This window comes from Oncorhynchus masou, chromosome 26, assembly GCF_036934945.1.
Source record: "Oncorhynchus masou masou isolate Uvic2021 chromosome 26, UVic_Omas_1.1, whole genome shotgun sequence".
Lineage (NCBI taxonomy): Eukaryota > Metazoa > Chordata > Actinopteri > Salmoniformes > Salmonidae > Oncorhynchus > Oncorhynchus masou.
In genome coordinates this window covers 16,395,196-16,466,635 of record NC_088237.1, presented here as the reverse complement: position 1 = coordinate 16,466,635, position 71,440 = coordinate 16,395,196, and the positions used below count along the sequence as shown (strand labels likewise).

The 71,440-nt window shown below is 44.5% G+C and overlaps 1 protein-coding gene across 1 annotated transcript; it reads right to left on the bottom strand.

Annotated features, from left to right (window-relative positions):
* Nucleotides 1-21,567: 21,567 nt before the first annotated feature.
* LOC135515100 (uncharacterized) lies at nt 21,568-55,987 on the bottom strand. The gene is made up of 3 exons (XM_064938930.1): nt 55,940-55,987; nt 35,168-35,214; nt 21,568-22,087 (listed from the first exon to the last, which is right to left on the bottom strand). The coding sequence occupies exons 1-3, from the start codon at nt 55,985-55,987 to the stop codon at nt 21,568-21,570; spliced, it is 615 nt and encodes a 204-aa protein (XP_064795002.1).
* Nucleotides 55,988-71,440: the final 15,453 nt, after the last annotated feature.

The window sequence follows — 71,440 nt, the reverse complement described above, 5'->3', positions numbered from 1 at the left end:
GAATTGCAGGGCTTTTTAGAAAAATATGTTTTAATGCGACTCTGAGGGGTTTCTCTCTCTCTCTCTCTCTCTCCCTCTCTCTCTCTCTCTCTCTCTCTCTCTCTCTCTCTCTCTCTCACTCCCACAATTTTAAGCATAGAACACATTTGAAAAATGGGAGAGGAGCGGTTGCCCGAGGAGGTGTACATTTCCAGTACATTTCTCATTGACCTGGGTAAAAGGATTGTGAAACACCGTGGATACGTTAAACAGTAATGAAAAAGAGTTAATGCACCTTCATCTGCCACTGTATCTCACCGTTCTGCCGTGCTGTACTGCCTCTAACTTCACCACCCTCCTATTTTCTCTTCTCCGCTACGGAACAATCACACTGCATGGGGGCTGGTTTCACACATCAAGACCACTCCTCGGCTAAATTTCTCTTTAATCGAGATTTAGGATCCTTTTAGCTTCAAATTGGTCCGGTTCTAGGTTCTATGGTTAATCTTAATTTTAAAAGGCCCAGTCACAGACGTTTTCAGAAGTACTGTATATAATCACAAGTAAATCAATGGTGAGGACATTTACATTGAACTGAATTAAGCTTACTTCAGCCTAAATGAATCGGGGTCTATGAAACCACCCGTCTGTCTTACCTGGGTTTCAGGCCTCTGTTTTCTTTTAGTAGAGCAGTGTGGAAATGCTGGTATACATATGTCTGTATTTCTCATGGCAAAACCAGGGCAGATTTCAGAAAGGCCCTCTTGGTCTAGCTCCGCTAGCAAGCCTCGGAGCTTGTATCATGGCAATAATCTCAACTGTATCTTGATTGTTGTCACTAACATCAGACTACTTTTTGAAAAATAGGACACAAGAAACCACTACATACACTATCTGGCCACAACAATACAAAACACTTTCTCAAAGTGTGTATGTGTATCTAAATGTCAATTTAGTTTGTTTCCTATAGCTGATAAGCACCAGTCAAACCATGGACATAAACTGCACAGGAAATGCACGCATGGGACTTGTCCTACTTTGCGAAACCAAATGTGATGTTTCTCTAAAATCATAATTAATCTGAATGATTTCTAATGAATACCCAGTCTACAGTATGTCTCTGTTTCAGGCAGGTCACCCATGATACAGTCAGTATTCGATGTCCAGCCATGTCTGAGGATGTCAGGAAATGATGTTGAAACCGGCCTCTAGGGGCAACAGTGAGTGCTGCTACCTTCAATTATGTGTTGGTTTTGCTGGGGCATTGTGGACTGGGATGGTGGATGGGTGTAAGCATCTGCCTCTGATTCTAAAGGATTCAAGTCCAAATCCAGCGATAGAATGTTGTTTTTGAAATGTTTGTTTTAAGCCTATCCCAAACCTTAACCCTTACCTTAACCAGTCAGAGTTAATACCTAACTTTAAGATTGCTGAGTAAATGCCTAAACTTAATCCTAACCATAAAAATCTGGCATTTGCAACAACTTCAAAATGTGATGTTTGAGAAACATGAATGAACATCTAATTCTGACGTGAGACTGTGAGACCTAGTTACTCTGTTTCGACCATCCTCAGGTCACACTGAAACTCGAATAGACAACTGTAAACACAATACAGTATCAAAACACTACTCCCCTTTTCTCCCTTTTTATCTGTCTTCTGGAAAACAAAAAAGAAGATGGGAACGATTGAGTGAACCCATACTAGTAGGCCTGAATAATTCATGTTTACTCTGTCAAACATCTATTGTGTGAATCAGAATAGGACTCATGATGCACTGTACAGTATGTCCAATCTCCAATACAGTATATCCAATCTCCAATACAGTATGTCCAATCTCCAATACAGTATATCCAATCTCCAATACAGTATATCCAATCTCCAATACAGTATATCCAATCTCCAATACAGTATATCCAATCTCCAATACAGTATATCCAATCTCCAATACAGTATATCCGATCTCCAATACAGTATATCCGATCTCCAATACAGTATATCCGATCTCCAATACAGTATATCCGATCTCCAATACAGTATATCCGATCTCCAATACAGTATATCCTCCAATACAGTATATCTCCAATACAGTATATCCAATCTCCAATACAGTATATCCAATCTCCAATACAGTATATCCGATCTCCAATACAGTATATCCAATCTCTAATACAGTATATCCAATACTATATCCGATCTCCAATACAGTATATCCAATCTCCAATACAGTATATCCAATCTCCAATACAGTATATCCAATCTCCAATACAGTATATCCGATCTCCAATACAGTATATCCAATCTCCAATACAGTATATCCAATCTCCAATACAGTATATCCAATCTCCAATACAGTATATCCAATCTCCAATACAGTATATCCAATCTCCAATACAGTATATCCAATCTCCAATACAGTATATCCAATCTCCAATACAGTATATCCAATCTCCAATACAGTATGTCCAATCTCCAATACAGTATATCCAATCTCCAATACAGTATATCCAATCTCCAATACAGTATATCCAATCTCCAATACAGTATATCCAATCTCCAATCTCTGTTCTGATCACTAATAACACAGTACTTGTTTCTACTGAACTGAGCGACTGAATACTTTCATTTCTCCTACATTAGTTTCCGTAACGATCCTGAACTTCTCCTCCTCTTCATTAGTGTTTTGTCCCTCTATCTGCAGGACAAAGAGATGAATGTGTCCTGGTTGGGCTGCGAGCCCAGGAAATCATTTAACAGGCCAATCAGAGTGCAGGAGCCTGATCCTACTGCAGCCATTAGGGAAACCCGACCCGGGCCCGGGCCCATCTCTCATAGCCCTTTTTAGTTTTAGATGCTCTACAAATTGATCATCCTCCAACCCCCATTAGCCATTTTGGAGATGAGTGGAGGCTGGCAGGCTGCAGTCGCAGGATGGGAGTTGGGTGGTTGGTTGGGGAGGTTGCTACTGCCGCCAACGGGAAAGAAGAGAGAGTGGGAACGGACATGAAAATGACGTCCTCCGGTTTAGGGGGAGGCGATGGAGAAAAGCAGAAACAAATAAATTAGCTTGGCTTATCCCGCCCTCCCTCGCTTCCCCCCTTCTTCTCTCCTCCGACCCCTACCCCTAGTACTCCAACTGAACACCTTGATAAAAAAACTCTTTCTTTTCATTCTTTCACTCATTCTTCTGTCTCTTTTTTCCTTCGATCCTTGCCATCGGCGAACACATGGGCCCTTTGTGCAGCGAATTGGTTTTCAGATGTTACTTTCTCTTTCTTTCATTCTTTCTTTAAGAACGCACGATTAAAATCACCTTGGTCGCTTAGCATTGAAGCCTTTTGTCTTCCCCAACCCCACTCCTGCTCCCAGTCACAGGGCTTACTGCACTACATCTAAGAGTTAGGAGATAATAGGATTCCCACTCGTTCACTTCCTGAAACACCGGCCTGCATATTTAGAAGCTTAAATACATGCATATGTATAAATTAAAGACCCAGAGCACTTGTCGGAGAGCTTTAACATAAAACCAATGTATAATTTGAACTTTTTAAGAGGTTGATAGTGTAAGATGGAGTTTTGGCATGAGGACGAAGTGCAAGGCGTTGTCGGAACTGTGGAAGTTTTACATAACCAAACATGACTGTGTTTGTTCAATAAAAAGGGACTTCACAAAAGAAACAGAGTAGTGTCTGCTTTACCCTGAATCCAATAGACTGAACTCTTCCATATTCATTGTTATTGAATGTTCAATGGCTTTGAGAGAATGAGGGAAGCAGCATTAGACAAACAGCCATGAACTAGTTGAACTTGAGTTGTGCTGTTAAATTACCGTTAAACCATGTTATGTGAGTCAATGGCGTCAAATCTGCTCAACAAATATCAAGCAAGCACTGAGTTAGATACTCATTGTGCTCATACTCGGACACATGCATGTGTGTGTCGTCCATGGAAGAAACGGAGGGCTTACCTACATTCCAACCCCATCCACCTCCTTCTGTCCTCCTCTCTCTCTCTGTCCGCAGGACATTGGAGCCGTTTCTGAGGAACATAAATCACAAGTGAGATCTTTACATACACACACACTCACACACACACTCACACACACACTCACACACACAGACACACACACACAAGCACTCACGCAAACACATGCACAGATTTGAGGTGAACCGGAACAAGAAGAGCAGTAATCTTGCTTTCTCTCTCTCCTCTCTCTGCTTGACATGCCAAAGGGCTTGATTAATGGGCTGCTTTAATTAATACTCTCACAGTACTTAGTGCACAGACCTTACAATTAGCCATGGCCTAAAGAGTGTAATCACCTGAGCTCATCACTGATCCTTATCCAGTCAGAGAGAGAGAGAGAATGAGAGAGCCACAAAGCACAACAGAGAGAGAGAGCGAGAGAGAGAGGGAGAGACAGAGAGAGATAGAAATGCATTTCCTGCATATTTGTTTGAAATTACAAAACATCTCTTTATTCAACAATTTTCTGATGTTCAGAGTATCCTGAAAATGATCGAATGAGTGGTTTTCCTTTCCATCCTTAACCCAAAACATGAATAGTACCAGTCAAAAGCTTTGACACACCTACTCATTCAAGGGGTTTTTCTTTATTTTTGCCATTGTCTACATTGTAGGATAATAGTGAAGACATGAAGACTATGAAATAACACAACCAAAAAAAGAGTCAAACAAATCCAAATATATTTTTGATTTTAGATTCTTCAAAGTAGCCACTCTTTTGTCTTGATGACAACTCTTGGAATTCTCTCAACCAGCTTAATGAGGTAGTCACCTGGAATGCATTTCAATGAACAGGTGTGCCTTGTTAAAAGTTGTGGAATTTCTTTCCTTCTTAATGCATTGAGCCAATCAGGTAGGGGTGGTATTATAGCCCTATTTGGTAAAAGACCAAGCCCATATTTCGTCAAGAATAGCTCAAATAAGCAGAGAAACGACAGTCCATAATTTCTTTAAGACATGAAGGTCAGTCAATCTGGAAAATTTCAAGGACTTCAAAAGTTTCTTCAAGTGCAAAAACCATCAAGCACTGAGATGAAACTGGATCTCATGAGGGCCGCCACAAGAAAGGAAGACCCAGAGTTACCTCTGCTGCAGAGGATAAATTCATTAGAGTTAATTGCACCTCAGATTGCAGCCCAAATAAATGCTTCACAGAGTTCAAGTAACAGACACATCTCAAACTCAACGGTTCAGAGACTGGATGAATCAAGCCTTCATGGTTGAATTGCTGCAAATATACCATTACTGAAGGACACCATTAAGAAGAAGAGACATGCTTGGGCTGAGAAACACAAGCAATGGACATTTGACTGGTGGAAATTTGTCTGCTGAGACCAAATTTGAGATTTTTGGTTCCAACCGTGAACGGATCATCTCCACATGTGTGGTTCCCACTGTAAAGCATGGAGGAGGAGGTGTGATGTGTGGGGGTGCTTTTCTGGTGTTACTGTCAGTGATTTATTTAGAATTCAAGGTGCACTTAACCAGCATGGCTAATACAGCATTGTGCAGAAATACTCCATCTGGTTTGCGCTTAGTGGGACAATCATTTGTTTTTCAACAGGACAATGGCCCAAAACCCACCTCCAAGCTGTGTAAGGGCTATTTTACCAAGGAGAGTGATGGAGTGCTGCATCAGATGACCTGGCCTTCACAATCACAGGACCTCAACCCAATTGAGATGGTTTGGGATGAGTTGGACCTCAGAGTGAAGGAAAAGCAGCCAACAAGTGCTCAGCATATGTGGAAACTCCTTCAAGCCTGTTGGAAAAGCATTCCTCATGAAGCTGGTTGAGAGAAGGACCTCTTGGATATAAGGGGGCGCTATTTTAATTTTTGGATGAAAAACGTTCACGTTTTAAACAAGATATTTTGTCACGAAAAGATGCTCGACTATGCATATAATTGACAGCTTTGGAAAGAAAATACTTTTCCAAAAACTGCAAAGATATTGTCTGTGAGTGCCACATAACTGATTTTACAGGCGAAACCCTGATAAAAATCCAATCAGGAAGTGCCGCATTTTTTGAAACAGCCTCATGCCAATGACTCCTTATATGGCTGTGAAGGAGCTTGGAATGAGCTTACGTTTTCCACGCATTCCCCAAGGTGTCTACAGCATTGTGACGTATTTTTAGGCATTTCCATTGGAGAATGGCTGTAAGGGACCATATATAGTGAGTTGTCACATGGTGTCTCCCGGAGAAAATCTTGCGTAAAATACTGAGGTAGCCATTTTTCCAATCGCTTCTTATGAGAAACCAATAGCCTCAACGGATATATCATCGAATACATATGTTAAAAACACACTGAGGATCCTAAACAACGTTTTACCGTGTTTCTGTCGATATTATGGAGCAAGTTTTGAAAAACGTTTGGCGTTATAGTTTAAGTATTTTTCGGTCGATTTCTCAGTCAAGCATGATGAACAAACGGGAGCTTTTTCGTCGACAAAAATATTATTTTGGGAAAAAAGGAACATTTGCTATCTAACTGGGAGTCTCCTGAGTGAAAGCATCTGAAGTTCTTCAAAGGTAAATTATTTAATTTGGTTGCTTTCCTAATTTGTGTGAAAATGTTGCCTGCTGCCAGCAGAGCCTAGCATAGCATTATGCCATGATAAACTTACACAAATGCTTGTTTAGCATTGGCTGTAACGCAGATTTTGAAAATCTGAGATGACAGTGTTGTTAACAAAAGGCTAAGCTTGAGTTTGAATATATTTATTTGATTTAATTTGCGATTTTCATGAATAGGAAAAGTTGCGTTATGGTAATGCGCTTGAGGCTATGATTACGCTCCCGGATACGGGATTGCTCGTCGCAAGAAGTTTTGTGCAAAGCTGTCATCAAGGCAAAGGGTGACTAATTTGAAGAATCTAAAATCTAAAATATGTTTAGATTTGTCTAACTCTTTTTTGGTTACTGCATGACTCCACATGTGTTATTTCATAGTTTTGATGTCTTCACTATTAAACTACAATGTAGAAAATAATACAAAATAAAGAAAAACCCTTGAATGAGTAGGTGTGTCCAAACTTGTGACTGGTACTGTATAAGTATCCTACATAAAACAACAACTACGACACAACATTATGGACATTACCCAACAGACCCAACAGCGATTCTAGACTGTTTACACCCGCTTTACTAGTAAATATGACCTCAACCTCAGATCCACCAAAGAATTCATATCAACACACACATACAAACACACATACATACACACACACATACCGCACACACATACTGCACACACACACAGATCTCTGGGAACTAATAATGCAACTTCTCATTCACAGTCATACAACACACAGAGAAAGACTGAGAATTTAATTAAAGCAGTATTTTGCAGAACAGCTAGGACAACATGAAAAACGGTGGTATTAGCAATTGTGTGATTAGACACACAGTAATGTACTAATGCATTCAGTATTGAGCACATAAAAGCATCGGCACATCTTTAAATACAGTTATTTTCTGTGTGTGTATATTTTTCTCAGAATGGCAAACAGCATGTTAGGATAAAAAAAATCCAGAGTATTAATTACAAACTGATTAGCTTCTGCTTTTGTGGAAGGCTGTATCATTTAATTGAGGGAAAAATAATGATCACAATTCCAGTAACTTCTAATTAGAAAAACAACTCAAATCTTATCATGTCTCTGTGATGCATGGTAACACACACACTGAGAACTAAATGGGGTGACGTCGTATTTCTTTCCCGTGTGTGTGTGTGTGTGTGTGTGTGTGTGTGTGTGTGTGTGTGTGTGTGTGTGTGTGTGTGTGTGTGTGTGTGTGTGTGTGTGTGTGTGTGTGTGTGTGTGTGTGTGCGTGTGTGTGTGTGTGCGTGCGTGTGACAGCCACCCCAGTTTAAACGAAGCAAGCTGACTGGTGCGGATTACTTTAGTAGATATAACTTGAGAATCAATGGCATGCCTTCTCAAAAGAGACATGACAATTAATGATCAGATAACCTTTGAAACGTATCGGAGGTGTTTCACTGTGTGTTTACACTATCAGACCAGCCTGAAACAAACAAAACAAGCAAAAATAAGAAGAACACAGGCAGATATCATCTCAACTTTCCTGCCTTGGTGCTTATCACACACCACAAAATCACCGGCTGCCAAGCAGAGAAAGCTTGGAACAGAACCAAGAATCCAAGAAAGATCTCCCACACAAATACACAACTACAACGAGAAATACACACACACACACTCTCTCTTTCCAAATAACACATACGTTCTTTCACTTCAGCACTTTCATTTTTGGAAGAGGTTTGTTTTTATCTGTGTCTATTGCGGACACAGAGCTACGACCGTATCTCCAATTGTCTAACATTGTTTACCAACATAAACACTGGGATTACTGTAATATCTATATTTTCCATGGAATTACAGAAAAACTAATTGGGTAATGATGGGTAATGATGTGTACTGATCACTGTTGGGGGCTTCACATATATGACTCATGGTATGGCAGTGAGTTGGTCATTATATTCAACTAAATAGCATATCTTCTCTCAGGGCAATAAAACATTTTTGTAACATCAGAAATGTGATGATTATTCAATGGGAATAGCGCCAAATGCCAAATGAATGGATGTTTGTGTATTCTCTCTGCCTGTATTGAACTTATTTACACGGCATGATTCATGTCGTTTTGGCATGGTCTTTATTAATGTTGTTAATCAGGGATCCAAGATGGCGTGGCAGTAAGACGTGTTTGTTTGTCCCGTGTAAATATTCAGTTATCTTTTTGTTTTTTTTGTATACATTTCAATATATTTCAATCTCTTTTTTTTCATTTTCAAATTAAATATGCCTTCCTGCAACCCACCTCACCCAATGTGGATCTGCTATTCTTTTAGACCTTATAACTGGAACCTCCATCAGGAGCTAGCCATCAGAAGCTAGCCAGCTAATTAGCTACTCGCTATTTAGTCATTTTTAGCCACTACTAGCGGTCTTTACCTTTAGCTCAGACACCAGCTGCTTTAGCCCGGATAGCCTGGATAATACCTGCCAGTCTACACAGCGCGATATCAGCCCTGAGCATATCGGACTGCTTTTTTCCCACTACATCACAGGATTCCTGCCGAAGTAGACCAACTACCATAGCTCTCTTGCCAATTGGCCTGGATCCTTTGTCGACACGGAGCCCCACCGATCCATCATGACTGGTCTGCTGACGTAATTCGGCCGATTTGCTCTCAACCGGCCTCTGCGTTGTGGATGTCGGTGAAGACCCTTCTTCTAGCCCCGGCCCGCTAGCTTGCTGAACGCCGTGTCTCCCGCTCGCCTAGCGTAGTAACAACTACCGAACTGCTCCCTGTTTCATCTATTGCTGCTCATTGGACCCTATGATCACTTGGCTACACAGCTGATGCCTGCTGGACTGTTCATTAACACAGTACTTCATTTTGTTTATCTGTCGGCCCCAGCCTCGAACTCAGGCCCTGTGTGTACCTAACTGACCCTCTCTGCCCATTCATCGCCATGTACCCATTGTTGTTTTCTTAGCGTTTAAACGCTGTTGTCTTAGCTCTCCCAATCAACACCTGTGATTGCTTTATGCCTCTCTCTAATGTCAATATGCCTTGTATACCGTTGTTTAGGGTAGCTCTCATTGTTTTATTTTACTGCAGAGGCCCTAGTCCCGCTCAACATGCCTCAGATAGCTCCTTTGCCCCCACCCCCCACACATGGGCAGAACACACCTAGTTTACTGGTGCCTCCAGAGATGCAACCTCTCTCATCGTCACTCAATGCCTAGGTTTACCTCCACTGTACTCACACCCTTCCATACCCTTGTCTGTACATTATGCCCTGAATCTATCCTACCTCTCCAGAAATCTGCCCCTTTTATTCTCTGCTCCCAATGCACTAGACAACCAGATCTTATAGCCTTTAGCCGTATCCTCATTCTACTCCTCCTCTGTTCCTCTGGTGATGTAGAGGTTAATCCAGGCCCTGTGTGTCCCCAGGCGCTCTCATTTGTTGACTTCTGTAAAGTAAAAGCCTTGGGTTCATGCATGTTAACATCAGAAGTCTCCTCCCTAAGTTTGCTTTTTTTATTCCTGGCTTAGGAAGGCCACCAAAAATTCTGAAATTAGAACTGCTAAAGGGGGCGGAGCTGCAATCTCCTGTAGAGATAGCCTGCAGAGTTCTGTCATACTATCCAGGTCCATGCCCAAACAGTTCGAGCTTCTACTTTTAAAAATCCATCTTTCCAGAAATAAGTCCCTCGCTGTTGCCTCTTTATCAATTATCAATGAACCTACCAGGTACAACCCCAAATCTGTAAACATAGGCACCATCATAGATTTCATCCTGACTAACTTGCCCTCTAAATACACCTCTGCTGTCTTCAACCAGGATCTCAGCGATCACTGCCTCATTGCCTGCACCCGTTATGGGTCTGCGGTCAAACAGATGAGCTATGTACAGGTGCGGTGATCTGTGAGCTGCTCTGACAGCGGGTGCTTAAAGCTAGTGAGAGAGGTAAGAGTCTCCAGCTTTAGAGATTTGTTCAGTTCGTTCCAGTCATAGGCAGCAGAGAACTGTAAGGAGAGGCGGCCAAAGGAAGAATTGGCTTTAGGGCTGACCAGTGAGATATACCTGCTGGAGTGCGTGCTACGGGTGGGTGCTGCTATGGTGACCAGTGAGCTGAGATAAGGCGGGCTTTACCTAGCAGAGACTTGTAGATGACCTGGAGCCAGTGGGTTTGGCGACTAGTATGAAGCGAGGGCCAGCCAACGAGAGAATAGAGGTCGCAGTGGTGGGTAGTATATGGGACTTTGGTGACAAAACGGATGGCACTGTGATAGACTGCATCCAATTTGTTGAGTAGAGTGTTGGAAGCTATTTTGTAAATGACATCGCCGACGTCGAGGATCGGTAGGATGGTCAGTTTTACGAGGATATGTTTGTCAGCATGAGTGAAGGATGCTTTGTTGTGAAATAGGAAGCCGATTCTAGATTTAATTTTGGATTGGAGATATTTAATGTAAGTCTGGAAGGAGAGTTTACAGTCTAACCAGACACCTAGGTATTTGTATTTGTCCACATATTCTAAGTCCGAACCGTCCAGTGTAGTGATGCTAGTCGGGCGGGCGGGTGCGGGCAGCGATTGCTTGAAGAGGATGCATTTGGTTTCACTAGCATTTAAGAGCTGTTAAGGCCACGGAATGAGTGTTGTATGGTATTTGTTAACTTCTTTCGGAATCCCAAATGTTACCAATATACTTTGTGCAAACAAGTCAAACAATGTTCCTAATCAATCCTCAGGTACCCTAATATGTAAATAAATGATCACCTTTAAGACGGAAAATAGTATGTTCATTCCCAGATGCTGCAGACAGTGCAGAGCTGTTGGCCGGGATTGGGGTAGCCAAGTGGAAAGCATGGCCAGCCGTAGAGAAATACTTTTGGAAATTCTCGATTATCGTGGATTTATCGGTGGTGACAGTATTTCCTAGCCCCAGTGCAGTGTGCAGCTGGGAGGAGGTGCTCTTATTCTCCATGGACTTTACAGTGTTCCATAACCTTTTTGAGTTTGTACTACAGGATGCAAATTTCTTTTGAAAAAGCTAGCCTTAACTTTCCTAACTGCCTGTGTATATTGGTTCCTAACCTCCCTGAAAAGTTCCATATCACGGGGGCTATTCGATGCTAATGCAGAATGCCATAGGATGTTTTTTTGCTGGTCAAGGGCAGACAGGTCTGGAGTGAACCAAGGGCTATATCTATTCCTGGTTCAATTTTTTTTGAACGAAGCATGCTTATTTAAGATGGTGAGGAAGGCACTTTTAAAGAATAACCAGGGATCCTCTACTGACGGGATGAGGTCAACATCATTCCAGGATACACTGGCCCAGTCGATTAGAAAGGCCTGTTTGCTGAAGTGTTTTGGGGAGCGTTTGACAGTGATGAGGGGTGGTCGTTTGACCGCAGACCCATTACGGATGCAGGCAATGAGGCAATGATCGCTGAGAGCTTAGTTGAAAACAGCAGAGTTGTATTTGGAGTGCGAGTTAGTTAGGATGATATCTCTGAGGGTGCCCATTTTTACGGATTTGTGGTTGTACCTGGTAGGTTCATTGATCATTTGTGTGAAATTGAGGGCATCAAGCTTAGATTGTAGGATGGCAGGGGTGTTAAGCATGTCCTAGTTTAGGTCACCTAGCAGCACAAGCTCAGAAGATAGATGGGGTGCAATCAATTCACATATGGTGTCCAGGGCACAGCTGGGGGCAGAGGGTGGTCTATAGCAAGCGGCAACGGTGAGAGACTTGTTTCTGGAAAGTTCCATTTTTAGAAGTAGAAGCTCGAATTGTTTTGGTACAGACCTGGATAGTAAGATAGAACTCTGCAGGCTATCGCTGCAGTAGACACCGCCCCCTTTGGCAGTTCTATTTTAGCAGAAAATGTTATAGTTTGGGATGGAAATTTCAAGGTTTTTGGTGATTTTCCTAAGCCAGGATTCAGACACGGCTAAGACATCTGGGTTGGCAGAATGTGCTAAAGCAGTGAAAAAAGCAAACTTACGGAGTAGGCTTCTAATGTTAACATGCATGAAACCAAGGCTTTTACGGTTACAGAAGTCAACAAATGAGAGCGCCTGGGGAATAGGAGTGGAGCTAGGCACTGCCGGTCCTGGATTAACCTCTACATCACCAGAGGAAGAGAGGAGAAGTAGGATAAGGATACGGCTAAAGGCTATAAGAACTGGCCGTCTAGCACTTTCAGAACAGAGAGTAAAGGGAGCAGGTTTCTGGGCACAATAGCATAGATTCAAGGCATAATGTACAGACAAAGGTATGGTAGGAAGAGAGTACATTGGAGGTAAACCTATGCATTGAGTAATGATGAGAGAGATGTAGTCTCTAGAGATGTTAAACCAGGTGATGTCATCGCATGTGTCGGAGGTGGAACAACATGGTTGGTTAAGGCATATTGAGCAGGGCTAGAGGCTCTACAGTGAAATAAGACAGTAATCACTAACCAGGACAGTAATGGACAAGGCATATTGATATTAGGGAGAGGCATGCGTAGCCAAGTGATCGTATGGGTCCAGTGGGTGGTTAGGCTGCCCGGGGACACAGCGATTCAGACAGTTAGCAAGTCGGGGATAGCAAGCTAGCAGTTAACAGGCCTCGGCTAGCAATCTAGCATAAGGGCCTTAGAGGGACGTCGCGATGGGGGAAAGTCTGTTTTGCCTCCTCGTGCGGTGACGTCGATAGACCAGTCGTGGAATTAGTAGGGTTCCAAGTAGCAGAGGGGTCCAAGTCCAATTGGGAAAATGGGTATAGTGGTCCAAGAAACTGGCCGATGGATCAGCTAACAGTCCAATATGCTCTAGATAGCTAGTTAGCAGAATGGGCCTTCGGGGGACGTCGCGTCTGAGGGGCCTGTTGGGATCCTCGGGCAGATTATGTGGGTATTCCAGTCGTGAAGGATCGTCGGGGTTCCGTGCCCCGTACCAGCAGTAGAAGGGGTCCGGATATTGTAGCCGAGGAGTGGGCTTCAGGAGTAGCCCAGGGGCCCTCGCCAGGAGATGGGTCTAGCATGGGCTAGCTCCAGGCTAGTTAGCAGAATGGGCCTTCCGGGGACGTCGCGCCTGAGGGGCCTGTTGGGATCCTCGGGCAGATTATGTGGGTATTCCAGTCGTGAAGGATCGTCGGATTTCCGTGCCCCGTATCGGTAGTAGAAGGGGTCCGGATATTGTAGCCCAGGAGTGGGCTTCAGGAGTAGCACCTACACCTCTAGCACTGAGATGCAGTGCTTTGGGCCGCTGCAACACTCGGGATGTTAGGGGTTAGGGAAAATAGTGTTTTTAATGGTCGAACAATTTTACTCCCCAAAAAGTCCTGAAATTTCTCAAAAACAAAGTTGTGTGTGTGCATGCGTTTTTGTGTCAGGCACAAGGTGTTTTTATTCATTGTTTTTAGTTGGGCTGTCGAAATGAGCATTATGTCATGCTCAGAATGTGGGTGGTAATCAGGGAAAACAGAAGTAAGTTATGGGTTTGACAGGAGCGGCAGACACACAAGGATTCCTGTCATTGAGTGGAGAGTTTGATGTTTCATATAAACAGGGAATCTGACTGAGACCAAGGCGTCTTTTGTAAGGGATCTCTGCACACAATCATACAATTTCACAATATATTCAATTCCAACACAATAGAAACAAGCAATTTAAGAAAAGTACGTTACAAAACACAATCGTGAAAAACAAGCACATTCCTCAGTAAAAAAGCTATTATCCAGCCATCTGAACTGCCCTAGCGGCACCAAAACATCCAACCTTAGAGAGTTCTGGAGATCAATGATCTATGAGACTTAAGAGAGGGCCAGACTACTTTCTGATACAGAACACAGTGATGTGTACTGAACCTATCGCCTGTAATAAAGCACAGTGCGCTATGATAAACTGCATCCAAATGCTTCAATAAAGCCGGAATGAATGAGTTTTGTGATATTTAACGAAAGGCATGCCCTATAGAGCGGTGAGGAGGAGGAGGAGGAGATCCACAGACCCTTCGTGTCCAGAAGTAATTTAGCCATGTATTGTAGTCATTGCACTCTGTAGAGTTACTAGTTTCTCAAGTTTTCGCATGTCAATTAACTCGTGACATTCCTGGGTTACTCAGTATATCATCAAGTCTGCTTTAATCAAAACATACAATAGTCCGTTTTTTTAAAGTTAAAGGTACAAGACCGTGTACATATCTGGCTGTTTTAAGCAAAATCACTACATACTGTATCTCATCGAGCCAAGTAGGCAGAGGCTGCCCATTGTCACTGTTCCAAGACCAGTCAGAAATATCCAGCTAACCCTACGCCAATAACGCAGGTGGATTACAAATCTGAGCTTGGATCCGCGTTAAGTAGCAATGATATCCTTCGCCACCATTTTGAAGCTAAAATGATCTAAGCTGAGTGTTGATGAAAGATTCTAAACTAGACAGTTAGACCGTTAAGAGATTGGGCGATAACTATTCATGTCAGACGGGTCACCAGCTTTGTGGAGAGGGAGCACATGGGCAGCCTTCCAGACCCCAGGGAGAGCGCCAAAAGTAATTTTCTGATTAAAAATATGTGTAAATGATTCTACAATCAGGAGAGCAGAAAGCTGCAGCAAGAAAGGATCAAGAAAATCAGCCCCAGTGTCACGACCTCCACCGAAGTTGGCTCCCCTGCCTGTTCTGGCCGTGCTCGGCGGTCGTCGTCGCCGTCCTACTGGCCGCTACCGATCCCTTTTTTGTTTGTCTGTTGGTTTTGTCTTATTAGTTTCACCTGTGTGTATTTTGGTTTAATTAGCTTCCCTATATGTAGTAGTTTGACCCGCCCTTGTTTTGTGCGGGATTGTCTTAATGTTACATGTGTTCATATTAGGTAGTGGTGGATTGTCTTTATGTTACGTGTGTGCATGTTAGGTAGTGGTGGATTGTCTTAATGTTACGTGTGTGCATGTTAGGTAGTGGTGGATTGTCTTTTCCTTACTTGGCACCCTGTGGTTTTTGGGTCGTCTTGCATAGTGTCCTGCGCCCTGTATTTTGTTGGGCTTATTATTTTGGTGTGCAAGAGTAAAGCACTTCAACTCAGTTACTCTCTCTCTCTCTCTCTGCGTCTGATTCTCTGCACCCATCTAGTCCCACGTGACACCCAGTGTTTTTTTTACAGCAGTTTTAAGCAGGGCGTCAGGCACATCGCAAGAGAGTCGTTGAAATGACAACTAAGATTCACTAGAAAATGACGGATCTTCCTTCCTGCCAGCTAGAGGCTGGGAGGTGGAAGAGTAGTCTGACCAAGGTCAATTAAACCACCATTTCTTTCAAATAAAAGGCCTGCTCAGATAAAGTGATGATTTACACTAGAACCGCTAAAGCAGTCAATTGGGCTGCTCATGAATTTAAAGAATGTATTGCTCTGCCATTTTTAATGTCCTTGACACGCTGTTGTTGTTATAATCTTCTAATCACAAACAGAACTGAAGTTAAAATCAGTTTTAGTAGAGCATGTCATTTTTTAAATGGTTTTCCCTTTGTGCCTTTCCTCTCGACAGTAAGGACTGCTCTGCCTTTCCTCTCGACAGCAAGGACTGCTCTGCCTTTCCTCTCGACAGTAAGGACTGCTCTGCCTTTCCTCTCGACAGTAAGGACTGCTCTGCCTTTCCTCTCGACAGCAAGGACTGCTCTGCCTTTCCTCTCGACAGTAAGGCCTGCACTGCCTTTCCTCTCGACAGTAAGGCCTGCTCTGCCTTTCCTCTCGACAGTAAGGACTACTCTGCCTTTCCTCTCGACAGTCTCAACAGTAAGGCCTGCTAGTAAGGCCTGCCTTTCCGACAGTAAGGCTGCTCTGACAGTAAGGCCTTTCTGCCTCCTCGACAGTAAGGACTGCTCTGCCTTTCCTCTCGACAGTAAGGACTGCTCTGCCTTTCCTCTCGACAGTAAGGACTGCTCTGCCTTTCCTCTCGACAGTAAGGCCTGCTCTGCCTCTGCCTCCTCTCCTGCTCAGCCTTTCCTCTCGACAGTAAGGCCTGCTCTGCCTTTCCTCTCGACAGTTGAAGGCCTGCTCTGCCTTTCCTCTCGACAGTAAGGACTGCTCTGCCTTTCCTCTCGACAGTTGAAGGCCTGCTCTGCCTTTCCTCTCGACAGTAAGGACTGCTCTGCCTTTCCTCTCGACAGTAAGGACTGCTCTGCCTTTCCTCTCGACAGTTTAAGGACTGCTCTGCCTTTCCTCTCGACAGTAAGGACTGCTCTGCCTTTCCTCTCGACAGTAAGGCCTGCTCTGCCTTTCCTCTCGACAGTAAGGACTGCTCTGCCTTTCCTCTCGACAGTAAGGACTGCTCTGCCTTTCCTCTCGACAGTAAGGACTGCTCTGCCTTTCCTCTCGACAGTAAGGACTACTCTGCCTTTCCTCTCGACAGTAAGGCCTGCTCTGCCTTTCCTCTCGACAGTAAGGCCTGCTCTGCCTTTCCTCTCGACCTGCTCTCCTCTCGACAGTAAGGACAGGCAGTAAGGACTGCTGCTCTGCCTTTCCTCTCGACAGTAAGGACTACTCTGCCTTTCCTCTCGACAGTAAGGACTGCTCTGCCTTTCCTCTCGACAGTAAGGACTGCTCTGCCTTTCCTCTCGACAGTAAGGACTACTCTGCCTTTCCTCTCGACAGTAAGGACTGCTCTGCCTTTCCTCTCGACAGTTGAAGGCCTGCTCTGCTGTTCCTCCCGACAGTTAAAGGCCAGCTCTGCCTTTCCTCTCGACATTAAGGACTGCTCTGCCTTTCCTCCCGACAGTTGAAGGCCAGCTCCGCCGTTCCTCCCGACAGTTGAAGGCCTGCTCTGCCTTTCCTCTCGACAGTAAGGCCTGCTCTGCCTTCCTAGGTGCTCTACATCAGTCCACCGAATCCAAGCAGTCTTATCAGTCTACTCTGGCCTACTAGGACTAAACATTGAGAGTGTGTGTGATTTACAATGGCAAGAAGACCCAAATGAATGGATGCACATGCTGCGTTAGCGTTGCTGCAAAATCTGAATGAAAACGACGAATGAAATGGATCACCATATCCCTGATGATTGTTCTTCAAATTCTGAGGCTCAGCCTGGACCTACACCTCCGAGGCCTAAGAGCAAAGAAAGCCAGAACAGTGCGCACTGAGGAAGTGCCGGGTGCCTCCACCAAAATGAAATGCTGTGATAGGTTGGATAGAACAAGCCGTTGACAGTGCTACAGGCTGATTATCAGCTCAAAATGTCATCACTGAGAGAGCAGACCCTACATCTCAAACAACAAACTACATCAGCAACACACTCCCCAGGTTTGTTTATGAGACATGGACATTCTCCAACTGAAGCCATTGCGTGAAGACGAACACCATGTTAGCACAACCTGACAATAATTGACTAGTTTTGACGGCTGGCATATCGACACATATATTCATTATAATGCCTCGATTGCTTTTGTGCTGATTTGTACTATTTATCAAAGCAGACTTGGCGCTTATAATGATGTATAGGCTACTGATGTTTTCATCCTTTGACTACATGTCTTGCTGACCATGCGTCTTGGTGGTTGGGGTCTTTTGTTCATTCTGTGGTTAGAATGGAAGCCGCTACTGTTTTCTAGTACATATACTTTCTGTGCCATAGTTGTAATAAAGGCACTTCACAAGTAAACATAAACTAATGGAAATGCTTTTGTACTTTTGCATATTCTAATGTTACCTAAGACCTTCATAAACACAACCAAATGATTCATTTTGTGATAGCATCTATGAAAGATACTAATTACACTGTTAGAATGTTGCAGTCAGAATGAGTGCTCATCAGTTTGAAGGGGGGTCCATCGAGGCCCAGCAGTTCTAGTAATAAAAGCATAACTGTTCTAATGTTTCTCAGTTTAGATGCTAGACCCTGACACAACTTGCTTAGGCAGTGAGGGAGAGGACTTTCCACGCTTCAGTGCGTCAGTTGTTTTCCAAAAATGTTTCCCATCAGAGTCTGAAATAGAACTTAGAAAGTAGTATCATTTAGTTCTGCATGCATGCATTTCTCAATTGCCTTACCATAAGTGCTTGGGGTAAACAAAAAAAAAAACATGTTTAAAAAAATATTTTGAAAAAAACATTTATTTAGATTTTGTACTGTATGTGCACAGTGGCCATGAGGACTCTTCACAATGAAACATTACAGTAAAAGGGGACATAGAAACATAGAAAGCCCAGAATGGCCCCCACAGTGGCAAACAGAATGGACCTAACACGGTGGCAAACAGAATGGACCTAACACGGTGGCAAACAGAATGGACCTAACACGGTGGCAAACAGAATGGACCTAACACGGTGGCAAACAGAATGGACCTAACACGGTGGCAAACAGAATGGACCTAACACGGTGGCAAACAGAATGGACCTAACACGGTGGCAAACAGAATGGACCTAACACGGTGGCAAACAGAATGGGCCTAACACGGTGGCAAACAGAATGGGCCTAACACGGTGGCAAACAGAATGGACCTAACACGGTGGCAAACAGAATGGACCTAACACGGTGGCAAACAGAATGGACCTAACACGGTGGCAAACAGAATGGACCTAACACGGTGGCAAACAGAATGGACCTAACACGGTGGCAAACAGAATGGACCTAACACGGTGGCAAACAGAATGGACCTAACACGGTGGCAAACAGAATGGACCTAACACGGTGGCAAACAGAATGGACCTAACACGGTGGCAAACAGAATGGACCTAACACGGTGGCAAACAGAATGGACCTAACACGGTGGCAAACAGAATGGACCTAACACAGTGGCAAACAGAATGGACCTAACACGGTGGCAAACAGAATGGACCTAACACGGTGGCAAACAGAATGGACCTAACACGGTGGCAAACAGAATGGCAAACAGAATGGACCTAACACGGTGGCAAACAGAATGGACCTAACACGGTGGCAAACAGAATGGACCTAACACGGTGGCAAACAGAATGGGCCTTTACAGAGGACAAAAGAATGGACTCTGTGGATATTTTGAGGGCAGCAAAAGAATTTGGATATCTCTAAACAACGGTGGCAAACCCTCTCATGGACCTAACACGGTGGCAAACAGAATGGACCTAACACGGTCTGCAGATGTGACCTCCATCACGGTGGCAAACAGAATGGACCTAACACGGTGGCAAACAGAATGGACCTAACACGGTGGCAAACAGAATGGACCTGTATTTGGCAAACAGTTTTGGGGAGATTGAACACGGAGGGAAGACAGAATGGACCTAACACGGTGGCAAATCAGAATGGAAAACACGGTGGCAAACAGAATGGCCTGAGAGGTAATCTGTGCTGAATGGACCAAACACGTGGCAAACAGAATGGACCTAACACGGTGGCAAACAGAATGGACCTAACACGGTGGCAAACAGAATGGGCCTAACACGGTGGCAAACAGAATGGACCTAACACGGTGGCAAACAGAATGGGCCTAACACACAAACAGAATGGACCTAACACGGTGGCAAACAGAATGGGCCTAACACGGTGGCAAACAGAATGGACCTAACACGGTGGCAAACAGAATGGGCCTACACGGTGGCAAACAGAATGGACCTACACGGTGGCAAACAGAATGGGCCTAACACGGTGGCAAACAGAATGGACCTAACACGGTGGCAAACAGAATGGACCTAACACATAGTCAAACAAATGGGCAACACGGTGGCAAACAGAATGGACCTAACACGGTGACAAACAGAATGGACCTAACACGGTGGCAAACAGAATGGACCTAACACGGTGGCAAACAGAATGGACCTAACACGGTGGCAAACAGAATGGACCTAACACGGTGGCAAACAGAATGGACCTAACACAGTGGCAAACAGAATGGCCTTTACAGAGGACAAAAATTGAATTGCTCTGTGGATATTTTGAGGGCAGCAAAAATATTTGGATATCTCTAAACAACGCTATCTCTCCCTCTCATCTCTCTCTCACTCTCTCACTCTCCCTCTCCTTCTCCTCCCTCTCTCTGCAGATGTGTCACTTTCTCCATCCACTAGAAGACAACTAATTAAGACACGTCACACGGTACAATTCCAGGCATCTGGAGTATCCACCGTTCCTCTAGCTCTGGTTCTGTATTTGCTACTGGTTTTGGGGGAGATTGAAGGGAGGAGGGAAGAGTGAGGGTTGGAGTGAGATTGGAGGATTGATCCAGGGAAAGTGTCTGGTTGGCCATCCTTGGCTGAGAGGTAATCTGTGCTGGTTTGCTGAAAACAAACCGTGTTGTCACAAAGGGGAGCGCTTCCAAAAGGCCTGACATGTTATAGAATGGCCCTAGGTGTTGGACTGGATGAGGGAAATTACACACATACACACACTAGGGCTGGAGCACACACACACTGGACTACACACACACACACTGGACACACACACACTACACACACACACACTGGGGCTAACACACACACACACACACACACACACACACACACACACACACACACACACACACACACACACAAGCATACAAACATGAACCGAGACAAGAATATATACACACAATGCTCTCACATACACATAGTCAAACAAAACAACAGGCATTTACTGAAACACATAGAGCCAAATGTACATGGTGACACACACATACACACACACACATACACACACGGCAGTGAGCTGGGATGCTGCGCCAGGTGGCAGGGGAGCCTCTCGGCTCAGAGACAGAAGAGGAGGGCTGGTGCTGGCCTTGAAAGAGCTGAGGGCAAGGGCAGGCAGCGCTGGCGTTGGCCTGGGTTAGGGCAGGTTTGGATCCGGGCAGGCAGGGTTAGGGCTGGTGGAGGGCTGGGGCTCCTGGGTCTGCAGGCGTAGGGCTGTTGGGACTGGGGCTGCTGGGACAGCAGCAGGGCTGTGGTCAGCCCTTTGTAATAGAGAACCATGCTTCACTGTTCACATCTGGACCTCTGTCTCAGACACAGACTAATGACTCACAGCTGGAGCTAGAGCTGGAGCTAGGGCTGGGGCTAGGGCTGGGGCTAGGGCTGGTGTTAGGGCTCGTGCTAGGGGCTAGGGCTAGAGCTAGGGCTGGTGCTAGGGCTGGGGCTAGTGCTGGTGTTAGGGCTGGTGCTAGGGGCTAGGGCTGGAGCTAGGGCTGGGGCTAGAGCTGGAGCTGGGGCTAGGGCTGGGGCTAGGGCTGGGGCTAGGGCTGGAGCTGGGGCTAGGACTGGAGCTAGGGCTGGTGCTGGGCTGGGGCTATGGCTGGGGCTAGGGCTGGGGCTGGAGCTAGGGCTGGAGCTAGGGCTGGAGCTAGGGCTGGTGCTAGGGCTGGAGCTAGGGCTGGTGCTAGGGCTGGGGCTAGGGCTGGAGCTAGGGCTGGAGCTGGGGCTAGGGCTGGGGCTAGGGCTGGTGCTAGGGCTGGTGCTAGGGCTGGAGCTAGGGCTGGAGCTAGGGCTGGAGCTGGGGCTAGGGCTGGAGCTGGCTGGGGCTAGGGGCTGGGCTAGGATGGAGCTAGGGCTGGTGCTAGGGCTGGTGCTAGGGCTGGAGCTGGGGCTGGAGCTGGGGCTGGAGCTGGGGCTGGGGCTAGGGTGGACCTAGGGCTGGACCTAGGGCTGGAGCCAGGGCTCAGACTGGGGATTAGAGGGGCTGTATTGTTCTTACCACTGGGGAGGACGGCTGTGTTGCTGTCTGGTCAGAACAGTACAAATGCAAATGTAGCTACCTACCTCTAAGCAGCATGTATAGCATAGTTGGTTTAGAACAAATGCTCAAGTAATTAGCTTCATAACAGATATACACTACCTGAGATGGGACTGTACAGTAGGCTAGGTGTGTTAGCACACACTGTACAAAGGCTAGGTGTGTTAGCACATACTGCACATAGGCTAGGTGTGTTAGCACACACTGTACATAGGCTAGGAGTGTTAGCACATACTGAACATAGGCTAAGTGTGATGATGATGATGATGATGATGTAATGTTTACAGCAATAGAGAGCTGAAGTCACCTGGGGAAGGTGGGCAGCCAGAAATGGTCCAAAAATCCCTTCTGAGAAATACCAGCCCCTCAGAGCAACAAAAAAGATGCATCTTGTAATAAGGAGACCAAACAAAGTAAATATACTGGGTTTATTTTGAACATTATTTAAAATGAAGCCAACCTGTTACATCATATATTGAAAATAACAGTGTTTTCTTATTTTCACTACAGCATATGTAGACCAATGGGGACATTCCTATTAAAATTCTCGCTCTCTCTTTCTCTTTACCTCTCTCCCACTGTCTCTCTCTCTCTCTTCCTATTTCTCTTTCTCTACCGCTCCTCTTCTCCTCTATACAACAAACAGGTTTAGCTCCCCACAGAGGAACCATCTTTCTAAATGAGGTAAAAGACACCGATGGAGAACAGAGGGGGAGAGAGAGAAAGAGAAAGTGATAAAGAGAGCAAGAGAGATAGAAACCTGAGAGAGAGAGAAATGAAGGGAAGGAAAGAGGTGAATTAAAGCGGGTTGCTGGTGAGGTACTCTGTCTGGAGGAGGGGATGAAGAGAGGACGCAGGCTCATGTAAGGTGAGCTGTGGGGCGTGTAAAGTGAGAGAGGGGCTTTATGGGTCATTTTCACATGGAGTCTGGCCTGACTCCAGGCCTGAGCAGGGGTAGAGAGGGGGCTGAGCAGGGGTAGAGAGAGAGAGAGAGAGAGAGAGAGAGAGAGAGAGAGAGAGAGAGAGAGAATATAGCAGAGAACCTCCTAATGGCCCAGCCTTTCACTAGGCCACACTGCACTGAGCCGTAATTGAAGGTAATTGTTGGGAAGAGCCTTCGCTCCACAGAGTCACACAGCTCATCCACTGTTCCCCAGACTGAGATGGACAGGTCGAGATGAGAGAAGGGAGCGAGGGAGAGGGGGACCGGGGGGAAAGGAGGGCATTGGGGGATTGCGTTACCCCCCACCCTTCACCATCCCTGACTGTCCTACATGCCATTTGTCTGGTCGCACAATTGGTGTAATTGTGTACCCGCTAAATGGAGCAGGGGCTGCAGCTTCTTCGGTGGGCAGGCTCCGACAGACAGACAGACAGACAGACAGACAGACAGACAGACAGACAGACAGACAGACAGACAGACAGACAGACAGACAGACAGACAGACATGTCTGACAAGGGGAGAAAGAGACAGAGAAAGAGAAAGAGGGAGAGAGAGAGATGACTAGTGTCTGTATGACCCCAAGCTGTTGGGAAACCAAAAACACTTCCACTAACGGTTGATGGCAACCTAATATACAAATGATGTAATAATCTCTGAATTATTGCAATATGAATGACTGATTACAGTAATGATGGATTTTAATCATTTCCGGGGATAGAGTATGTATGAACGAGGTATGGTACTGGTGCTGCGTATCATGGGGTTTGTGTGCACATGTGCACAAATGTGTGTGTGTCTATGTGTGTATGTGTGTGTGTGTGTCTCGCGCAAAGGGGGAGAAATCACCTTCCTTCCCCACTTTGCCTACTCTCCTTGGTTGGATGGGTTTAGCTGGGCGAGCGCACTGGAGCAGGAAATCCAGATTCCCAGCCTATCAGAGAAATAGCACATATGACTTCCTCCTACTAAGACGGCCTAATCACCACACTGCCAACCGCTAACTCTCCACCATCCACCATCACCACCGGCCCACAGATTGAGTCCTGAGCCCAATTCACTGCTCTTCTTTACGCACTAAAATGAATCCTCTATTGGCTTTTCCTCCACTAAACCTGGTGAAGCTAATGTAAGGTAATGTAAAAAACAGGAAAATATAAACTAGCGCATGTCAGCACTTGAAACTAAATTGGATTCTAAAGATGAACTGGACAGAAGAAAAAAAAATCAAACCAATTATCTACGTAAACTACTGTTCTCATGCAGATAGAGGAGTGGAGAAGGATGAATGTGAAATGTTTTATGCAGAGTGGAATGTCTAAAATCTGATAGGTGGAGAATAAGGGACTGCTTCAGTCAGGGGTATTAGAGGCAATGAAAAAGACCCATCATCTTCATCTCTGTTACTTGTGATTTTCTCCTTTTCTAAATAACTTCTCCCTCTCTTTTCTTTTCAAACCTTTTCGGCTTAATTACATTGTATCTCAGGCCCGGGGTCCCCCGTCACTTAGAGAATGAGGGGCTTACTCCACGTACACACATGTCAGGACAAGTCCCCCATAATTAGCCAGACGAAACAAACTTTAATTCTTTCTTTTCCTGACGCTTTAGATTTCCAGGCCATAATTACTGATGTTTAATTAAAAGTCCCAATCAAATCTGTTGGATTGCCGACTCTCAATGAAAGAAGGAGCAGGAGAATTTAGACCTTAATCCTCCAGCCTCTGTCTCTCCCCTCTCTTGCCTCTCGTTCCCCAGCACTTCTCACATTCGATCCTTCCCCCGTTCTCCACACACATCTCCTTTACATTCCAACCCAGATGCCAGAAAAGACAAACCCAACTTTTTTTTAGCAGGGCAATTTTTTTCTCTCCCTCGCTCTCTCTTCAATATAATATAGTACCATTATGTTCTTTAAAAACTCATTACAGCGTTTGAAATGGGAATCTCGGAAAGGGTGTTTAAAAAGTGCCTCTTCCGCATTGTGCCGAGGAGGGAGAGACACATCGAGGGACGTGGCCATGCAATTAAAGAGCAGAATGGATTAGTTTTCCTTTTTAAAAGTTATTGAGACACAATGAAGTGAGAGGCTTTCTCTTTTTCTCCCTCCCCTCTTCCAGACACCTCATCTGTGCTGATGCCTTCCCTGTAAGCCCCTTTCCTCCCGTCCCTTATGGTGACAGGATGCATTTCACACTGTGGCTAAAGGAGGAAAACCTTTGGCCCCTCGACTTCTGAAAGTGGAGAGATAGAGTGAGCGAGAGAAAAGAGGTGTGAGAGGGGCGGTTGACTTTGTAGATCGAGGTTGTCGTGGTTTAGACTCGGAAGGAATTAGTCCGAGACAGACATGTCACGAGGGAGTTTAAGAAGAGACACTGCGTTAATAACTCTCTTCAGACCTTTTGTTAAGAATGTTCACTAAGAATTGTGCTGCATATAAGAATGACAAAAATCCACAAAGTTTGCAATGAAAGAATAGAGAAACTCCAAGCTCAGTACTAGCTTCAGCTAGGACACCGTAGAAGCATGGATAACCATTTCAGTTGGTAAGTCAGGTGTGCCATTGCAAACAAAACAGAAGAATCAGCAGTCAAAGATGTAAAGTAACAAGTGAAAGGCAAGAACCTTTGATCGCCGTCTGTCTCCAGATATGAGAGAGAGAGAGAGAGAGAGAGAGAGAGAGAGAGAGAGAGAGAGAGAGAGAGAGAGCACAGGAATGTATCCCACCCGTAGATAATGAGTGACAGAGAGATCAGCGTTTATTCTCCCAGTGTCTATCTCTCCCTCCTTCTCAAGGCTGGGCCTAGATGACTTCCTCCGCGAGCCGCTGTCGTTCCCCGCTAAAGTACGCTAACGCATAAAACGTCCTGAGAAATTGGAATTTTGCAAATCAAAGAACCGCGGCCTATGATCCACGTAGCCACTAATATCATCCTGCACAGCCTTAAAATGCAACGCACGGCTTATGATTAAAAGCCAAGCATATATTAAATTAAACCATTTTACCCCCCTCCCCCCCCCTCTCTGAAAAAAGGGTGAAAAACCCCAGAGACATGAATCGGGCCAGGTATGTGAAATCATATGATAATGAGGTTCGTTTAGTCTTCCCTGTACGGAGCGGTTACGTTGGACAGCTAATCCAAACCCAGCTCCTTTCTACACTTGAAAGCCCCAGCGAACCCGATCTGCTTGCAGCGGAATTCAAATGATGTCAATGGAAATGTGAAGGAATCACCACACCGAATCGCATAATGGAAACGCAGAAGAGACAGCGGAACCCTCACGACCTTCCCCATTCTCTACAGATCACTCTATCTTTACTTATTCTATCAGCTGAGGTGTGGTACAATGCTGACATGAGAGTGCTAAGTAAGTGAGAGAGAACAGGCTCACGGGCCCTACTTTCACACACACACACACACACAATACCTCCAATCCCCCACAACAGCCCTCCACCATAACCAGTATCCTCCATCCCTCCTGCCAGTCCCTTCACCACGGCAGAGGGACCTAATCACTCAGGCTGTATCCTAACCAAAACAAAATGGTGCCAACCAGTAGCTTTTAGCCGTTTTTACAGTCTCCCTCCTCCTCCTCGTCTCCTTGTCCTCCCCTGGCGGCCCGCGGCAGGGCGGGTGGCGAGGCTGGGTGATTAATTTGGGCCGTGCAGACAGGTAAACACAGGCCTATTTACACGGCTTTACAGGCTGCTGTATTTATACTCAGCACCACTGAGCTTCAGATAGAATATCCTCAAAGCTTCCAATCTGTTTGTTTATTTTACTGCTCCTCGCCGTCGTCTGCTGGATTCTGACACCCTCTCTAGATACCTTGCTCTCTTTCCCTCTCTTTCCCCCTCTCTTTCCCTCTCTCTTTCCCTCTCTCTTTCTCTCTTTCCCTCCTTCTTTCTCTCTATCTTTTGCTCTTACCCTCTCAGGTCAGGTCTACACAGTGATAGCAGGGGATTTAGTTTTACCAAAATACTTTAAAGTCATTTGAGTCATTTGGAAATCAGACAAACACTATTCCAATTTCATCAAACAGAATAGCATGCTTAGGATATCAAACCTTACGTCTTCCCTTTAATGTCACATGTCAGGAACTGATTGCTTGAGCTGTCTGAGAATATCATGACCTTCATGCCTAACTGAGTGACTGAAGTGTTTGACAGTTTGCAGGATATACTGTCTCACCTCCACCCTCCCCGTCCCTCCCAGCATTAGGTGCTCATGGAGGTGGGATAGTTATGTCAGGAGTGACAGTGTTCCCGTGGTGCCGTGTTTCTCATCTCACTACCAAGAGAAATTAAGAGCCAAAGGTCACGTCACCGGGTAACTTTAAATATGGTATACACACACCAATGTATTTCACATGTAGTCACACACACACAGAAACACAGAAACGCACACACACGCATTGACGCATACATGCACATGTTCACACATCCATAGCATGCCCTTCTCCCCCTCCTGCCTCTCTCTAGGCTCTACATGTTGTACAGCTGTTGAGCAGAAGCCCCCTCACAGCCATACCTGACATTCCTCCCTGCTCTTCAGTCACGTGAGCCATGTAGCCCCACCCTATTGCCTTTACCTGGGGGTCACTACGGGGAAACTAGTCCACTGGTGAGATCTAGACTACCCAAGCACTCAGCCCTCCCTCGGCCGCGTTCCAAACCTATAAATCAAACCTTTTCTCGTGGCCTTTCTGTAGCTTATTTTGCTTGGTTAGAACTGCATGGTTAGATGTTGAAGCATGAGGGAAACTTTAAACATAACAGAGGCTTCGGTGGAGCGTTTACTATTCTGGACTGGTCTGTGAGGGGGAGTAGGAAGGGTGAGGCCGGAGGGATGGGTTTGGAATCAGGCTCTGGTCAGTGTTTTTGTGACACATTTGATTTGCAGAGGAGAAAATGATTTATGAACTAGTTGCTGTTGAGTCCAAACAGAATTAACAGTATAATTTTATCTGCCCTGCATCGAGATATCTAATCCTTTCAATTATCTGCTATTTGATTTTCATATATACCTTAAAATGATTTTCAGCAATCTCCCCATACCATCCTTCACTCCATCCATGCTAACATTGAGTGTGTGCTTTCTGGAAAAGATTTTAGCGTCTGAATCCAAAGTGAGGAGAGTAAATGTTAGTTATGAGATTGTTAGTATTCAGAAAAGCAGCAGGAGGAAGCAGATCAGTGAAATCCTCTGATACAAGACACCGAATGGATTCCACATACACACACGCGCGCATGCACACACACACACACACGCGCGCGCGCACGCACACATACACACACACACACACAAGCACTCTTTCTCTCGCTCTCTCTTTCACACACACTCTCACACACATAAACACTAATTGAATTATTAGACTGGGGAATTCAAGTCTGCAATGCTTTAAAGGTTTATGTATAGCAAACATATCATACAAATTGATTGATTTTCTCAGTGGTGAATCCCAACCTGCCTTTGGCAGGGATAATTACTGATCAGTAGTACAGCTCTATAAACAGGAAGAAAAACACAGGCTGTCTGTTTGTGTGGGGATTTGTATTCCTCCAGTAAATGTCTATTATCTGCAGTGGGTTGGCAGGACTCATCTGCAGCCATGCAGCTACGAGGTCAGGAGGCAGGTTGGTCTACGGCAGAGTAAACCTGACTTAAGTCAACTAGCTGAAACGAACCTGACCAGATTATTTTAATATTGACTAGAACTGACTTCAGAAAGCAACAACCACAAGTGCACCTCACGCTGAAGCAGATCAACACCAGCATCATCATCATCATCATCATCATCACACGACCTCCACCCCCCGAGTAACATATCCACTATAAGCATCAACACCATCATCATCATCACAGCGCCGCCAGCCTGCTTAGTCTATCACATTAAAAGGAGACAGAGTTAGATGGGGGTCATCTGCTCTGCATGCAGACACAGTGCAGTTAGCCTAATGTCGTTCTTCACAGCCTCTCCCTAATCATCCAGCCCTCTGACAATGTAATTATGGAAGTGTCCAGCCACCGCGTTGAGCAGGGGAATTATAATTATTTACCGGGTAGAGAGAGCAGACGGCCCAGCCCCCTCACTGGATCCCAAATCATCTGGACAGGAGGGCCTGCTCCCCAGCCACTCACTGACAGGGACAGCAGCATCATTTATAAAATCCATAATTACAACAGTGAGAGACTGGGAAGGAGGGAGAGAGGGAGAGAGAGTGCTCAAACGAAGATATCCACACGCCAGAAAATAGCAAAGACAGTTCAATATTACAGAAAAGTGACGGTTCTCCAATAAACATCCAGTACTCCACGACAGTCAGAGAACCAAATACAAAAGACAGTTAGTTGTCTTCATCCTCTCTACTCCAAAAGGCAGAAGGAGGAGAGGTGTAGCTGCGTGTGTGTGTGTGTGTGTGTGTGTGTGTGTGTGTGTGTGTGTGTGTGTGTGTGTGTGTGTGTGTGTGTGTGTGTGTGTGTGTGTGTGTGTGTGTGTGTGTGTGTGTGTGTGTGTGTGTGTGTGTGTGTGTGTGTACAGTAACATGTCTAATCGAATCAGGACACACGGGGTCTCTGCAGGTGCATTACTGTATTCCAGTGTAAAGCAGAGAAGAGGAAGCAGAGAGATAAGCAGTAGTATTGATCTGATGCTCTGATTGTCACTGCTGCCCGCCTTCAATGGCTAATCTCATTTCCCACGGGTCAGGGGGAAGAAAGAGGAAGGGCCACACGTTTACCCACAGCTCATCGACAAATTGTTTTCACCGTGTGCGGAAGAGCCGTCTGATGGCGTCAGATGTGAAATCGTTTCTCCGAGCTGCTTGTCGACACGGCCACGTCGTGCTTGCAGATGATGATTATGATGTGAGAGGTGATGTTTATTTGGGAAAACAAAACAACGCTAGAGGAGTAGGATACCGCAGAGAAATGAGTGACAAGGGTGGACATTTTGACTCATTGTCCACTAAGGTATTTCTGAGGATGGTTATCAGTAAAGCACCAACTTTTAGGCACACCAAAACCCCACAAGACATGCTGTACCTATTGCTACACCGAGCATCAACGTCATTGTGGCTGGGGGCAGGCCTGAATGACACGCTGTAGCTACAGGTCTCAGATTGAAGAGGGATTCGGAGAAATTTTCAACTTTACCTCATATGCAGTACGTATAACTCTCCTCTCTAGTCCTCCTTGTATGAAACATGATCTAAGTACAATAAAATAACATGGTTTTGTTCATATTCAGAGGACAACTTAGCATCTCCAACCCCAGGACTGCAGACAGACAGACAGACAGACAGACAGACAGACAGACAGACAGACAGAGACAGGGAGACAGGGAGACAGACAGGGAGACAGACAGGGAGACAGACAGACAGACAGACAGACAGACAGACAGACAGACAGACAGACAGACAGACAGACAGACAGACAGACAGACAGACAGAGAGACAGGGAGAGAGACAGGGAGACAGAGAGACAGAGAGACAGGAAGACAGAGAGACAGACAGACAGACAGACAGACAGACAGACAGACAGACAGGGAGACAGAAAGACAGGGAGACAGAGAGACAGGAAGACAGAGAGACAGACAGAGAGACAGACAGACAGACAGACAGACAGACAGACAGACAGACAGACAGACAGACAGACAGACAGACAGACAGAGAGACAGACAGACAGACAGACAGACAGACAGGATGAATTGATAAAAGGAACACATCACAGTAGTGTTCATTAACCAAGGCCAAACATCACCTGGCATATCTCTGACACCACTAGTTCTGTCTCCGTGCCCCCTCTCTCTCTTTCCCTCTCTTCCTCCCCATTTCTCCTCCCCATCCCTGTCTAATAGAGCAGCCAGAGATGAAAAATGGTGTGCTTTTGTTTATTTGCCACAGATGCGAACGCGACCACGGCAGGATTAGTGAGTTTTCCATCTCATGCTGATAGCGGTGGGAAGAAAGAAGGGATTTTTTATTCAAAAAAAGATCTCTGCCTCCCTCGCTATGACAACTGCAATACATCACTTCATAGACAGTTTTTAATCTGTTTCAAACCAACCACACTTTGAACTGCTGGGAAGCTGAGATATTCAACTGTGGGGTACGTGAGTTGTGTGTGTGTGTGTGTGTGTGGGGGGGGGCACATGAGCTGGTGTGTTGTTTGTGTGTGTGTGTTTGCCTGCACGCCTGTGTATTTTCCCCTTGATTAATCTTTGCAGTCGTTTAAGCTCAGTGCTGACACAGCACAGAGATCTCTCTCTGGCTAACTTTGTCTCTGCGTCTCAATGCCCTTGGATGTAGCTTTGAATAACAATGACTTAGGATTCTGATCCTCCTTTGGTCCATCTAACATGCAGTTCTTCTGAAGGAAAGTAGAGGAATTCAAACCACAGTATCTAACCCAGAGGAACCGTCTTATTATGAAAGATAAATCCCAAACATCTCACAACAATAACTGGAAAAAGCCTAATGCCAGAGAGACACAGAATTGCCAGACACCCTCTGAAATGAAACTACAAAGCCTGCATGAAAGTGGTATAAGATAAGAAATGTAAAGAGCAGGTAGGGTATCAATAAGAAATGTAAAGAACAGGTAGGGTATCAATAAGAAATGTAAAGAGCAGGTAGGGTCAAATAAGAAATGTAAAGAGCAGGTAGGGTATCAATAAGAAATGTAAAGAGCATGTAGGTATCAATAAGAAATGTAAAGAGCAGGTAGGGTATCAATAAGAAATGTAAAGAGCAGGTAGGGTATCAATAAGAAATGTAAAGAACAGGTAGGGTATCAATAAGAAATGTAAAGAGCAGGTAGGGTCAAATAAGAAATGTAAAGAGCAGGTAGGGTATCAATAAGAAATGTAAAGAGCATGTAGGTATCAATAAGAAATGTAAAGAGCATGTAGGTATCAATAAGAAATGTAAAGAGCAGGTAGGGTATCAATAAGAAATGTAAAGAGCAGGTAGGGTATCAATAAGAAATGGAAAGAGCAGGTAGGGTATCAATAAGAAATGGAAAGAGCAGGTAGGGTATCAATAAGAAATGGAAAGAGCAGGTAGGGTATCAATAAGAAATGGAAAGAGCAGGTAGGGTCAAATAAGAAATGTAAAGAGCAGGTAGGGTATCAATAAGAAATGTAAAGAGCATGTAGGTATCAATAAGAAATGTAAAGATCAGGTAGGGTATCAATAAGAAATGGAAAGAGCAGGTAGGGTATCAATAAGAAATGGAAAGAGCAGGTACGGTATCAATAAGAAATGTAAAGAGCAGGTAGGGTATCAATAAGAAATGGAAAGAGCAGGTAGGGTACCAATAAGAAATGAAAAGAGCAGGTAGGGTATCAATAAGAAATGTAAAGATCAGGTAGGGTATCAATAAGAAATGGAAAGAGCAGGTAGGGTATCAATAAGAAATGGAAAGAGCAGGTACGGTATCAATAAGAAATGTAAAGAGCAGGTAGGGTATCAATAAGAAATGTAAAGAGCAGGTAGGGTATCAATAAGAAATGTAAAGAGCAGGTAGGGTATCAATAAGAAATGTAAAGATCAGGTAGGGTATCAATAAGAAATGTAAAGAGCAGGTAGGGTATCAATAAGAAATGTAAAGAGCAGGTAGGGTATCAATAAGAAATGTAAAGAGCAGGTAGGGTATCAATAAGAAATGTAAAGATCAGGTAGGGTATCAATAAGAAATGTAAAGAGCAGGTAGGGTACCAATAAGAAATGGAAAGAGCAGGTACGGTATCAATAAGAAATTTAAAAAACTACAGATTATGTCATAGGCTACTTATTCAATATGGTCAACAAGGAGAAATACTTTTCTTTGCATTTAGTTATAGTTTCCCAGTAGGCAATAATGTCCCTGTGCTGCAAAGTCAGAGAGATGGGCCCCATGTGTCCATCGCTACTGATAAAACATGTCTGGCTACTTTCTTCTACATGTTTCTGTTTAATCAAAATATGCAGAAGAAAACCCGTCAGATCAAACTGATCAAACTGCCGATCCATCATTCCCCCAAATCCGCAAAAAAGAGAAAACAGCAACACAAAGATCAGCAATGTGAAACATGTTTCCCTCTTGTCACTCCTACCGGGGATGTGACAAACTCAGAGGTTTCATTTGGGATTGTTGAGTGACTACACAATAATCAAAGGCTACGGGTGTATGACCGCATATCCTAAAAAGAAGGGAGAGAGAGAAAGGGGGGGGGGAAACATGGCGTCGCTGTTTATCTGTCTCTCCGCTGTTGGCTTCCTGAGGAGGAGAGCGTCTGCCTGGCTGGGAGCAGATACCGACGGGCCGACACAAAGACCAGATAAAGCGTTAAGACACTTTTTACTCATCAAATTGAATAAGCCACGTCTTAGTGCAGACACACAGGTATTCAACCCCACGCTTTGGGGAAAAGGTAAACAGATTGCGTTTTGTAAGCTCCCCAAAAAACAAACCCCAACCCCTTCGTCTCACATGAATTCTAAGCGTGTCAAGGTGACAATAAGACGCAGTGGGAATAATAGAATAAACAGATATATATTTTACATATGCCTCTCTTTCTCCCTCTCTTTCTCCCTCTCTTTCCTTTCCTGTCTCTTTGAGGTTGACACCTCTTGCATTGCGATAAACACAAATCAGAAATACTTTACTTCCTCCACACCCACATCTCCACCCCTGCTCATCTTTGTGGCTTGTGGGGCTTACCTGTGCCCCCCGCTCGACTGTTCGACTGACACCCACCATTCTAACACCTGTAAAGGACTTAATCGCAGATCATTATGGCGCTGATGAGAAAGGGGCTCTGGCACAAAGCCGTCACAATGGCAGTCTAAGGGGATCTTTGTGCTGTAAATGTGGCTCTCTCGGCGGCTGTGTGACAGGTGACAGCGGGCCGCTGAAACAGTGAAACACTGATCCACTGTTTCCTTGTAGAGACATCAGTGGGGATACAGAGGAGCAATCACGCCGTGCTGAAAGCTGCCTCAAAGCACCTGAATGGTGCACAACACCTGCATGGCTGTGGCAAGGATTAGGGTGTCAACGCAGACAATGGCTCCCAGTGAAGCTCAATGCCTTTTGACTTCGCTGCTGATTCCCCCTTCAGAGAGGCCTCAGACAGTACCATTGTCACGTTCCTGTTTTATTTATCGCCATAAAGGCTGTCTCTCGGGGGGGAAATCGCTTTATTGAAAAATATTTATTTATCAGACTCTGGAAAAATAAACAATTTTCAGTTAAAGGTAATTTCCACAGCGGATTATCCTGACACAGTGACTGTGCCGTTGTTTCCTTGTTCTGGGGCCTCTCTGACATCTGCTCCAGTGCAGCCAGGAGGCAGTTGGATCCAAGATGGAGTCACAGCTTCTACTGCTGTGGCATAGAGACACATTGAGGAGGGAAGATTTCCATTCCTAAGCAACAGATGGAGCGTTGGCTGGAGGAGAGGAGAAGAGAAGGAGAGGAAAAGAGGAGAGGAGGAGAGGAGCAGCACTGGCAAGACGTAGGCAGGAGCATTGGCAAGATGAGCAGAGAGAGAGAGAGTCGGCTACTGGCAGCACCACAGAGAGCTGCCCCTCTCCATCCAGCTCTGCTCCACAACTCTCTGGCATGCAGCCTAACATGGGCTTTGTCTGCATGGGTCTGTGGGCTACTTTCCACCACAGAGAAGATACTGGGGATACTAGAAAAATGGGCAGATGTGATCACATTGTAAGTGATACCTCCTTTTTACTGTTTACCAGATTCTCCCAATTTCACCGGTAGGTATAATGTTCTGATGAAAATATCTAATATCTAATATTTAATATCTATAAATGGACTTCCAAGTCCAGTATAGCATATTGTAAACGGCTCTGTCATACTAGCCACTCAAACCTTCCCCCCATCCCCCTCTCCCTCGTATAATGTCCAGAAGTATACAACAGAGCTGTAATGGTATCAGAGGCAGAGGCCCTAAGCTCTACAGTCAGTTGTCTGAGGAGGCATGACGATGATGGATGGGGTTAAAAACAACACCCAAACCTCTTGGAGACTGACGTCCCGTTCCCAGAGCTCTCCTCAAGCACGGCCTGTATAACACAGGACCACGACACAGGTCTATAACACAGGTCTATAACACAGGACTATAACACAGGACTATAACACAGGTCTATAACACAGGTCTATAACACAGGACTATAACACAGGACTATAACACAGGTCTATAACACAGGACTATAACACAGGACTATAACACAGGTCTATAACACAGGTCTACACAAACACAGGACCAAAACACAGACTATAACACAGGACTATAACACAGGTCTATAACACAGGACTATAACACAGGACTATAACACAGGACTATAACACAGGACTATAACACAGGACAGGTCTATAACACAGGTCTATAACACAGGACTATAACACAGGACTATAACACAGGACTATATAACACAGGACTATAACACAGGTCTATAACACAGGTCTATAACACAGGACCATAACACAGGTCTATAACACAGGTCTATAACACAGGACAAAACACAGGTCTATAACACAGGACTATAACACAGGACTATAACACAGTACTATAACTATAACACAGAACTACTTACAGGACTATAACACAGGTCTATAACACAGGATAACACAGGACTATAACACAGGACTATAACACAGGTCTATAACACAGGACTATAACACAGGACTATAACACAGGACTATAACACAGGTCTATAACACAGGACTATAACACAGGACTATAACACAGGTCTATAACACAGGACTATAACACAGGACTATAACACAGGACTATAACACAGGACTATAACACAGGACTATAACACAGGACTATAACACAGGACTATAACACAGGTCTATAACACAGGACTATAACACAGGTCTATAACACAGGACTATAACACAGGACTATAACACAGTACTATAACACAGGACTGTATAACACAGTACTATAACACAGGACTATAACACAGTGTCTATAACACAGGTCTATAACACAGTGTGTGGTGTAACACAGTGTACTATAACACAGGACTATAACACAGAACTGTACTATAACACAGTATAACACAAGTGTCTATAACACAGGTCTATAACACAGGTCTATAACACAGTGTGTGTGTAACACAGGTGTGTGTGTAACACAGTGTATAACACAGAACTATAACACAGGACTATAACACAGGACTATAACACAGAACTATAACACAGTGCGTGTGTGTATAACACAGGTGTATAACACAGGTCTATGTGTGTGTGTGTGTGTCTGTGTCTGTGTCTGTGGACTATAACACAGTCTATAACACAGGTCTAACACAGGTCTATAACACAGGCTGTGTTTACTATAACACAGGACTATAACACAGGACTAAAACACAGGACTATAACACAGGACTATAACACAGGTGTGTGTGTGTGTGTGTGTGTGTGTGTGTGTGTGTGTGTGTGTGCATGTGCTTGCATGTGTGTGTGTGTGTGTGTGTGTGTGTGTGTGTGTGTGTGTCTGTGTCGTGTCGTGCTGTGTCGTGTCGTGTCTGTGTCTGTGTCTGTGTACGTGCACTGCGTGTTTACGTGCATTTGTGCGTGCGTGCGTGCGTGCGTGCGTGCGTGCGTGCGTGCGTGCGTGCGTGCGTGCGTGCGTGTGTGTGTGTGTGTGTGTGTGACTGCGTGTCCTGCTTGAATGAACTTGGTAGAGTTGGAGGCTCTTAGCATGGAATGTGAAGGATATTACATAAACACATTACTGACAGTGCCACCGTACAGCCTTACACACCACTGGCGCCAGCACACACTGCATTAGCTGACATTTTATACAAAAAAACGGTGAAAATGGCGCGTCTGACTTACCGTCTCAGCTCTCGCAATCTGTCCCAAATTGCACCCCATTTGCTATGTAGTGCACTACCGTTGCCCAGGGAGAATAGGGTGAAGTAATGACCTACGAAGGGGACAGGGAATCATTTGGGATGCAGACTCTTTAACCAGAATGTGTTTGGGTTGGTTCTGTTCCGGGGTTTAATATCCTAACTTCTCTTTCTGTTTGGAGGTTGACCCCACTGCCCACTGAGTCCATCATCACATCAAAGCAAATCAAACTTTATTTGCCAAATGCGTTGAATACAACAAGTGTAGACTTTACCGTGAAGTGCTTAGTTACAAGCCCTTAACCAACAGTGCAGTTCAAGAAGAGTTAAGAAAATATTTACCATGTAGGCTAAAATAAAAAGTAATAATAAAAAGTAATACAATAAGAATAACAATAACGAGGCTATATACAGGGGGCACCGGTACCGAGTCAGTGTGCAGGGGTACAGGTTAGTTGAAGTAATCTGTACATGTAGGTGGGGGCGAAGTGACTATGCATAGGTAACAAACAAACAGCCAGTAGCAGAAGTGTACAGGGCGGGAGGGGGAGGGGGGGTCAATGTAAATAGTCCAGTAGCGATTTTTATGAATTGTTCAGCAGTCTCATGGCTTGGGGGTAGAAGCTGTTGAGGAGCCTTTTGGTCCTAGATTTGGCGCTCCGGTACCGCTTGCCATGCGGTAGCAGAGAAAACAGTCTATAACTTGGGTGACTGGAGTCAATTTCGCCAATTTCGTGGTAGACGGTCGAAAGCCATGCGTCCTCCGAAACACAACCCAACCAAGCCGCACTGCTTCTTAACACAGCGCACATCCAACCCGGAAGCCAGCAGCCCCAATGTGTCGGAGGAAACACCGTGCACCTGGCAACCTTGGTTAGCGCGCACTGCGCCCGGCCCGCCACAGAGGTCGCTGGTGCGCGATGAGACAAGGACATCCCTACCGGTCAAACCCTCCCTAACCCGGATGACGTTGGACCAATTGTGCGTCGCCCCATGGACCTCCAGGTCGCGGCCGGCTACGACAGAGCCTGGGCTCAAACCCAGAGTCTCTGGTGGCACAGACCACTGACCACCCGGGAGGCCCTAGTCTCTGACAATTTTGTGGGCTTTCATGAATGGCCTTTGGTGATCTAATGTGTACTGAGCATCTACACGGGGAATAGAAGAGTGTACATATCCTATTTCACATGAAGGAAAAGCTGATAATGATAACGCATCCTTTTTAGATATATGGAAAAGGAGTTTGGATCTGCGTAAAACTGCTTCAGCAGTATAATACTCTGCACACACAAGAACAGACACACATCGTTTTAATTAGGACACAGTTGTTTCTCTGCGTCTCCTGGCTGTTTGTTGAGTGATGTTGGGACACACAAACACACCCACACACGCATGCACCCACATGCACACACAGTGTACACCTCTACTACACACAACATTACAAGCACATTCACCAAACACACACAGATGTACACCAAAAATTCAGGCATACACACTCCCAATCACACACAATATACACCTCTACTACACATAACTATGCAGAGACAAACACACACAAACACACACACACACAAACATGCACACACAAACATTCACAAACATGCACACACACAAGAGCAATTAATTCCAGATAGCGTATGAACATGAAAGTCGGCGAGATGAACATTAAAAACAGGATGTTTTATTGTCTCTCCAAAGCCTTTCTCAAACCCAGTTCTCTTTAAATAGGATTCAATAATGTTCAGATTTATTAACGTCAAAGTGAGAACGAGGGAAAGACAGACAGGCAACTCATTAAATGTCAATGTTCAAGACATTATGTTGCATTCTGCACCAGCTTTGCATGAAGTATTTCTAATCATTACAGTTCAATTAGATCAACAGACTATAGGGACGTGGCATTAGTATTTAAGAGGTCAAAGGCACAGAGGTCATGAATTACAGAGCAACATTGTGATCTGTGAGTGTATGAGTGAAAAGACGCTCCTCTGAGGAGACCAACATACCCCCCTGCAGAAACACAAGTGGCACCATCTTGAGTAAAAAGGGAATTGTGTTACAGGTGAAGTAGAGAAAACCAGAAAGAGGAAGACAGTGTACAATCCTTTTCTTCCTTCCCCGACACCCTTCCTCCCCTCCTCCTCCTCCCGCCCCTCAGAACCTAACCCACTCGTAAAGAGACAAATGTTTTATCACTGGGGGACGAGCACACGGGGATGTTCCACCAGGAGAATGAAGGGCCTCCACTTTCTCCTGGCTCTGTGGCCAACAAACCGCTGGCTGCCTGGGAGACACGCCAGGAGGAGAGGCAAGAAAGTCCCGCTGAATGTCAGCTGGCTGGAGCCTGGCAAGCAGCAGCAGAGGCTCTCTGCTACACACACACATACAGGTGCACATACACACACACACACACACACACACAAAAACACACACACACACAAAAACACACACACACACACATGCACACACACACACACAAACAAACATAGAATTGAGTGTGCACACACACACACACACACACACACACACACACACTCTCTCTCTAATGCTCACACACTCTCAAACACATATATACACACACAGGCACACTCAAACACACACTACACACACTACACACACTAGGCCCTGGCAGCTTGCCTCTCCACAGCGCGGGGCCTGTGATACTGAGGCTGAAGGAATTTGCGCTGGATTACTTCTGGACTGAGGCGGCCAGCTTTGGCACGGAGCGGCCCTGCGACTTTGAGGATTTAAACATCAGCCTCCCAAAACCCAGGGGCGGCCCAGACGCACCCCACGCCAGGGGAGAGAGATGGAACATCACCACGGACACACTCATAGGCATACTGTTAACCAATCCGCAAATATTTATAACACTCATTTTAATATGTAAATGTTCACATCTTAACACAACCACAAAAAAATAGTAATAGCGAAGATCAACAACACTTTACACAGGACTCTGATCAAACACACACACCCACACACACAAATCATAAAGCATTTCAAGGATGCAAGGATGACCCCCTCTGACTTTAGCGATGACACAGGAAGGAGGGGGAAGGTAAAGGAAGATGTCAAAGCTCACTGTGTCCTGTTACATCAACTAGTGCAGCACATAAAACTTAATAAAGCATTGTATTTGCTACAACTCATTCCCTAAGTTCTAGACCTCTGCTGAATCTGATAATGAATAACGTGGCTGTTGAGCAGTTTAGGAGACTAAATTACTTGGATTGTAAAACTGTCATGGTCAAAACATTCAATCGTTGTGAAGATGGGGTGAGGTCTGTCCGTGATAAAGAGATGCTCAGCTTTTGTTTTTGGACCACACTTCACAAAGCAAGTCCTGCAGGCTTTAGTTTGAGCTTATCTTGATTATAGTCAGGTGCAGCTAAGCGGACCTAGAAAAACTGCAGCTGGCTCGTCAATGAAACCAGAGAAATAATATTAATAATACTATGCATGCCAGTCTCTCCTGGCTAAAAGTAGAAGAGAGACTGACTGCTTGTTTTTTGTAAGGAACATGAATGTTTTGAGAAATCCAAAGTGTTTGCATAGTTAACATGCATACAGCACTGACACACACACTAACCCCACCAGACATGCCACCAGGGGTCTTTTCACAGTCCCCAAATGCAGAACGAATTCAAGGAAACATTCAGTAATATACAGAGCCATGACTGCATGGAACTCCCTGCCCATCGCATATAGCGCAAGTGAACAGCAAACCTGGTTTCATAAAAACGAATAAAGCAACACCTCACCACATGCCTCTCCCCTATTTGACCTAAATATTATGTTTATGTTCTCATAGATGCTACTGAATGTAAATGTAATATATGCTAAACGTTAAATGATAAAGGCATTTAATTGAAGTTCTCTCTTGGTTTTGTTAGTATTGAGTCAGTAGAGAACATTTTGTTTTTCTTGTTTTATACGTGTGTAGTTCTTTTTCTTGAGCTGTTCTTGTCATTTAATGTTCTGTATTACTGAATATCATGTTTCATGTTCTGTGTGGAAGAGCAGCTGCTGCTTTTGCAACAGCTAATGGGGATCCTAATGAAATACCAGCACACAAAAAAAGACCAAATAAGTCAGCTGAAGCATTGATACATGGGGAATGGAGAGATGGAAAGAGATGGAGAGAGAACGAAAGAGAGGGATAGAGGGGCGAGAGACAGAGGGGGGGAAAGAGAGAGAGAGGGGGGAGAGGGGAGAGAGGGGGAGAGAGAGAGAGAGATGGAGTAAGAGAGAGGGAAAGAGAGAGAGAGAGAGGGGAGCGAGAGGGAGAGAGAGAGAGAGAGAGAGGGAGGGGGGGAGAGAGTGAGAGTGAGAGAGGGAGCGAGGGAGGGAGAGAGAGAGGGGGGGGTGCTCCTGACTGGACATCTGAAGTGGTGTAATAATCGAGGAATGTCAACGCTTGTCGTTCTCTGCCTCTCCCTGGGTAAAGGGTGAGCTGGTCATCACAGACAGGGCTGTGTCTGGGTTTCCTTTTTTCCATTCACCTCATGGAGAATGTGTAAGGAACTACTGACAGAGAGAAGAGGAGGATGAGGAGACAGAGAGTAGAGGTGGATGAGGAGAGAGAGTAGATGAGGATGAGGAGCGACAGAGAGAAGAGAAGCAGCTGAGGTTTCAGTAGGGGGCAATGCTAGACTACACACAGAAAGGGCTGAGTTAAGCTCCTTCAAGACACACTGCACTGAGCACTAAGAACACTCACAGGAGACCATTACCACTACTAATAATACTATTACTATTACTAACTATTACAATCATAATCACTATTAGTATTACTAGTACACTATAATCACCATTATCATTATTACTATCATTACTATAACCATGTTTAGAATCTCAATCATCGCTTCTTTGATGAGGAAATGGAGGTGGAAAGGTGAGTAAAAAGACACAATGAATACATTTTTCCCAATAGGACACGTGAACAATAAGCCATGCTGTGTGAATTAGCGTGTCGGTTTGGCTCAACAGATACAAAAGATCAGTAAGGCTCTGAGACAAGAACCATAGTAGAGAATTGAAAGTAGTAGACGAGGCGGTAGCTAAAACAGTTTAATAGTGCTGAGTGAGCAGTAGCATTCGTCTTGCTTCCCTTTACAGTTTAATAGTGCTGAGTGAGCAGTAGCATTCGTCTTGCATCCCTTTACAGTTTCTCTTTACAGTTTAATAGTGCTGAGTGAGCAGTAGCATTCGTCTTGCATCCCTTTACAGTTTCCCTTTACAGTTTAATAGTGCTGAGTGAGCAGTAGCATTCGTCTTGCTTCCCTTTACAGTTTAATAATGCTGAGTGAGCAGTAGCATTCGTCTTGCATCCCTTTACAGTTTCTCTTTACAGTGTAATAGTGCTGAGTGAGCAGTAGCATTCGTCTTGCATCCCTTTACAGTTTCTCTTTACAGTTTAATAGTGCTGAGTGAGCAGTAGCATTCGTCTTGCATCCCTTTACAGTTTCTCTTTACAGTGTAATATGCTGAGTGAGCAGTAGCATGCATCCCTTTACAGTTTCTCTTTACAGTTTAATAGTGCTGAGTGAGCAGTAGCATTCGTCTTGCTTCCCTTTACAGTTTCCCTTTACAGTTTAATAGTGCTGAGTGAGCAGTAGCATTCGTCTTGCATCCCTTTACAGTTTCTCTTTACAGTTTAATAGTGCTGAGTGAGCAGTAGCATTCGTCTTGCTTCCCTTTACAGTTTCCCTTTACAGTTTAATAGTGCTGAGTGAGCAGTAGCATTCGTCTTGCTTCCCTTTACAGTTTCCCTTTACAGTTTAATAGTGCTGAGTGAGCAGTAGCATTCGTCTTGCTTCTCTTTGCAGTTTCCCTTTACAGTTTAATAGTGCTGAGTGAGCAGTAGCATTCGTCTTGCATCCCTTTACAGTTTCCCTTTACAGTTTAATAGAGCTGAGTGTGCAGTAGCATTCGTCTTGCTTCCCTTTACAGTTGAATAGTGCTGAGTGAGTAGTAGCATTCGTCTTGCTTCTCTTTACAGTTTCCCTTTACAGTTTAATAGTGCTGAGTGTGCAGTAGCATTCGTCTTGCTTCCCTTTACAGTTTCCCTTTACAGTTTAATAGTGCTGAGTGAGCAGTAGCATTCGTCTTGCTTCTCTTTGCAGTTTCCCTTTACAGTTTAATAGTGCTGAGTGTGCAGTAGCATTCGTCTTGCTTCCCTTTACAGTTTCCCTTTACAGTTTAATAGTGCTGAGTGAGCAGTAGCATTCGTCTTGCTTCCCTTTACACACAACATATTCATACTTATCAGCAGCTTTCTAATCTTCCCTTAATTAGCATATTCAAATAGCTTTCCTAATGACTTTGATCCAACGCAAGGTCATTTCATACATAGTTTCAGCTTTGAACTGAGAGAATATGGAAATTGTAGAGGGGAGGAGAAATACACGACAGTAAATTAGATTAATCAGGTTTGGGCTAATTTAACGTTTGGCTGGTTCAACTTTGAACTGAGATTGCTGTATTCTGGGCTGTGGCGGGGTTGCTGTGGGTAGTGGGAGCAAGGCCTCCTGTGCTTGGGTAAATGACTTATCTACACTGCCAATAATGGTCTGGAAACAAGAGCACACTAACTATCAGGGCACTGGGATGGAGAGGGAGAGAAACACACACACACTCAAGCTCATACACACTTACACACACGCGCACACACCCTCACAAATGTATGAATGTGTTTGAAAATACATTCTTGAGTACACAAACAGGAGGTGGTGCTGTGCCGTTGATGTGCGGTGAGGCCCCCAGGTCAACAGGCAGACTAGTCCGTTATCTTAATTGAACATTTTTTATCATTAACCTGATGCTTCTGTTTCTAAACGGCAAGTTTTCTCCTTTCATTCTATTATGTTTCACCCGCACAGGGAAAGAAAGAGAGAGGGAGAGAGAACTAATGAGGAGAGAGAGGAAAGAAAGAGAGAAGAGAGCGAGAAGAGAGAGGAAAGAAAGAGAGAAGAGAGCGAGAAGAGAGAGAACAAGATATGCGTAGACAATAAGTACTTTTAAAACAGTTAAAATGAAACGGAGTAGAGAGAAATTCAATAAAACAGGAAAAAAAAGTTTAGTAATTTGATTAATAATGCTAAACGTGGACTCGGAGGGGGCGAGATACGGCAGGGGGAACAAATTAGGCAGCACAGCCGGGAGAAGGCTGTGTTCAGTGGGCACACAACACCGACAGACTGCCCCCTCCTCTCCTCTCCATCCCCTCCACGCCTCCGCTACTCAAATTGAAATTCTGTATCTAGTCATACGAGCTTCAGAAGTGCACTTCCTTCATTTACTTCATCTTTTTTAAATTCACTTATTTCTTTCTCTTATCGCGTACATGGCGACAACGACCCTTCATATTAAATGAGAGGTCATATCATCAGAGAGGTTATATCATGACTTATGAGTGAATTGAGAGGTTATATCATGACTTGTGAGTGAATTGAGAGGTTATATCATGACTTGTGAGTGAACTGAGAGGTTATATCATGACTTGTGAGTGAATTGAGAGGTTATATCATGACTTGTGAGTGAATTGAGAGGTTATATCATGACTTGTGAGTGAATTGAGAGGTTATATCATGACTTGTGAGTGAATTGAGAGGTTATATCATGACTTATGAGTGAATTGAGAGGTTATATCATGACTTGTGAGTGAATTGAGAGTTTATATCATGACTTGTGAGTGAATTGAGAGGTTATATCATGACTTGTGAGTGAATTGAGAGGTTATATCATGACTTGTGAGTGAATTGAGAGGTTATATCATGACTTGTGAGTGAATTGAGAGGTTATATCATGACTTGTGAGTGAATTGAGAGGTTATATCATGACTTTTGAGAGAATTGAGAGGTTATATCATGACTTTTGAGTGAATTGAGAGGTTATATCATGACTTGTGAGTGAATTGAGAGGTTATATCATAACTTATGAGTGAATTGAGAGGATATATCATGACTTATGAGTGAATATCCACACGCCCAAATAAAGACGTCTCACATTTTCTTAAAGTGGAATAGAAATCTATTGATTAAAGAAGAAAATACTAATTCTCAGCCACTACATCAAACAACTTAAAGGGTGAGAGTGAATTGTCATGGTCACACCACTGTTAAACTCTAAAGCAATAATAAATTGTGTGTGTGTAATAATTTCACAACTAATAATTAGTCGAAAGATGTTTCCTTGCCAAACCAGAAATCTCATCATAGATTAGACTTCTACAATTACAGCATTTTTATTTCTATTTCACCCTTTCTATAAGCAGTGGTGGACAAAGTACCCAATAGTCTTACTTGAGGAAAAGTTAAGATACCTTAATAGTAAAAGTAAAAGTCACCCAGTAAAAACCTACTTGAGTAAAAGTCTAAAAGTATTTGGTTTATAAATATACTTAAGTATCAAAAGTAAATGTAATTGCTAAAATATACTTAAGTAAAAGTATAAACCATTTCAAATTCCATATATGAAGCAAACCAGACGGCACCATTTTCCTGTTTTTATTTATTTACGGAGAACCAGGGGCACACTCCAACACTCAGACATCATTTACAGATAGCCGGGGGCACACTCCAACACTCAGACATCATTTACAGATAGCCAGGGGCACACTCCAACACTCAGACATCATTTACAGATAGCCAGGGGCACACTCCAACACTCAGACATCATTTACAGATAGCCAGGGGCACACTCCTACACTCAGACATCATTTACAGATAGCCAGGGGCACACTCCAACACTCAGACATCATTTACAGATAGCCAGGGGCACACTCCAACACTCAGACATCATTTACAGATAGCCAGGGGCACACTCCAACACTCAGACATCATTTACAGATAGCCAGGGGCACACTCCAACACTCAGACATCATTTACAGAAAGCCAGGGGCACACTCCAACACTCAGACATCCAATTTACAGATAGCCAGTTCCAACAATGAGACATCATTTACAGATAGCCAGGGGCACAATCCAACACTCAGACATCATTTACAGATAGCCAGTCCGCCTCAGACATCATTTACAGATAGCCAGGGGCACACTCCAACACTCAGACATAATTTACAAATTAAGCATGTGAGTTTAGTGAGTCCGCCCAATCAGAGGCAGTCGGGATGAACAGGGGTGTTCTCTTGATAAGTGTGTGAATTGGACCATTTTCCTGTCCTGCTAAGCATTCAAAATATAACGAATACTTTTGGGTGTCAGGGAAAATGTATTTTGAAAAAAGTACATAAGGAATGTAGTGAAGTAAAAGTAAATGTTTTCAAAAATATAAATAGTAAAGTAAAGTACAGATACCCCAAAAAACTACTTAAGTAGTATTTTTACTTAAGTATTTTACACCGCTGTCTATAAGTAATACTAAAGATTCGACCCCTATATTTAGTAAGCCGTTGGTGGGGAAGAGAAGAGAAGGAGAGAGTGGGAGTGCGGTTGTCATAACACATCTATGTTTAACAGGATAATCATAGGAGGCGACCATCTTGTTTTGATGACCTGTAGCATTACAGCTAATGTAAATAATGGCTTACTGTAGTCATGTCATTCTGCCTGTCTGAGGGCTGTATGGGGGGACTAAGGCAAACACATGGTCTTTATCTGTTTCCCACCCAACCTGAAACAGTCACACCACGGTGTATGAAGTCAGGGAGAAAGAACCGTTTTAGAACACACACACACACAAAAACACAAACACACAGAGGAATCTTTACAGTAGATATTAAGGGATGCGTGGGGGTCTGGGTTCGTGAAGTTTGCACCAGCACCTGTCTTGCTCTGCTTTCATGTCTGTGTGTGTGTGTGTGTGTGTGTGTGTGTGTGTGTGTGTGTGTGTGTGTGTGTGTGTGTGTGTGTGTGTGTGTGTGTGTGTGTGTGTGTGTGTGTGTGTGTGTGTAGTACACACTGGCTACAACACATGTTGTAACAGCCACCTTCAAATACCAGCACAAACATTTCCAACAACAGCTGAATTTTCTTTCCAGATTGCAATCATATTATGGAGCTTTTTACTTCGCATTGTGAAGAAAATCGTTAATTTACAAAACCTTAAAACGTCATTACACGAACATACTCTCAGTACATCATACTGGCGTAAGAAAGCTCAACAATCCAAGTCCATTCATCTATCTCGTGTCATGATATCCACTAATAGATGTACAGTGAAGTTAGATTGAACATAGACATCCTGATACACAAGTCTTCCATTGGTCAGGGAAGACAGTTATGCCCCTGGCATGGAATAGCATCCAAGTGAATAATCATCTAACTCTCTTTGGGAAGTTGAAGGATTTCGCACGACAGTTCTCTCTCTCTCTCTATCTTCCGTCTTATTTTCTCTTTGAAAAGAGAGGGAGTGGGTTGTGACGTTTCTTCCTTAGGTTTAACTGGGGCTATTTCAACCCTGCTGAAAAGTAAATGCGTCCCGAGCCTGCTTTCCGTCTGAGCCTCACAACTTATCTTCCTCTTCTTCTTTCCTGTTATTAAATGCAGCGAGTGAACGAGCGGGTGACAGAGAGAGTGAGAGGCAAATCTAAATGGGGAGGCACACTCCCTGCCTGCATTACCATAAAGAGGGGGAGAAAGAAGGAAGGAGAGCGTTTTCCGGGGTATCTCTCGTGGTCTGTGACGAAGGGGTGGTCCTGAAGGCCTTATCAGTTCACCAACAGCAGAAAACGGAAAATGATTAGCATCTAATTTAACCCAATCTCCCGCTCAATGGCCCGCCATTCAAAGAGATGGATCTATATGTATTTAAGAGGTAATCACTGGTCGGAGCCCGTCTCTCAGACACCCCCTTTTGTGCAGCGGGATTAACCCGCAAATGTATTTCCATCTGAAAGGGGCTCCAATACGGCTTTATTTCTGAGAGGGAATCGAAGGGGTTGTTGTGGTTTGGTATTTGAGTTGGGTCTATGTGTGTTAGCGTGAGTATGTCTGTGTGTATGTGTGTGATGTGTGTATGTGTGAGATGGGGTTAATCTTGTCATAGAGGGAGCCTGCCGCAGGTCCACAGCAGCAATGTCACATGAATCTCTGCAGCAGAACTCATGAACTGTGTGGAGTGTGTTCAGCTTGTCTTCCTGATAGCTGGAGAAAAACTTGACAAGGATGAGAAAGTCAAGAGAAGAACCAGAGAGCAGGATTGTGCTTCTTCAGCCACTGTGAAGATCTCTATGGAACACAGACTTCATGCATGTAGCCCCCAGTCTAAGACAGGGAGGGGAAAGACAAGAAGACAGGTGTAAAGTCAAACATTTGGAATAGAAAGGGTCATGTAGATTTGTGTCTGGGGTCTCTTTTTGAGGATGACAGGAGAGGAGTACACCTGAGCTATGTTATGAATTCCATGATCTGCCTTACGCTGGTGGTTTCTCAAACACACGAGCGCGCGCACGCACACACCGTCTGGGATGGGGTTGAATTGGGGGTGTTTCTGACAAGGTGAACTTCATGCATCGCGTATATGATGTATAACTCTCACAGGAACAAGAGCAGACCACCAGACTGAACAGTATTTCCTCTCTCTCTGTTCCTCAGGCCTTTGTCTGTGCTGGAGAAGTCACAATGGAGCCTCTAGGTGACCAGACTCCTCTGTCCTTCATCTCCGTTCTCTCTTTCTTTTAGGAGTACAAAGTAGGAGGGTTCCTCCATCCAGAGGTGGATGGAGGAACCCGTGGAAATAAAACGTGAAAAGGGAGAATGTGAAAAAGAGAAGAGAGAAAAAGACAGGCTATTTTACCTGAAATGACTGACACACCTTTCATGCAAAAGGTGAAAAAAGCAATTGGATCAAAAAAATATATATTTAAATTCTGGCTTAAGACCATCATAATTTGACAACAGTAAGCTTTTGAGAAATGCACAGATGCATTTGAGAGAGTTTGGAGAGAGAAAAAAAAAGAGAAAGAGATAGGGCAAATGGGGAGAAAGAAGTAGAAAGAGAGAGGAACAAGGAACAAGAGAGACGTACGGATCTGTACATTAACCAAAAGCAATTTCTGTGGCTGTGCGCTCGGCTGCTCGAAGGTTCCTGGCCAAGCTAATAGCCTTTCATTACAAGTTTCCGTCTCTGCCAATTAGAGGGCTAGTCTGTGTCTGTGATCAATGTTATAACTACACACATGGAGGCACTAGTTACATATTCAGTTGCAGGTCAACTGTTTGCAGAATTGACAACAGGCACAAACTGCATCTTGCAGTGTCTGAAAATGTTTCGCCACAAATACTGAAGGACACATTGAGTCAGAACAATGGAAGTAATGTTACCTGACTGACCTGAATGATGAGTGGGATTTTGGCAGCATCCAACTGCCCTCTCTTTGTTTACGACAAACACAGAGAAGGGACACGAGGAATACAGTTGATGGTACCGCTCCACACAGTCGCCATCTACCACACACACACACACACACACACACACACACACAACGCCTCAGAGCTAATCGCCGTGTGTCGGAGCCGTGTGTCGGAGCCAGGCTGAGAGCTGTGGAATGTCAGGTGTGTGAATCACAAAGCCAGTGTTTACATTACGGCTGGGGTCAGACGGACAGGTATGTTTCAACAACAACATTACCTCTCCCTGACCCGGCTAATGGACAAGGTGAGCCAGCAGTCAGCGGAAGAGAGCCACACCCCTCCCCTCCCCTCTGCACTCCACCCCACCCCAGGCAAACACTCAAAAGCTTATACATTACAAGTCAAAATACAGGACATCCATCAGGAGAAAAGTAAAAATTACTCTCTCCAGACTAATGGAGCGTGGCTGTGGTTTCCTTAGTACTTGGCAGAGATGAAGAGAAATGAAGAAAGGACGAATGGATGGATGGATGGATGGATGGATGAATGAAAAAGGGTGAAAGGAAGGCCACAGAGTGTAATTGTTAGTGGAAGAGACTTGATGATGAGGAATTCCATCCAAAGATTATATTACTGTTCTGTCAGTATTGTTGGTTAATGTTATTAGTTAACTAGATGGACGATGCAATCAATCACATGGTGTTAAGATGCTCATTGTGACTGAAACAGCTGTGTCCTCTGTACTGTACTGAATGTTCTACCACTGCTACACGGACACACACTACTACCCAACACACAAACTGTTTCTTTCCACACACACACGCACGCACACACACACACACACACACACACACACACACACACACACACACACACACACACACACACACACACACACACACACACACACACACACACACACACTGAGCGATGATTGCCATACTCCATATTACTGGTGTACAGATAACTGCTTGGCTCCCTTGGGCCTGCCAATCCACTGTAATCCCTCAAACACTCTGCATTTTCATTTCAAACAAAAGCTAAATCCGTCAGAAGACACAGGGAAGCATTCTGTTCTCTGCTCTTTTTTCCCTCATCCCTCTTTTTTTGTTGTCGTCTCTGTATTTCTGTCCGCATGTTCCAACCACTTGTTCCTCCCCTCTGCTTGTTCTGCTTATGAAATTCAATATAAGAATGATAAACGATGCCGCGCTCAACAAAAACCATTGAATCAACTGAGAGTGAATTTGGACTGATAGTCACTATAATTGAATATGTTCCCTCACTTGTTTTATTCTGAGTCAACCATGATTAGATACAGTACACGACGAGTGCTACAGATCCAGCAGACGTTAGCTAGTATAGGAAACTCACAACCAATGCAGTTGGCTGATATAGAAGCATCTCTCCTTCCCCCAATTGCCCATCCTCATATCAGTGATCAAAGTGGACTAAGCATGCTTAACATTCTCAACTCCTGCAGCAAAGGATACACAAAATAAATGCATATTGTGTTTGCATATAGCAGACCGTTAACACCACATGTAGCATCTCTAATGTGTCTTGTGGTTTAAATCATTGGCTATGTCATGCACCATACTGTGTTGCATGGTTCACCATTGAGGTATTTCTGTTTAAAGAAGTCTACAATATGCATATTCTGTAGATCATCACCTGCCAGATATACTACAGTCCACAGAAACCAACAATAGAAGACAGTTATTATGACGAGTAGCTATGGCCATCCAGACTCATAGTGAAGGTGCGTGGGGGAGAAATGGGAGAGAGAGAGACCCCAGATTAACCCACTGTCCCCTTGTCTGTCTGTCTGTCTGTCTGTCTGTCCCCACCTTCCCCCTGCAGTATCCTAGCTGCCCGTCAGAGGGCTGTCTCCGTGGTGATGGGCAGGTGAGGCAATTAAGGTGATGACAGAAGACAAGAGACCATTACATACAGGCAGAGGAGAGAAAATCTCATTGAAATTGGACATTGCAGTCTCCTGAAAAATAGAGAGAAATCGATTGTTAAGGAGGTGGGGAGGATGGAGGGATAGAGGGGGTAGATAGAGGGGGTAGATGGAGGGGGTAGATAGAGGGGGTATGGGGGGAAAATATGCAGTCTAGTCATTTTCCCTCTCCTCTAAGTATAAGTAAGACTTAAGCAAAAATGGCTGAGATGAAATCCGGGGTTGTGACTGAGACACACTGGTGTTGCCGTATTTAAGTCACATGCTAAACCTCTTAGATTACAAAACACTGGCTGTGTGTGCACGTTTCTGCCATTTAATTATCAGTTCATATTCCCTGCTGGTGCGCCGTGGACACACCACACACACAAACGCACACACACACTCATTCAAGTGGGCATAAGGATTAAGGACAGTTGGAAATCCTCAGGTTTAAATGAGACAATGCAGTAAACAAGTCTTGTAGGAAAACAATAGGATAGACATACACATCGCCGAGGGGGGTGGGAGGCATATTTTTGGCACCGTGTCTCTCATCACCACACTGCACTTCACTCCCCGTCGCCCCCCTTCAAAATGATCTCCTCCACAGACATTACTGTCACTACAGCCATTACCAGTGTCCATTCAGGCTCTGCCCGGCTGCCCAAAGGGCTCCTTGTTCCTCCCAGTCGCACGGCTGCCCAGCCACAGCCCACTGGCCCACTGGCTACTGACCCCTGGCTGTGGCTCCGGCGCCCTCCATTAGGCCTAATTGTAACAGTGGAAGTGGTGCAGACCGAGCTCCTCATTAGAGCCAATTAAAGCCTCCCAGGCCGGACCCTGTCGGGGGTAGGGTTACCCAGGACCAGGTAGATCCTATGGGGGGGACAGGTGGACACCACTCAGACCCAGGGGCCAGGGGCTAGAGCTGAAAGGTAAATACGTTGGATAGAAAGAGACGAGGGAGAGAGAGAGACAAAGAGAGAGAGAGCTTGTGTCTCTTCATTCATGCGTGTGGATGTGATGTGGACTGCGACCTGGGGAGACAGCAGTCCTTTTAGGCTGTCACTGGAAGGGAGACAATAAGGGTTGGGTCTTGCCTTCAAATAAAGAGAAAGACATCCTCCTCTTTAAAGAAGAGTCTCCCCTCTGTCTGTGTCTGGACAGGGCCCCTGCAGGTATGTATGAACGGATAGAGAGAAGAGAGGGATGAACGGTACTGAAGAAAAACATGCTTCTGACACCGTTACACCTAGCAAGTCACTATGAGGATTTGCTCTTGTATGAGTTCATATACAGGATCCGACATTGCAATTACAGATTCAGTAAATGGTTCACAAACCGTCGGACTCGGTCAGTGGTCTCAACCTGTACCTACAACAAAAATACATGTCAGCCACTTAGTGAACAGTCACCCACTGTGCTAGTGTACATATCACCACAGTATCACCTCACCACACAACCTAAGACTCTATCACTGTAGTAACTGCAAAGCAGCCCAACCTGAACAATACGATTAATTATGGGTGTAGGGCTAGAAATAACACAGTCGTTAAGTTAATTGTTGACCCGGTCGTACTGCAGCTTTACTCAAGACTCAACGCTGTCAACACACTGTCAGATATGATCTATAGAGGCTGAACTTTCTTTGTTTGGGGCTTAACAGATAAACCTCACACACACCCACGGTACACACACACACACGACTTTGGCATACTCCACTGTATGTATCATAGGCCCATGAACACGCCAGCTGTCATATAAAGACTTGACACTAACTTGACTCATTACGTTAGTCATTGTGTCGTTTCCTGTCATGATGAGATTAAAGAGATACGGCTGTACAACTACGCTATATATATATATATATATATATATATACAGTGGGGCAAAAAAGTATTTAGTCAGCCACCAATTGTGCAAGTTCTCCCACTTAAAAAGATGAGAGAGGCCTGTAATTTTCATCATAGGTACACTTCAACTATGACAGACAAAATGAGGAAAAAAATCCAGAAAACACATTGTAGGATTTTTACTGAATTTATTTGTAAATTATGGTGAAAAATAAATTATGGTGAAAAATAAGTATTTGGTCAATAACAAAAGTTTATCTCAATACTTTGTTATATATGACAGAGGTCAAACGTTTTCTGTAAGTTTTCACAAGGTTTTCACACACTGTTGCTGGTATTTTAGCCCATTCCTCCATGCAGATCTCCTCTAGAGTAGTGATGTTTTGGGGCTGTTGCTGGGCAACACGGACTTTCAACTCCATCCAAAGATTTTCTATGGGGTTGAGATATGGAGACTGGCTAGGCCACTCCAGGACCTTGAAATGCTTCTTACGAAGCCACTCCCTCGTTGCCCGGGCGGTTTGTTTGGGATTATTGTCATGCTGAAAGACCCAGCCACGTTTCATCTTCAATGCCCTTGCTGATGGAAGGTTTTCACTCAAAATCTCATGATACATGGCCCCATTCATTCTTTCCTTTACACGGATCAGTCATCCTGGTCCCTTTGCAGAAAAACAGCCCAAAAGCATGATGTTTCCACCCCCATGCTTCACAGTAGGTATGGTGTTCTTTGGATGCAACTCAGCATTCTTTGTCCTCCAAACACGACGAGTTGAGTTTTTACCAAAAAGTTATATTTTGGTTTCATCTGACCATATGACATTCTCCCAATCTTCTTCTGGATCATCCAAATGCTCTCTAGCAAACTTCAGACGGGCCTGGACATGTACTGGCTTAAGCAGGGGGACACGTCTGGCACTGCAGGATTTGAGTCCCTGGCGGCGTAGTGTGTTACTGATGGTAGGCTTTGTTACTTTGGTCCCAGCTCTCTGCAGGTCATTCACTAGGTCCCACGTGTGGTTCTGGGATTTTCGCTCACCGTTCTTGTGATCATTTCGACTCCACGGGGTGAGATCTTGCATGGAGCCCCAGATCGAGGGAGATTATCAGTGGTCTTGTATGTCTTCCATTTCCTAATAATTGCTCCCACAGTTGATTTCTTCAAACCAAGCTGCTTACCTATTGCAGATTCAGTCTTCCCAGCCTGGTGCAGGTCTACAATTTTGTTTCTGGTGTCCTTTGACAGCTCTTTGGTCTTGGCCATAGTGGAGTTTGGAGTGTGATTGTTTGAGGTTGTGTACAGGTGTCTTTTATACTGATAACAAGGTCAAACAGGTGCCATTAATACAGGCAACAAGTGGAGGACAGAGGAGCCTCTTAAAGAATAAGTTACATGTCTGCGAGAGCCATAAATCTTGCTTGTTTGTAGGTGACCAAATACTTATTTTCCACCATAATTTGCAAATAAATTCATAAATCTTACAATGTGATTTTCTGGATTTTTTCCCTCATTTTGTCTGTCATAGTTGAAGTGTACCTATGATGAAAATTACAGGCCTCTCTCATCTTTTTAAGTGGGAGAACTTGCACAATTGGTGGCTGACTAAATACTTTTTTGCCCCACTGTATATATATATATATATATATATATATACGCCTTATATTTGATGTGCTTTCAGTTGAAAGGTCTACATAAGAGGGAGACCGAGACAGAGAGAGAGAGAGAATCAGCCTGTCAAAGTTTGGCTCCTCTCACCTTGCAGGGGCAGAGCTGACTTTTGTTACAATGACCGGGAATCATTGACGTAACATTACCCAGACGTTCCAGACAACATTCCTATGGTCACTACCTGGCTTGGCCAGTCAGTGTGTCTGTCTCGACAGGGGAAAAAGACCAACAGCAGATCAAATCCTACCATCAACATGGGGCGATAGAGGTTGGTTTATGTGTGTGTTTGTATGTGTTTGGGTTTGGGTTATGGGAGATTGGTAATGGTGATCGGTGCACTGGGGGGAGTGTGGGTGGTTTATCAAGGGGTGTGTGTGTTGGGGGGGGGGGGGGTAATTTCCAGACACCCCCTGTTATCTCCAGCTGAGGTGTGCTGGATGGAGATTAAACAACCTACCAGGCCTAGTGGATTCTGACTGCATGCTGCTAACACAGACAGAGAGAACGAGAGAAAGAGAGAAAAATACCACTGTAGCTTCTGCTACAGCTGTTTGTTGTTAGCAGAGAAGGAAATCCTTGTTCCAAACACTGATAAGCACATCAAGTATTTCTGTCCCCAAGGGGAGAGAGAGAGAGAGGAGAGATTCTGGGTTCTGTAGATCGACTGTAATGAATATCAATGGCGCTGGATAGTGGATGATCCCTGTTCCCGCATCCCTTTGGGCCTTTATCAACTGTATACCCCTCCTTCACTGACACCATCACGATGGGATACTATGCATGAGAATGCAGGGTTTAATATATGGTAATGCTATGTAAACACGGCTGATCTGAGTCGGGAGATTTTATGGGGAGAATGGATCGTCGGTCGCGGCCGCAGAATTTATCTCCAAACCCAACTGTAGCCTCTGAGCATATTTATCTAAAAATGAATATGACATGGAACGGGGGGAAATGGATAGTGCAAACTCAGCACAACTTTGCCAGATCTCTCTCCTACATTGTGTGTCTCCCTCGCTGCACCTCCCCCTCTCGCTCAACTCTCCCGCTCACTTTTTCAGTTGCCCTAACTAACAACTTCTTAGGCCCCAGAGACACAAGGGGCTTATTCAAATCAGTGTTCCTGAGTTTGAGAGGTTACCTGAGCTCGTGTGAAAACACACAATATGGCCGCCACCACACCCGACATGTCTACCACACAGACACAACCTGACTGGGGTCTGGTTTCTCTTCTCTAAACTGTCGGTCCGGTACGACCAGGAACAGAATGTCTTCTCATAGAAAGAGGGATGACAGCCTATTGTCTATGAAGTGGTGTGCGCTACCCTGCTTTCTGAGGAGTTGTTTAACATATTCCAAAAGAAAAGAACAAAACATGTTGATATATTGCATTTGATAGACTACATATTGATCGAGAACAATGCATTAATTCAACAGTTTCAGGAATATCCTTCTCTATTAATCATCTCATAAATGAAGAGGAAGGATCAATGTCACATTCAAACCTGTTTTGCCTGCAAGCTCTGCTCCCACACTCTAGAACCTAAAAGGGTTCTTCAGCTGGCCCCATGGGATAACCCTTTGAAATACCCTTTTTGGTTCAAGGTAGAACCCTTTTGTGTTCCATGTAAAACCTTTTCCACAAAAGGTTCTACATGGATACCAAAAGTGTTCTGCGTGGAACAAAAAATGGTTATCCTACGCGGACAGCCGAAGTACCCCTTTTTAAGAGTATAAAGAAAGGTGGCTGAAGAAAAATACAGAGGGAAAGAGAGAGAGAGAGAGGTGTGTGTGAGTGTGTTAGTGAGGTGCCATAGCCCGGGGCAGCGAGGTAGGATTTGTAAGCCCTTTGTAAGTAACAGGCTCCACTCTACTGAGGCTGAAGGTATGTTTTTGTGTGAGTAATCCGTGATAGATGTTTTAATTGAAAGCACAAGGCTTTTAGGGCACAAGGCTTTTTTAGTCACACAGGCATAGTCACACAGTCACACAGTCACACAGGCATAGAGTAACACAGTCATACAGTCACACAGTCACACAGGCATAGAGTAACACAGTCATAGAGTCAGTCACACAGGCATAGAGTCACACAGTCACACAGTCATACAACTCTCCTTCAGTGGCCTCCAACTGCTCTTACATACAAGTAAAATGAAATGCATGCTTTTCAACCGATCGCTGCCTGCACCTGCCCGCCCGTCCAGCATCACTACTCTTGACGGTTGTTACTTAGAATATGTGGACAACTACAAATACCTAGGTGTCTGGTTAGACTGTAAACTCTCCTTCCAGACTCACATCAAACATCTCCAATCCAAAGTTAAATCTAGAATTGGCTTCCTATTTCGCAACACAGCATCCTTCACTCATGCTGCCAAACATATCCTCGTAAAACTGACTATCCTACCGATCCTCGACTTCGGCGATGTCATTTACAAAATAGCCTCCAATGTCCTACTTAATAAATTGGATGCAGTCTATCACAGTGCCATCCGTTTTGTCACCAAAGCCCCATATACTACCCACCACTGCGACCTGTACACTCTCGTTGGCTGGCCCTCTCTTCATACTCGTCGCCAAACCCACTGGCTCCATCTACAAGAACCTGCTAGGTGAAGTCCCTCCTTATCTCAGCTCGCTGGTCACCATAGCAGCACCCACCTGTAGCATGCGCTCCAGCAGGTATATCTCTCTGGTCACCCACAAAACCAATTCCTCCTTTGGCCGCCTCTCCTTCTAGTTCTCTGCTGCCAATGACTGGAACGAACTACAAAAATCTCTGAAACTGGAAACACTAGCTTCAAGCACCAGTTGTCAGAGCAGCTCACAGATTACTGCACCTGTACATAGCCCATCTATAATTTAGTCCAAACAACTGCCTCTTTCCCCTACTGTATTTATTTTTCTCCTTTGCTCCCCATTATTTCTATTTCTACTTTGCACATTCTTCCACTGCAAATCTACCATTTCAGTGTTTTACTTGCTATATTGTATTTACTTCGCCACCATGGCCTTGACCTCCCTTATCTCACCTCATTTGCTCACATTGTATATTGACGTATTTTTCTACTGTATTATTGACTGTATGTTTGTTTTGCTCCACGTGTTACTCTGTGTTGTTATATGTGTCGAACTGCTTTGCTTTATCTTGGCCTGGTCCCAGTTGTAAATGAGAACTTGTTCTCAACTTGCCTACCTGGTTAAATAAAGGTGAAATAATAAATAAATACAAATACAGTCATACATTCAAAGAGTCACAGAGTCACACAGGTATAGAGTCACACAGGCATAGAGTCACACAGGCATAGAGTCACACAGTCACACAGTCACAAGTCAGTCACACAGACATAGAGTCACACAGGCATAGAGTCACACAGTCACACAGTCACACAGGCATAGAGTCACACAGGCATAACGTCACACAGGCATAGAGTCACACCAGTCAACAGTCACACAGACATCACACACCCAGTCATACAGTACAGTCAAATAATCACACAGTCACAAAGGCATAGGGTCACACAGTCACACAGTCACACAGGCAGAGTCACACAGGCATATAGTCACACAGTCACACATGCATAGAGTCACACAGTCACACAGTCATACAGTCACACAGTCACACAGTCATACAGTCATACAGTCAAAGAGTCACACATTCACACAGGCATAGAGTTGTACAGTCAAAGAGTCACACAGTCACACAGGCATAGAGTTGTACAGTCACAAGTCATACAGTCATACAGTCAAAGAGTCACACAGTCAAACAGGCATAGAGTTGTACAGTCACAAGTCATACAGTCATACAGTCACACAGTCATACAGTCACACAGTCATACAGTCACACAGTCATACATTCAGACAGACATACAGGCCTAGGTCACAGTCATACAGTCACACAGTCATACAGTCAGACAGACATAGAGGCCTAGGTCACAGTCATACATTCAGACAGACATACAGGCCTAGGTCAAATCAAATCATCAAATCAAATGTATTTATATAGCCCTTCGAACATCAGCTGATATCTCAAAGTGCTGTACAGAAAACCAGCCTAAAATCCCCAACAGCAAGCGATGCAGGTGTTGAAGCACATTGGCTAGGAAAAACTCCCTAGAAAGGCCAAATCCTAGGAAGATTCCTAGAGAGGAACCAGGCTATGAGGGGTGGCCAGTCTTCTTCTGGCTGTGCCGGTGGGAGATTATAACAGAACATGACCAAGATGTTCAAATGTTCATAAATGACCAGCATGGTCAAATAATAGGTCTGGGACAGGTAGCACGTCCGGTGAACAGGTCAGGATTCCATAGCCGCAGGCAGAACAGTTGAAACTGGAGCAGCAGCACGGCCAGGTGGACTGGGGACACCAAGGAGTCATCATGCCAGGTAGTCCTGAGGCATGGTCCTATGGCTCAGATCCTCCGAGAGAGAGAAAGAAAGAGAGAAAGAGAATTAGAGAGAGCATAATTAAATTCACACAGGACACCGGATAAGACAGGAGAAGTACTCCAGATATAACAAACTGACCCTAGCCCCCCGACACATAAACTACTGCAGCATAAATACTGGAGGCTGAGACAGGAGGGGTCAGGAGACACTGTGGCCCCATCCGATGATACCCCCGGACAGGGCCAAACCGGAAGGATATAACCCCACCCACTTTGCCAAAGCACAGCCCCCACACCACTAGAGGGATATCTTCAACCACCAACTTACCATCCTGAGACAAGGCCGGGTATAGGTCACAGTCATACAGTCAGACAGACATACAGGCCTAGGTCACAGTCATATAATCATACAGTCATACAGTCACACAGTCATATATAGTCAGGCAGAGATACAGGCCTAGGTCACAGTCATACAGTCATACAGTCACACAGTCATACATTCAGACAGACATACAGGCCTAGGTCACAGTCAAACACAGTGCTAAGGTTAAAGTATTGGGAAAAACACAGTACATGGATTTACTTCTGGCTAAATACTTCTCTATATCTATACACTAAGCCACAATAATCATCATGTGGAGTGAGAAGAGAAAGTATGTGAAATCCTTAAAGTTTACAATATACAAATGGCAAAGTATTTACCCCGAAGTGAATCACTGAACACCATTTCTCATCACAGTACTGTGAAGTCAGTTCCCATTAAAGCCAGGCCATTTAAGTCATTTAAGTCAACTACTAAGTAATCCCATAGGGACAGTAAATCACTGTGGAGTCCTTCAGCAGGACAGTCAGCCAGGCGGGCAGGCGGATGGGTGGGGCTGGGACTGGGACTTGGCTGGGGCTGGTCAGGTCTAAATGTGGAGTGGGCTGACAGCACAGGGAACTGTGGATTCTAAACGTGATGAGCTGGGGTCACAGGGGTTAACCCTGTTTGACCTGGAGGGGGGTTAGAAGGTGTAAGCCCGGTCTGGCTGGAACCCTCCTCCCCCTCCTACCTCCTCCCCTCACAAAACCCCCTCACCTCCTCAGGCAGACTCCACTGCGAGCGGGTTGGGGCATTGCAGAATTCCTATCCACCCCTGTACACACTTCATCCACCCCCAAATACCTGATATTCCACTACCAGCTACCTTTATTTGAAGAAGACTCCTTCTATTGAAACTGGGCTATGCTGTTGACAGTCAGTGAATGAGAGAGGAGGGGTGGTGGGGGCTACACAACGCAGACAATCTTCACAGGGATGTCTCCCTCTCTCCTCTGTCACTAACCGCCAATTTACCCCCGGCGTACGCCTCGGAATCAAAAAACTTAATTAACATTTTAAATAAATAAAAACAACACAAAAAAATGAAGTTATTGAATTCTGAACCCTTTGATAGATTTATCCCCAACCCCAGAATAATGCAAAATAAGATTTAATAACACCTTTCATACGGATAGTACAAAGCCTGGTATTTCCATTAAAGTGTAACTCGGCGTTGGGTAAAAGACAACGCTGCCTCTAAGCTTATTGATGTGCAGTTCAGAGCAGCCGGGCGGTATTGTTTCATGCTAAAGCTTGACGCATGTCAAGGTGATTATTTTTTAGATCAACCCGTAAGAAGACAAGGTTTGGAAATGTTCTAATATTAAAATACAGACAGGCGACACAAAAACCTTCAAATGTTTGTTTTACGGGGAGGGGAGAGTGGAGAGGGACCGGAGACATACTCCCGCTGAGTTTCAGTGTTCAATCATAGTTACACGACGCCTAGTATGGATAGTTGAACAAATCTCACATTTCTGGGATTCTTCTGACGTGTAGAAAAATAGTTTTGAATAATCATTACAGAACGGTGCAACAATGAGCAGAGACGTTGTGAGTGAACGATGTATTAACATATCAGTTCCTAATGCACAGCGTTTCTAAGCCAAACTGAAGGTAGAGAAAGAGAGGGAGAGGGAGAGAGAATATGTACAATATGAGTATTATCAATTTACACTTGCACACACACACACACACACACACACACACACACACACAGCAGGGCTTCATGCCAGGGTTAACATTAATTAAGTGTATCAGAGGTTGCTGAGAAGGTAATTTACCTTTACCGTCGGTCCTATTAGCCAACGTACATCCAATTGATAATAAAATAGACGAACTATGAGCACGTATATCCTATTAAAAACTGTTGTATCTTATGTTCCACCGAGTCGTGGCTGAACGACAACATGATTAACATACAGCTGGCAGGATTTAAGCTTTTTTGGCAGTATAGAACAGCGGCCTCTGGTAAGACAAGGGACGGCGGCCTATGCATATTTGTAAACAACAGCTCGTGCACGAAATCCAAGGAATTCTCAAGGTTTTGCTCACCTGAGGTAGAGTATCTCATGATAAGCTGTAGACCACACTATTTACCAAGAGAGTTTACATCTATATTTTTCGTAGCTGTCTATATACCACCACAGACCGATGCTTAGCACTAAGACCACACTCAATGAGCTGTACACGGCCATAAGCAAACAGGAAAATGCTAATCCAGAGGCCACGATCCTAGTGGCCAGGGACGTTAATGCAGGGAAACTCATATCAGTTTTACCTCATTTCTATCAACATGTTAAATGTGCAACCAGAGGGGAAAAACTCTACACCACCTTTACTCCACACACAGAGATGCGTACAACGCTCTCCCTCGCCCTCCATTTGGCAAATCTGACCATAATTCTGTTCTCCTGATTCCTGCTGACAAGCAAAAACTAAAGCAGGAAGCACCAGTGACTCGGTCAATAAGAAAGTGGTCAGATGAAGCAGATGCTAAACTACAGGACTGTTTTTCTAGCACAGACTGGAATATGTTCCAGGGTTCTTCCGATGGCATTGAGGAGTACACCACATCAGTTACTGGCTTCATCAATAAGTGCATCGATGACGTCATCCCCACAGTGACCGTATGTACATACCCCAACCAGAAGCCATGGATTGCAGGCAAGATACACACTGAGCTAAAGGGTAGAGCTATCGCTTTCAAGGAGTTGGACTCTAAACCGGAAGCTTATGAATAATCCAGCTATGCCCTCAGACGAACCACCAAACAGACAAAGCGTCAAAAAAGGACTACGCTCATCGGATATGGCAGGGCGTACAAACTATTACAGACTACAAAGGGAAGCACAGCCACGAGCTGCCCAGTGACACAAACCTACCAGACAAGCTGAATTACTTCTATGCTCGCTTCGAGGCAAGTAACACTGAAACATGCATGAGAGCACCAGCTGTTCCGGACTACTGTGGACTACGGTCACTGTGGGGATGACGTCATCAATGCAATAAAGTTTTTTTTCTCTCCATAGCCGATGTGAGTAAGATGTTTAAACAGGTCAACATTCACAAGGCCGCAGGGCCAGACGGATTACCAGGACGTGTACTCCTAACATGCGCTGACCAACTGGCAAGTGTCTTCACTGACATTTTCAACCTGCCCCTGAGTCTGTAATACCAACATGTTTCAAGCAGACCACAATAGTCCCTGTGCCCAAGAACACTATGGTAACCTGATTAAATGACTACTGACCCGTAGCACTCACATCTGTAGCCATGAGGTGCTTTGTAAGACTGGTCATGGCTCACATCAATACCATTATCCCAGACACTAAACCCACTCCAATTTGCATAAAGCCCCAAAAGATCCACAGATGACGCAATCTCTATTGCACTCAACACTGTCCTTTCCCACCTGGACAAATGGAACACATATGTCAGAATGCTATTCATTGACTACAGCTCAGCATTCAACACCATAGTGCCCTCTAAGCTCATACGAAGCTCAGATCACTGGTACTGAACACCTCCCTCTGCAACTGGATCCTGGACTTCCTGACGAGCTGCCCCCAGGTGGTAAGTGTAGGAAACAACACATATGCCACGCTTATCCTCAACACGGGGGCCCCTCAAGGGTGAATGCTCGGTCCCCTCCTGTACTCCCTGTTCACTCATGACTGCATGGCCAGGCATGACCACAACACCATCGTCAAGTTTGCCAATAACACAACAGTGGTAGGCCTGATCACAGACAATGATGAGACAGCCTATAGGGAGGAGGTCAGAGACCTGGTTGTGTTGAGCCAGGACAACAACCTCTCCCTCAACATGATCAAGACAAAGGAGATGATTGTGGACTACGGGAAAGGAGGTCCGAGCACGCTCCCATTCTCATCGACAGGGCTGTAGGTGAACAGGTTGAGAGCTTCAAGTTCCTTGGTGTCCACATCACCAACGAATTATCACGATCCAAACATACAAAGACAGTCATGAAGAGGGCATGACAAAGCCTATTCACCCTCAGGAGAGTAGAAATATTTGGCGTGGGTTCTCAGATCCTAAAAAGGTTCTACAACTGCACCATCGAGAGCATGTTGCATCTGTTTGCATCACTTCCTGCTATGGAAACTGCTCGACCTCCGACCGCAATGCACTGCAGAGGGTAGTGCGTACGGCCCAGTACATCACTGGGGCCAAGCTTCCTGCCATCCAGGACATTTATATTTGGCTGTGTCAGAGGAAGGCCCTAAAAATTGTCAAAGACTCCAGCCACCCAGGTAGACTGTTCTCTCTGCTACTGCACGGTAAGCAGTACCGGAGCACCAAGTCGAGGTTCAAAAGGCTTCTTAACAGCTTCTACCCTCAAGCCATAAGACTCCTGAACAGCTAATCAAAGGACTACCCAGACCCCTCTTTTACGCTGCTGCTACTCACTGTTTATAATCTATGCATAGTCACTATAACTCTACCTACATGTACATATTACTTAAATTACCTCAACTAACCTGTACCCCCTGGATATAGCCTTGCTTATTATTTTACTGCTGCTGTTTAATTATTTATTTTCTATTTTCCATTTTTACTTATCTTTTTTACTTAACACAACACTTATTATTAATTTTTTCTTTAAATTCTTAAAACATTGTTGGTTAATTAGTAAGTAAGCATTTCACTGTAAGTTTACACCTGTTGTATTCAGAACATGTGACAAATACAAGTTTATTTTATTTGACCTGTAATAAGTCTAAATTCAAGAACCTTTCAGAAGCAGACCTGTCCCTAAGCCCCACCTCCTCAGAGGTCAAACTGGTTGAACCCAAACCTCCTCTCCATCAATGACCTTATTTTATCCCCAGCTGAATCCTCCTCCGACATTAAGCTACAAAACACATAAAACATGCCTCAAACGAAAGAACATTCTCACAGCGTAAGATCACTGTGCAAACTCTTAGCTGCCCACATCCCTCTTTCACATAATATCACTCTTTGTTGCACTCCCTCCCATCTCTTTCTCTCTCTTTCTTTTAAAAGCCAGTGTTCTGGGAGTGATCTGGGGACAGACAGACCATAATTTGACACAATTAGACAGATTTATGCCCCTAATTAACCAGCCATGGCTGACTGGGGAATCTCCCTCAGTCGCCACAACCTGAAACACAGACCTGCAAGTTCCCAGGTAGTGTGTGTGTGTGTGTGTGTGTGTGTGTGTGCGCGCGTGCGTGTGTGCGTACAGTTGAAGTCGGAAGTTGACATACACTTAGGTTGGAGTCATTAAAACTTGTTTTTCAACCACTCCACAAATTTCTTGTGAACAAACTATAGTTTTGGTAAGTCAGTTAGGACATCTACTGTGTGCATGACACAAGTAATTTTTCCAACAATTGTTTACAAACAGATTATTTCACTGTATCACAGTTCCAGTTGTTCAGAAGTTTACATACACTAAGTTGACTGTACCCTTAAACAGTTTGAAAAATTCCAGAAAATTATGTCATGGCTTTAGAAGCTTCTGATAGGCTTATTGACATCATTTGAGTCAATTGGAGGTGTACCTGTGGATGTATTTCAAGGCCTACCTTCAAACTCAGTGCCTCTTTGCTTGATCAAATGGGAAAATCTAAATAATTCAGCCAAGACCTCAGAAAGAAAATTGTAGACCTCCACAAGTCTGGTTCATCCTTGGGAGCAATTTCCAAACGTCTGAAGTTACCACATTCATCTGTACAAACAATAGTACACAAGTATAAACACCATGGGACCACGCAGCCATCATACCGCTCAAGAAGGAGATGCATTCTGTCTCCGAGAGATGAATGTACTTTGGTGCTAAAAGTGCAAATTAATCCAAGAACAACAGCAAAGGACCTTGTGAAGATGCTGGAGGAAACAGGTACAAAAATATCTATATCCACAGTAAAACAAATTCTATATCAACATAACCTGAAAGGCCGCTCAGCAAAGAAGAAGCCACTGCTCCAAAAATGACATTAAAAAAAGCCAGACTACGGTTTGCAACTGCACATGGGGACAAAGATTGTACTTTTTGGAGAAATGTCCTCTGGTCTGATGAAACAAAAATAGAACTGTTTTGCCATGATGACCACGTTATGTTTGGAGGAAAAAAGGCTTGCAAGCCGAAGAACACCGTCCCAACTGTGAAGCAAGGGGGTGGCAGAATCATGTTATGTGGGTGTTATGCTGCAGGAGGGACTGGTTCCCGTTTTAAACAAGATATTTTGTCACGAAAAGATGCTCGACTATGCATATAATTGACAGCTTTGGAAAGAAAATTATTGCTTAATCTCCAGCTGTGTGCATTTTACCATTGGCTTCAGAGGAGAAAGTCAACTGCCAAGAATGATTTATCATCGAATAGATATGTGAAAAACACCTTGAGGATTTATTCTAAACAACGTTTGCCATGTTTCTGTCGATATTATGGAGTTAATTTGGAAAAAAGTTTGGCGTTGTAATGACTGAATTTTCTTTATTTGTTCTTAGCCAAACGTGATGAACAAAATGGAGCAATTTCTCCTACACAAATAATCTTTTGGGAAAAACTGAACATTTGCTATCTAACTGAGAGTCTCCTCATTGAAAACATCCGAAGTTTTTCAAAGGTAAATGATTTTATTTTAATGCTTTTCTTGTTTCTGTGAAAATGTTGCCTGCTGAATGCTAGGCTAATGCTATGCTAGCTATCAATACTCTTACACAACTGCTTGTGTAGCTATGGTTGTAAAGCATATTTTGAAAATCTGAGATGACAGTGTTGTTAACAAAAGGCTAAGCTTGTGAGTGAATATATTTCTTTCATTTCATTTGCGATTTTCATGAATAGTTAACGTTGCGTTATGGTAATGAGCTTGAGGCTATGATTACGCTCCCGGATACGGGATTGCTCGACGCAAAAAGTTAAGGACAACGAAATCAAGGTATTGGAGTGGCCATCACAAAGCCCTGACCTCAATCCTATTGAAAATGTGTGTGTGTCACGCCCTGACCTTAGTATTCTTTGTTTTCTTTATTATTTAGGTTAGGCCAGGGTGTGACATGAGTGATATGTGTATTTTTGTCTTATTCTAGGGTGTTTGTACTGTCTAGGGGTTTTTGTAGATTTATGGGGTTGTTTTCATCTAGGTGTTTATGTTGGTCTATGGTTGCCTAGATTGGTTCTCAATTAGAGGCAGGTGTTTATCGTTGTCTCTGATTGGGAACCATATTTAGGCAGCCATCTTCTTTGGGTATTTCGTGGGTTATTGTCTATGTTATGTTGCATGTTAGCACAGTGTTTATATAGCGGTCACGGTCATCTTTATCGTTTTGTTGTTTTTTGTTTCAGTGTTCTTTGTGTTCTTCATTCAATAAAGAAGAATGTATTCTAACCACACTGCGCTTTGGTCTACTCCATACGATGATCGTGACAGTGTGGGCAGAACTGAAAAAGCGTGTGTGAGCAAGGAGGCCTACAAACCTGACTCAGTTACACCAGCTCTGTCAGGAGGAATGGGTCAAAATTCACCCCATCTATTGTGGGAAGCTTGTGGAAGGCTACCTGAAACGTTTGACCCAAGTTAAACAATTTAAAGGCAATGCTACCAAATACTAATTGATTGTATGTAAATGTCTGACCCACTGGAAATTTTGTTAAAGAAATAAAAGCTGAAATAAATCATTATCTCTACTATTATTCTGCCATTTCACATTCTTAAAATAAAGTGTTGATCCTAACTGACATAAGACAGGTAATTTTTACTAGGATTAAATGTATTTGGCTACGGTGTAATAAACGTCCGACTTCAACTGTATTTGTATGTGCATGTGTGTGTTTCTCAGAAAACAATAGCAGCTATCTTTACTCCAGTGGGAGGAGGGAGAGGGAGGGAAACTGCCTGATGTCATCTGGGCAGGGTGCACAGCTCTCTGAGATTTACACCAGTACCAGCCAAGATGCAAACATCACGAAGAGCAAGCAGGAACAGGAAACAGAGAGTTTCCTCAGTGGACTAGTACCTCCAATAGATCACACAAGGTAGACACACTGTAAACCTCACAAAACTGTAAGGTCACAATGAACACAAAGCAGAACAGATTAGGGATTCAAGGGGCATAGACTGTGGATCATATTTTTATTTACCTTTATTATACTAGGCAAGTCAGTTAAGAACAAATTCTTATTTTCAATGACAGCCTAGGAACAGTGGGTTAACTGCCTGTTCAGCGGCAGAACGACAGATTTGTACCTTGTCAGCTCAGGGGTTTGAACTTGCAACCTTTCGGTTACTAGTCCAACGCTCTAACCACTAGGCTACCCTAGTAGCCAAATATATTAAGACATTAGAATGGTTAATAAAGGAACATGAAAAGGAATATTGAGAGTTTCCGTCCGTCGATCAGTCATTCTGTCTGTCTGGGAGCTTGACAGTGCCTGAGGCCTCCTCACCTGACGGCCAAGTTTAGAGACGATAAGAGTGTGATCAGCGGACAGATGAAAGATCTGTTCCCAGCAGCTTTGGTATGTACACTGCTGGGCGAGAGGTTAGGTTGTGTGTGCCGTGTGCTGCGAGGCCCCTGGCCTGGGCTAATCGCCACCCTCCCTCTGTCTAATTAGAAGCAGATCAGGCTGTTGTTAGGACGGCTATCTTAGGAGGCCACACCTACTCTCCACTGCAGGGATGCTGGGACAAGATGACTGGTGGGTGAGTTATCTGGCAATCAGGAAGTAGGAGGGGAATGTATTAAAGAGATATGTAGGGTGCTTTAGGCACAATAGCATCATGTGATAGTGGTCATGTTAGATAAGAGTATATGATATGTGCTTACGGATGTGGGATTGTATGTCATTGTAAGTGTGTGTGTGTGTGTGTGTGCTTGTGTGTTACGTGTGTTTGTGTGTGTGTGTGTGTGTGTGTGTGTGTGTGTGTGTGTGTGTGTGTGTGTGTGTGTGTGTGTGTGTGTGTGTGTGTGTGTGTTACATGGAGAGCGTGAGCATGCAGGTGAGGTGAGTGACATTCGGAAACCCTAACACCCTTGACACCACGTCAGAGCTGTGGAGAGGTGTGATTGAGTGGTTGTTCTTAGAGAGGGGCTGGTGCCACACCACCCCTGGAACCACATAAACAACACCTCATCGGGATGATACCATGGTTAACCTATACATTTACAGCTCAGTGTGTGTGCAGCGTCTATCCGGTCTGTGTGTGTGTGTGTGTGAGAGAGAGAGAGATACTGAGGATGACCTGTTAAATTTACAGTACTGTCACCCAGGCATGCAAGAATGTCCATGTTGGGCGGGTTTCCTTATATACCCCAAGGCCTCAGGTGCGTCCTCAGCCTGTTTGTTTCAGCTAAGTGTGTGTGCGTGTGTGTATGTGTGTGTGTGTGTGTGTGTGTGTGTGTCTGTACGTGTACGGGTGCATGTTTGTGTGTGTGTGTGTGTGTGTGTGTGTGTGTGTGTGTGTGTGTGTGTGTGTGTGTGTGTGTGTGTGTGTGTGTGTGTGTGTGTGTGTGTGTGTGTAGTCATTTCTCTCAGGTAAGCACGTCTATCTATGTACACCATCTTTGCCACTGTCAACACAAGGACAACTTCACAGCCAGGTGGGCTCTCAGTCAAACCTGCTGTCACCAATTTGACAAACCTAGCCTGATGGCTTTCTCCCTCTCTTGTTACTATCATTCTCAAGCAGGAGTGCAGAGGCACTTTGTCAATTCACCACAGTCGACAAAGACGTAGACCAAAAATGATCGATTAAATGCTGTTCAAGTTTTTGCCGATCTCCTTTTTCGTTTCCTCTCCTCGTTCTGAGATTTTGATAATTTCCTCTCTGCTAAGGTGCTTCAGCAGCTTCTTTTAGAGGGTATGTGGAGCTGCTGAGGAAGTTAAGTGGGTCTGGGGACCGAGAGATGAACGGTTGAAGGTTGGAACGAGCTAGGGAGCGGATAAGAAGGGCTGAGAGAGAGGGAGCGAGGGAGGGCTGCAGGGAGCAGGGATGAAATGAATCATGAGCGTGGGCAGGAGCAGGGGTAGGAGGAGGGAGAGAAGAGGAGGGAGAGGAGGAGGTCAGGTTAGGGGTTACGTGTGCACAGGAGATAAGGCCCTCCTCATTCCACTCTGACGGACAGGCAGGGGAGGGCACTGCACAGCCCCAAGACATACACCTCCATCACTCTGTCTTTCTCTCTACCTCTATCACACGCTCCATCACTCTGTCTTTCTCTCTACCTCTATCACACGCTCCATCACTCTGTCTTTCTCTCTACCTCTATCACACGCTCCATCACTCTGTCTTTCTCTCTACCTCTATCACACGCTCCATCACTCTGTCTCCCTCTCTACCTCCCTCTTTCTCTCTACACCTCCCTTTCATTTATTTCACTCTCAAATGGACCTCTCCCTCATTCTCTAGCCACCCTTCACTGTATCGGCCTCTCCCTTCCGCTCCCTATCGTTGAGATACGTGATGGTAACAGAACACACACAGGTGGGTCTACTCACACCCAGTACCGTAACTGGAAAACTGTCATTGTTCATGTTCCCTCAGATAGCTACAGATTGGTTGACCAATGACCCTAACCCTGAGTCAGTCATTCTTCTGCAACTAGGAGCTATATATCTAAGACCTGGGCGAGAGAGACGAATATAATAATTTTTTACCCTGAGAGCGAGAGAGAGAGAGAGAGAGAGAGAGAGAGAGAGTGAGACAGCAACCGAGAGAGACGAAGAGAATCGTCTTTTCCACTTCAGAGCAGCCCATCGTTTTTGCTTCCCAAATTCACCACAATAGACAACTATACAAAACAACAATGTGACAGAATAGAGTCGGGGCTGGTCTAAAGAAACTGAGCAGAGGAGACAAAACGAAGGGGATGAGTACGGAGACAATGTATCGTTGGGCCCCTCTGTATGGCGGCCCCGACGATGAAAGACCGCAATGAGTCGTCCTCAGGGCCTCTGGCAGAACCAAACAATCCCACCTCAATTCACCACTAAGAACTCAGTACACACACACACACTACGATCCTAATGCTGTGGCACTGCGTCAACTCAGCCCTAAATATTTAATGCTGACACACACAACATACACACACGGTAGCTACACCATATAGACATGCCATCATACTGTATGTAGGCCTACATCACCTTACAGCTTCCTTTGTGGAAATTCACCAATATCATCGTGTTTCAATCAGCCTGTAATTGTATATGCTATTTAAGGGACTACCATTTTGTCCATGGAGGAGTGTATTACCCAGGGTTCACCTGGCTCAAACACGCAAGTAAGGCACACGCTGAAGAAGGAGAGAAACTGTGTAATCTATGCATCACTGGCTGCATGGGATTATCGCTGAAAAATAGAGGGGGGGGGAGAAGCAGCGAAAAATAGATGACAGGTTCCTCTCTCTCCGTCTGAAATACCAGACGCAGCAGAGGAGGGGATTTGATTCACTTTTTAAAATGTCACCCAACATCTGCTTCATATTTATGATCGTGGCGCTGCCTCTCTGATGCCCCTTCAACACTTAAGCGATTTTTATCTCTTTTTAGGATTACCCCCACTATCCACCGATGCATAATTTATAAGGCTAATCTTTCAACGAACGACGGCAGAGAGGGAGAGAGAGAGGAGGAAAGAAATGGATTAGAAAAAACCTGCGCCATAGATTTTCAACTGATATCTTAAAAACCAGCGGTTGATTTTAAAGATGATACCTAAAGCATATCATGTATTCATTAATAGGATTATAAGAGATGGACCTAAAATAAAGCAGAAAACAATGGAGACGTTGTTCCTCTTCACCTCTTTATCACAGATGGAGCTGTGTGTGTGTGTGTGTGTGTGTGTGTGTGTGTGTGTGTGTGTGTGTGTGTGTGTGTGTGTGTGTGTGTGTG

Bases quoted from the DNA above. Each gene is read 5' to 3' on its own strand.
- LOC135515100 (XM_064938930.1), bottom strand. From the start codon at position 55,987: ATGTCGGGTGTGGTGGCGGCCATATTGTGTGTTTTCACACGAGCTCAG. The intron at 35,215-55,939 runs GTAACCTCTCAA...TGTGTTATACAG, and splicing joins GTGTTTTCACACGAGCTCAG to GCCGTGCTTGAGGAGAGCTC. The intron at 22,088-35,167 runs GTTTGGGTGTTG...GGTCCACCCTAG, and splicing joins GGGACGTCAGTCTCCAAGAG to CCCCAGCCCCAGCTCCAGCC.